Genomic DNA, 72,089 nt, shown 5'->3' with positions numbered 1-72,089 from the left:
TCATCTAAAGGAGTTTATGAGTTTTGTTGATCGAACATATGCATGCAAAGTGATCGTCGAACCCTAACTTTGACAATATTTCTCAAATAGAAAAACCAAAACTTTTACCATAATTTCTTACCTTTTATGCAAGATACCGTGACTAAAAACAAAAATCCCCCTTGTTACTTAAAGTTAGGAACTTAACAATTGTCGAACGGCGACGATATCTCATAATCCCTGTGGAGACGATAACAAAAACCCGATACTCTACCACTATCCAACAGTGACCTAGATGGAATTTGCCCATCCTGCGTAACAGGATAAATGTCTATGGGCCTAATATTGAACTGGACAAGGATGACACGATCTATGCCTTGTGTTTAATATAGACATAAGGGCAAAAGGGTAATTGTACATATAAGTATTATCATAAGAGGATTTGTCAAATCACATGACATTTTCGTGTCTCGGATAGTAGTGATGTGTTGCTAGATACCGCTCACTGTTTATTATGTTAAATACGTGATTTAATATAATTGCCAATGCCGCGAAAACCTACAGGGTCACACACAAAAGGACGGATTGATGAGAGATAGAGTAACTAAGGAATACCGTAATGTACGGTGCCCTTAAGTGAATTGTAGAACATCGTAAGATACGGTGTACTTAAGTAGAATATCAAATATGGTAAGGTACCACGCGCTTAAGTGATTTTGGCATATTATAAGATATGGGCCACATACACTTGAGTGGGCTTTTTAGATTGCATCCCACACAAGTGGTTCTATAAATAGAACCCCTGTGCATTTGTGCAGTTGCAATTTTGTTTCTCTCTCACTCAAAGCCTTCATTTGTAGCAGCTAGCACTGAGATTGAAGGAATCCATTCGTGTGGACTGAATAGAGGCGTTGTCATCGTTCAACGTTCGTGATCGCTCCGTAGATTTGCATCAAAGGTTACAATCACCACAAGAGGTAAAATTCTATCACTGATCATGCCCATTTGTAAGGATTAATAAAGGAGAAATTTTAAATTTCGCTGCGTTTTGGTTTGCCTTTCTCCTTCATAATAACACCTAATAATAGTATAGGCCCATAGTAAAAATGGGTTGATCCGAACCATACCCTTAAAAATGTTTAGAGTGAGGTACGGGAGGAATAAAGCACACAAAGGAAATGGTCGTGAGACCTCAGAAACATACTAAGTTCTTCCTTAAGGAAACACCAAATAAAGGCGGATGATTGAATAAGGAACGTCATATGGACATAACAAATAATATTATAACATCTAACTTACACAAGAAAGTTCCAAATCCATGAAAATCTTATAATAAATCTATAAAATAGAAACAAGCGTCAAAGTTAAGTTACACACCCTTTAAAACCTTAAATATTCCTTCCCTCCTCATAATGTCACTTACTTTGGCGTCAAAGTATTTACCAGTACAACCCTTTAACACCAAACTAAATTTTAACTATTATCTAGCTATTGGAACTCATTATCTCACTAATTTTAATCAAGTGACTGTAAATACAAGAGAATATGGTAAATTGTGTTGATTGAAGTTCTCACAAAATTAGTTTATAAATACTTTTGTTATTAAAAGATTTATTTTAAAAGAAATAAGAAAGTAGAGATAAAGTAGCATTGAGATAAAAAGGAGAAAAGACAAAAAGATAAATATCTAAATAATGAAAAAGATACATAAGTAGTGTAAAATCTAAATAAAAGAAAATAAATAGATAATGAATATAAAGATCACACCAAATAATTATCCTGGTTCGGCCAAAACTACTTGGTCTAATCTAGTTCCCAAGAGTTTTTCCTTGAGATTTCCACCAAGATCAAACTTGATTTTTTTACATGATCAACTCAGACAACCTTCAATGCAACTTGTGCTTTTACACAAGATCACCCCAAAAACCTTCTACAAATAAACATAGCTATTATACATGCTCAACTCTAAACCTAAACTAAATCTTTTCACAAGTTTAACTCAATAACCTTCACGTGAGCTTTTATAGAATCTAAACTCAAAACCTCAATCAAATATTTTGATAGACTAAACTTACAACCTTTAAACATTATTACAAAGAGAATACAAAAACATATGCTCTTGAATAAGTTTGGGCATAACACATATACAACAACTCTCAAAAGAAACTTTTAACTCTTTTGACATTAAGACAACTTTAGTGAAAAATAAAATTTATAAAAGAATGAGAGAAATAATATTTAAAGAAGATTTCTATTCAGAAAACTGGTGTTTTGAAATAAGGAGAAGCCTTCTTTATTTAGGGAAATATTGACTCAAAAAGGAAACAATTCATGGGTCATTTGAATGAGTTAATTGAATAAATCTATATATTAATTGATAATCTAAGATAAATGAGGAAAATTTGAAATTATATGTCACTTATTCGATTATCAGCCCCCATAATCGAATTGAAGATGTTAAACTTTGATTTAATTGATTAAAAATACCTCATAACCGATAAGGTAATTTATTTTACCTTCTTAATTGATTAAATAAGATTTTAATCAATTAATCGCTTTCCCGTATTAATTTTAAGATGTTTTATCAAAAGAGAAAAGGCTTAAAAACACTTTATGTGTGCGCGCACATTGTCTTAGTACCTCAAGAATTATGTATGTTCCTTTTACAATTAAACTGACCAGAACTAGGAAAGATCCTAAATTCATGATCAGGAAATCTTTCAAGCTTTCACAACTTTGACGACTTAAGGTTTTCACATCAAAACCTCAAGATCCTTTGCTTTATTCAATACTCTTTCTTCTTGATCTTGAAACATTTGAGTGATGAGACATGTGATATCTCTTTCTTGTTCAGATGCCATTAACGAAATCCTTTGGAAGAAAAGCATTGATCAAAGCTTTTTGACTGTTGTCATCAACATAATTATTTGATAGTTTTCATCATCAAAATCAAGGTCTTTTGAAGATATTACCTGCATAACACATAGAATCAAATTCTCCCTTATTTTGATGATTACGACACATATCTAAGTGATGTAGTAAAATAGAAAATATAGATAAAACATTTAGTATGATTAACCCCCCCCCCCCCCCCCCCCCTTACATATAAAAAGAGTACATTCTACTTTCTAACGTCCTTTAGCATTTTTAAAAGGAAAAAAAGATAAATGAATAAGAAAAACAAACAAATAACACCTAAAACTCAAAAATCACATATACACAAACATCATTGAATTTTATAAAGAAAGAAATTTGTTTATTACAAAGCGATAAAGACGAAAATATAAAGCACTATGAAAAGAAGTAAAATAAAATCAAACAAGATTGGACTAGACTCCCATGCGAGGACGACAAGAGCAAGACCAACATAAATAAGGTGTGCATCTCTCTAAATTTTTCTCCTTTACTTTCTTGCATAGACATGTATGATTTAGGGTTTACTTTCCAAGCTGACAGTGTTTTGATATTGTGTTAGACAATCCAATTTATTACTATCTTTATCTTAAATTGTATACCGTCGAGCTTAATTCATTTTTGATCGAATGAATTATTGCTTTTATTTACAAGTCATTGTTTTGCAATTACTTCAGGCTTTAACTCTTAACATAATTCCAAAAGCATAACTTCAAAAAGTTTTGAAAAAAAGTTTTTGCTATTTTATCATGACTCTATTAGACTTTAATTATTAAGTAGTGATTGAAGTGAGGATTCAAATGATTTAATCATGTTTTATTATTAATTTCATTAAAATATTTCATTTTATTGTTGAATTTAAATTATATGCTAAGCATCCCCACCCTCCTATTTTATTACCTAAGTAACTTAATAATTGGTGAACCTAGATATTAGAAACAATCCTTGTGGGTACAAGTTTTATTTTATTACTATATGTTTTTTTTTTGGTACACTTAACAAAATAGTACATTGATATATATATAGTAAAGAACAAGTTAATAGACACTATTGAGCTGATCATTCATGTGGCAAAAAGATTAATTCAAATATATGACATTAGGAGGGTACCTTTTCTCTAGTATCAAAGATTAATATTTTTTAGATCCTATCATCTCTCATTGCTCACTATGATTTGGAAATACACCATATGCATTTTGCATGGAAAATTGGAGGAAGAGGTGCACTCCTATATAAAGATTCCTTCTGGGTTTAGTCTCACGTCCAATAAGGTGTATTAGTCGAGGAAGAATTTATATGAACAAAAATAGTTCTCTAGGACATGACTCAGAAGACTAAAAAATGCAATGGTATTCTTGGGATATAAGTAGATCCTAGGAGATCACACTTTGTTCCTTTAACATTCACAAAGAGAAAAACCAAGTGTATTTCTTGTTTATGCTTATTATAATATCAAGAGATGATTTGAATGAAATGAAAATTTTCAAGAAGAAATTATCATCAATGTTTGGGAGGGAAAACCTTGGGAAATTTAAATATTTCTTGGAAATCCAAACATCCTATTCAAACAAGTCATTTTTTATCTCATAAAAAATATGTGCTTGATCTTTTGTAGGAAACAATCAAGACTGGATGAAAAAAAATGAAAATATTCCTATTGAGCAAAGACACAAGATGTGATGTAAGGGGAAACATGTCAGAATTTACAAGGTCCAATATAAAAGGTTAGTTGAAAGTAGACATTAGGTAAGATTTGGCATATAAAGTGGGCATGGCAAGACAATTCAAGGATGTTCTCGGTGTGACACACTTGCATGATTTAGATAATATTCTATAATATCTCAAAGGAGCTTAGGGGAAAGGATTCTTATTTAAAAGACGCGGAAGCCTAGCCATGAAGGCTTGCATTAATGTTGATTACGCAAGTTCTGTGATTGAAAGAAGGCCTGCATAAATCTATTGGATCTTATTTTATTGGAATCAAGTACATCAGAAGGACTTAGAACTTTGGAAAAAGGAACTTGTAAACTGTTATGGAGAAAATTAGTGTTAGAAGATTTGAAGATACAATGGGAAGGTTCTATGAAGCTTGTTTTGTAACAATAAATCATACACCAAAATAATCTTGTCCAGTATGATAAGACAAAATACATTTGGATTGACATATATTTTATTAAAGAGAAGTTGGATAATGGATTTATAACTACAATTTATATTTCTTTCAAGTATCAGACGACACATGTGTTAAAAAATATTTACCAACCAATAAATTTAACCAACTATTTCCATACTTGTAATTATTGATATTCATTCATCAATATTTTAAGCTAAAGTTTCAACCACCCGTACTAGAAACCTATCTCTATTGCTCTAATAGTTCCCGAAAGCTCAGCTTGATAAGAAGACACATAAGTAATGATTTCAACATAACTATAAACCAAGTAAGCATTGTAATATCGAGAAATGCCTCTGTAAGCTGCTGATCCGACGTAAAAGATCCATCAGTGTTGCACTTTAACCATCCATTAGAGGGAGGTTGCCAAAGTACCTAAATGATCTTAGGAGCTTGAAAAGGGTGTATGTTAATATTGAAGCTCTTGATAATGGTGAAGTTTTGAATGGAAGAGTTGAACAAATATTTGGAGTGTTTAGCAATGGAAGCAACCTCAAAAGCTATGAAGTTGAGAGATGTTTTCAAATGAAAATTTTGATTGTCGAAGGGAGCCTGATTCCTTGTATGCCAGATGTTGTTGATAATAGAAATAATGGATGCCTAAATAAGTTACCAAGATATGATAAATGTTGTTATGCACAGTGTTTTTGCCAATTAGAGAGAAGAACCAGTTCAAAAACACTAGTGGATAAGGAACGTTGAAAGAAGAGATGGATGGAGGATTCTTGATCCAACTTACATAAAATCGAAGTTGAAGGAAAGCTAAACCCTATGATTATTAAATTCTCATCAGTTTCGATTTTGTTGTGGAAGAGTATCCAAAATGTAAAAGTCCTAGAGGAAAGGATATCATAATTCCATATGTGTTTGGTGTTGATCTATGTGCTTAGAGGTATAAAGTTGAAAATTCCGTGTATCATCTATTTAAAGTTTTAATGATGACAACGATGATTAAAATCAGTGGCAATAGCTTTCAACCTTGATGATGATGATCTAACCAAATAAATATTTCATGCCTTATCAACAAAAGTAGACTCAAGATGAAACTGATTATATTATAAGAAGAAATCTAGCAAAAAATCTTGAAGCCTCGAATAAAGTGTGAAATCTCGCCAGGTCATGTCTGTTTGTCTGTCTGAGTGACAAAAGTATTGTAAAAGTAAGGAAATAGCATAGAAGTACTAAGGCAACTCATGCATAGACCTTAAAATATATTTCAAATGTTTTTATTTTGAAAATTACTTTCTAAGTTCGACCAAGTGATTAAAAAGTCGTCCAATCCTTTTCCAAACTATTTTTGAACTAACCAATCGATTAGCAAGTTATGTCAATCAATTGGCAAAACATTTCTGAGCCAGCCAATCAATTGGAGAAGATCTAATCGATTAACCAATCAATTAAGACACCATATTATAACTTGAAATGGCCCTATATCAAATATTTCATATTTGGACTTGATAATCAATTAAGAATGAATTGTCCTTTCGACGGAAGCTTTGTGCTAATCAATTCGATTATTTAATTAGCCCATAGATCATTTCCTTTTTTGGTGTTTCCAACTCCTATATAAAGGAGGTTCGCCTTCACTTCTTCTAATGCCACTTTCCAACGATTTACATTTTCTATTGGAATTCATTTCTCTAAGTTTTCTCTCACTCTCTCTCTAAAAAATATTTCTCTCACTTAATATTTCCTTAGTTCTTATGAGTGAAACTTTGCTTGTGAGGAAGAGTTATGTAAGTGTTCCTGGTGTTTGTAGCGGTAAAATTTTTGAGATTAAGTTATTGATTAACTTAACTCATAAAGCAAGAGTCGTCACCACACTTTTATTATTTCCAAAGGAAAAAGGAAAAAGTACGAACAAAACCCAAAGAAGTTTTAAAACAAAACCAATAAAAAGAGATAAGGGTCTGGGGGTTATTATGCAAAGGGAAGTTATTAGCATCCTAAACATCCATGGAACTCCATGGAAACCTCTTTGAAAATATGTACATTTTAGTTTGAAAAAGGTGTTGTTTGCAAAAGATTGGAGAGATGGGGAAAAAGTATGTTTTTTTCCTTAATTTTTGTGTTTGTCAATACTTTCGAAGTCTCGTGCCTACGTACCGACATAGTGCAATGGAGGATAAAAACATCGTAATTCGTGGTAAAAATATAGGAGATGTGTGTTTTGATTCTTTTTAATGAAAAAACATTTTGTCATTTTAAGGAGAATACTCAACTAGTTACCCACAAGTATGAGAACTTTGCATCATCATGAGAAGGACTCCAACTTGGATAAAAATCTACAAGTATGCCACTATCTCTCTTAGATGGAAAAGAATTATCATCAATACTATGGAAATATGATAATTATATCTCAACTATTGAAATGACTCATGTCTAAACTTTGAGAAAAGTTTTAAAAGGAAAAGTGCACAAAGGGCACAAAATGATTTGAGTGAGTTATTCATTTCTTAGTTTTTATAAATTTGTATGAATATACTTAAGATGGATTAACATTTATTGGGAAAAGGTTTTGAAAATCACTTGACAAAAAGTCAAGGTTTATTGAGAAAGTGGTTCAAGTTAGAAAACAAGAATGTTTTGAAAAGAGGGAGAAGATTTTGAAAATTAAAGAAAGAGAAGTGAAGAAGATACTATCCTAGAGCATAAAGTAAAAGCTAGGGAGGAAAGATCTAATAAAAATATAGCAAGCTTTATGACATAAGTCAAAAAGAATTCCCTCTTTTGGATTAAGCCTTAATTAATCCAAATAAGAAAATAATAATCCATGTATTAGATGAAACTAAAGTAACTCAAACAGGTACCTAAAACAAGTCCAAAGTCAAAGGTATCAGATGAATCCCAAGGTCTCAAATCACAATCTCCCAAAGTAAAGGTCAAGATCCTAGCTCTAAGTCCATAACTCTAGAACAATGCTAAGGATAGTAACCTCAAGTCCATGAATAAAGGGAAACAAAACTTTTCAGGTTTTTTTCTTTATTAATGTTTTTTACAAGGAAATGAAAGTCCCAACGGAAAAAGAACAAATAATAAGTCATAAAACAATATGATATGAGATGGTAAAATAAAAGCATAAAGTAAATAACAAGAAATAGAAGCATAAAATAAATGATATCAAAATAAATCTAGTGTAATAAGATGATAGTAAATTATGTTAGTGATAAAAAATGAAAGATATTTTGGTCATTTTTTGGATAACACTCAACTATTCACCCACAAACAAGAAAATATGAACCCATACATTACCATGAGAAGAGCTCCAACTTGGATAAAATCAACAAGTATGCCACTAGCTCTCACAAATGAAAAGGGAGCAATATTTTCACACAATATCATGAGGAATAAGAGACTTACAATATCACTTAGGAAAATGCCTTAATTTCGGGACAACTTTAGCGCTATGTTAAGCAATCGTAATTGGACTTATGTAGAAGTCACAACTATCTAAGGTCGGTCAATAATAATGTTAGTGTTAATAAATGCTAGAGAAGTAATATGTAAATCATTCTCCTAAAGTCATGCCACACAAAAAAGAAAAAAAGAAATGATCAAGCACAAAGGCTAGGACAAAATTATGCATCAATCCGAAGTACCTTAAATGATTCATGATCAATTAGGAGGTAGATTTGAAATGATGAAAGTTCATCAAGTACCAATCCATACATCATGAACAAAATGGATATAAGTCATCCCTTTGATCTTGAGGAAAGAAAGAGATAAAGAATAAGGGGGCAAGAGAGACCATACCCAAATTGGATCAAAGGTTTGATCAAGTCATCATCAAAATCAATCATCCATTTTGGTGGATTAAAGTTTTTACCCCATCAACATCCAAGATCCATTGAGTTTGATGAGACATATGGTCAAAATAACCATGATCCAAGGCCAACGTAAGTCAACAAAGATAAAAAATAAATATAAAATGTAACTAAATGAAATAAAAATGAACTAAAGTATTTTTATATGAATTTTAAAATGGAAATAAAAGAGAAAATCCATAAAGTCCTTCAAAACACCAAATAAATGGCCAAGAAAAATTATGGAAGGTTGGAAATAAAATAAGAAGTATATAATAAAATTTTCATAATTTTAAAATCTATAGAAGTATTTTTAAACCAATTAAAACAAAGTAGAAAAGTGGAAATTTAAGAAAATAAAATGTTGGAAATAAAAATCAGATGAAGAAAAATAAAAGAAAATTTTAGAATTATTTTGGTAACTTTTGGATGTAAGATGAATTTTCAATGAATTTTAAAAGAAAAAAATAAAAAGAAATAAAATCAGAAAAAATACAGAGCGTTGGATCAAGCCTCATTAATTGACATGTCAGATCCAACACGCCTCAGATTAGGGCACACGATGGAATTTAGATGGAATGAAACACAATATCTAATTCAAATTGAACCAATCAAAACATTTCAAATGTCCAACGTGTCTCCAAACTCAGACCTGAGATAAACTTCGGTCGTCTTCTCCGATGTTCCTCCACCAGAGTTTCATTGTTTGGTAAATTGAGGACACGAGACCACCACCAATATGATCGCCTCCTCATCATAAATTCAACCTCATGCTCCAAATTCATTTATCTAAACTGAGCACAGGAAATTTCAGAGAAGTTTCAGAAGCAAGCAAGCCACGAAAAATAAAATTAAATGATCAACATGATCAATCAACAATAGATAAGTTAGGGGAAAGCATCAGGGAGTGAAGGACTACATTGTAGTAACTTGTTTGAGTTTAAATGGTGCTCATAACTACCTTGTCCAAATGGTGATCAAAAGTTGATGAAACTTGATCTGGTTAGAGCATTTCAGGAGATCTCAGAGCTTGGGAATTGTTGCAAAAGCTTCAGAGGATGCCAAAGATGCTAATGGAAACAAAAAATTGGATTGAGATAAGCTGGAATTGAAAATACGATAGTTGAATTTTTCTAGAAAACTTCAGATTGCAGCAGGGGTTTCTTGGCTCTCAAAAGCTTGGAAATGAATGCAGTAGCTTCCTCTATTTATAGGGAATGTGTTTGGATCCAAATATGTGTGGAATCAAGCTTAATTCATGCAAAATGAATTTGATCAGAATGTGTGAAAAGTGTGACTTGTAATCCATCAAAACTCAGCCAAATGATGTGTTTCAAGGGTCAATTAAATTATGGGGACTTGGTTAAACATGTTTAGGTCTAAAATGTGTGCTAATTTGGCTTAGAATTGAGATTAGTGAAGTTCAAATTTCGAGCAATGGTGATTTCTTCAGTTCCAAGTCACCGTGTTCAACTTAATGGGGCATCTTGCTCAGGAGGCTTTTTGGTCCCATTCTTTTTTCAATGTGTTGACATCATAACCAAGATTAAAATGTGCCAAGAAAGGTTGCATTTGGATGCTAGAACACAAATTTATGTCATGTTGACGTTGGCAAGAGAAACTAGTCATATAACTTCGAAAAATTTAAGTATCCAATGGCTGAAAATGACCTATAATGTCTTAATGAATTCCATGGCCTTCCAAGCACAATTTGACTTTCATCATTGAAGAAAACCTTTTGAGGGCCTCGCAAATGGTATTCTGGAAAAATAATCAGGCTCAAATGTTGAAAATTAAAGAAGTTATGATCCTTGAAAGTTGGGAAAAAAACACTTGAAAATATGTCAAATTTCACTAAGTCCACAAATGACCTATAATGTCTCCAAACTTTTGATGATACTCCAAGCATAATTGCCTCTTATCATGTAAATATAAGTTGTAGACGATGTTGAGAAGAGTCGTATGCAAAAATAAGCATTCAAAAATGTTGAGAATTGAAGGAGTTGTGATCCTTGAAACTTTGACTTCAAATATTGACTTTTTGGTCAAACCACTTGGAACAAACTTATGTGCTTGAACTTTCCTTGCATTTAAAAGCACATGAATGATCATATGAACTCAAAATAAGGTGTACCTTAATTTCTCTTGATTAGATTGCTCAAATATTGAGGTAACTTGGTGAAGAAGGTATGAAAATAAACACATGAACCTTTGACTTTTCTTGAGAAGTAAGCAACAAAACTTTGATGTACTCTTGATCAAAATGAGATTGAAAGATGCTTTAGAACTTTAGAGGTCATGCATTTAAAGATAACCCTTTGAAAATTAATGGTTGACCATACTTTAACTTGAGGAATCAACACAAACTCTAGCCGAGGAGCCATGCTTGATACTCTTGATGAAAAGCCCTACCCTGCACAATAAACTTAAGGAAACAAGACATATTTTTGCTATTTTGATTAGTAGTTAAGAAATGAACATATAAACACAAGGGTAAAACACCAACAAAGAGGTGGTTGATGATCCTTGCAAAATCAAAACCTAAGGATGAGAGAGAGGGACCAAGAGGTGACCTTGTTTGTGTGCAAGGATGCCAATGGTATGTGAGATCTTAGGGTTAAAATTAGGGTATGACAGTGTTTGTTTAAATCTTGGGAGTGTGATAGTCTTGAGAAGATTGAGTTTGGTTCTTGAGATAAACCAGTTCTAAAATCTACTTTGTTGTTTATTGAGCTTTGTTGGAAAATTTATGTATCGGTTATTGAGATCAGCCTGAAAACCTCTAAGAAGGTTCTAGTTTAGTATGTGGTAAAAACATATGTAGTTGGGGATAAGCTTGTAAAAATATCAAGATTGGCTTGTATAAAGGTTCGTGGGCATATCCTAAAAAGCTCACAAGTTTATAGTCAAAATCTAAAGAAGACCTCTTGGGGACAGGACTCAGACAACGTTTGGCCAAACCTAGATAAGTATCTAGGGCAATCTCTCTAACCTTATCCTCTTTAAGTTCCTATATTTATTGTTTATTATTTATCTCTACTACAATTTACTCAAACAAAATTTCTACGCGGTCTTAATCGAGAATAGTATAAAATTAACCATGATTTTTAAATACCACAATTCACCCCTCTCTTGTGCTTGAAGTAATTTTTCCATTACGTGGCATCAGAACCTAACTCCTGTTAAAGACTAATCATATTAGTAGGAAAAATGACTTCTAGTTATTAACTAAACAAACCCCTACTCTTCAACGAAGAATGGTATAGTTAATGGAAAAAGAAAATAAAGTTTTTTCATATAAGAGACAGATCGTGGTATTTTAAAAGACGTGAAGGAAGGTTCATTTATTCCTACAAATAAAATTAATGGTGTTATAAAAAACAAATTTGAAAAGGATTTGACCAAAGATGATAAAGAAAATGTGCAACACTGTTTGAAAGTAAAAGTTGTCATTATTATCGCTCGTGATCACTCATGAAGGTACCACTAAGGTGAACAATGCAAGGTTGGGAACATTAACCCATGCATATGAAATCTTCATAATGATACCTGAAAAGAGAATTAATCAGGTGTACACACGATTTACCCATATCTTGAGTCATATGAGAACTCTAGGAAAAGCATTTTCAAATGAAAAATTGGTTATAAAAAATGTTAGATGCCTAAACCGTTTTTGACAACCTAAAGTCAGTGCGATTTGTGAATCTAAGAATTTAGAAACCATGGGCACACACACTCTCTTTGGTAAATTTCAAAAACGTGAGATGAAGCTGAAAAGACTTACTAATGATTGAAGCTAGCTGAAATATGCCCACCGAATGCATCGTACGCTCGAAGGTACAACATAATCGCCACCAAACTTTATTTATCCCAAAAAAAGGGAAGGGAAAATATCGATAAAACCCAAGGGAAAGAAATATAGAAACGGGTAAGGGAATCGGTTATGCAAGGGGAAGATATTGAGACCCCTCACATCCATGGTAATCCATGGGAACCGTTTTGAATGTTCTTGCTAGAATGGGTGTTATAATCTTCATGTGCCTGCAGAAAAGAAAGGGGGTTAAGAAAAGAGTGCTCGAGGAGGATTGTGGCCCTTATGCCTACATATTCTTATGGTGCAATAACAAAGTCATAGCCTCGTAGTTTGTGGGACAAAGACTGAAAAAGGGGGGGGGGGAGAAGAAAGAAGGATGGAGAAAAGTGCTCGCCAAGGATTCACATCCCCGTGCCTGCGTATCCTCAAAGTGAAATAAGAAAGTTAGAGCTCCGTAGTTCGGAGGACAAAGACTGAGAAAAAGATAAGATCATGGGGTGGTGTTTAAACCAAAAGGAGGAAGGTTAACTATAAAGGTGTGTCCTTGAACAGGAAATGAAATTGCAGTGGTGTTTACACTAAAAGAAAAGGAACTTGTCAAAGCTTGAGACTCACATGACAAGATCTTACCAAATCACTAGGTCTAACATGGTAAAGAAGAAAAAGCAGAAACTTGTCAAAGTGGGAGACTCACATGACAATGGTCTTACCGAAGCACAAGGTCTAACATAGTAAGGGGAGTGGTGTCAAAACTAATAAAGTGAGAATGACGATAAGGTGTATTTCAAAAAGAAAATGGTGTCAAAACCAAGAAAGGGGAATAACCATGAGGTGTATTCTTGAATTGTGGTGTCATAACCAAGAAAATAAGAATGACCATAAGGTGTATCTCAAAGAAAATGGTGTCAAAACCAAGAAAGGGGAATGACCATGAGGTGTATCCCTGAATTATGGTGTCATAACCAATAAAATAAGAATGACCATAAGGTGTATCTCAGAAGAAAAATGGTGTCAAAACCAAGAAAGGAGAATGACCATGAAGGTGTATCCCAAAAAGAAAGTGGTGTCAAAAACCAAGAAAGGGGAATGACCATGGAGGTGTATCCCAAAAGATAGAGACATTGCAATGGTGTTTAAACCAAGAGGATCTAAAAAGAGGAGCCATGAGGGCTAATTACAGACTTGATAGTGGATTTACTGGAATTGCACTAAAGTCTATGAATAGAGACAAATACTATGAGCAACTGGGTCATTCGTCCCGTAATCAGAGATATTCTAGACAATTTTAGAGAAAATCCCCTCTAATCATTCTCTATTGTTTAAGGCTTATGACATGAAAGCCTAGTTAAATATTGACAAGTTGTTGAAGGACGTTCCCAAAGATGCTTGTGGGGATGACTCATATGGATGATTGCTGAAGATAGTTGTAGTCCACTGAGGGTCTTGAACTTGCTAGGAGGTTGAATGCTCCAAGGTGGTATAGGTAATTCCCATCAAGTGACCAAGAGACTTAAGGTCACTTGAAAAATACAAATGGGAAATGTAACTGTAAGACCCCAAATTTTGACCCTAAGATCCCTCATGCTATGCATTATCATTAGGATCATACCTTGGCATCCTCCTTACCCCTTATTCATTGGGTTTGGTTTGGGAGAGATCACCAAGATCTATGAGATTGTAGCATACTTTGTATTTTATCATCTTTTCTAACCAAAAATACCAAAAATATGTCTTTGCATTTGTCTAACTCTTTTGTAGGTAGGGCACTTGATCACCTTTGATCTATCAAGCACACATCTAGGGTTAAGACCCTCATTGCTAAGAGCTCAACCAAGAAATGATCCACAATGGCTCTAGGAATCATATATGAGTCCCCATGATCTTTTCATGTTTTTATGATCAAGAATTCTTCAAGAGTTTGGAATTGGTTTGCCTTGGAAACCCTAGTTCATCTAGGTATCTTGTGTAACTTCTTCAACAAGCTTCTTCAACAATTGATCAAATATTTCAAGGTAAACTTCAAATTTCATCATCTTATGCATATATGATCTCCAATGAGTCCAAAAAGTCAAGATAATTTCAAGTTTGCAAGGTGGTTGATGGTGGTTGACCAGAGGAATTCATCTAATCAAAACTAGGGTCCCCTAGACCCTATCTCCTACAATTTTCATCATATGAAAATAATTCCAAGAGAAAAGTTACTCTAAATCACATTAAAAACAACTTTCATGTTGAGGTCTAGAGCTAGTTTTACTTGGAAAGTTAATTTTTATGTTGAAAGATTATAGGTCTTCTTGTCTAAACTCTAATTTGGAGGTCAACTTCCCAAGGCCATAACTTTCTTAATTTTTATGATATGAGATATTTCCAAGTTTCACAATAAAATTCAAGTTATGTACTTCAACTTTTATGTTTTAAGGAAGATCTAATTCAACTTTTATGAGCATGTGATATGAGGATACATTATAGGTCATTTTGGACCAATTCCATTGAACAAGTGATTTTCCTCAACTTCAAAAATGCATAACTCATTCATCCCAAATCCAAATGAGGTCAAATTTGTTACCACTTTAAAGTTTTTTTAAATATCTACAAATTTGATAAAGACACCTTTCTCATTTGAAGCTCACATAAAAAGTTAGCCAAGGTGGAATAAGTGAACATATGGCTTAACACTTAGAAAATTTTTTGACATGTTGAAATTTCCAAACTTCCACCTCAAAATTCATCATGATAAAAGCTTTAAATGAAAAAGTGATCAACATAAGAGTTATTCCTCTTGATCTAATTTTTCTAAAGAGTCCAATTTCATTAATTTTGGACAAGGTTTGAGTGGTTTACACATGGCTTGAACATGGCAACATCATTTGGCAAAGATCAACTTCAAACAGCTGCACACTTTTGCCTTGCATCCCAATCCACTTTCAGACTCAATTACATGTGATTATGGACTTAATTGAGTATCTTCATGGGCCTGTACACGTCCATGCAAGCATGCATCACTCAATTTCCAAATTTGGGAACAACTTTGAAGGTGCAAATATCACTTGCTTCAGCTATAAATAAGAGTCCATTGCATCAGAATTGGGGACCCTTGCGCGCCAGCTTTGACCCAAGACCTCTAACCCTCACATTTGAAAGGAAAACCTGAGAATTTTCTTTTGAAATTTGAGTTTGAATCTCACTATTTTGAGATTCAAAACTCTAGGGATCCAAAGCTTTGTTTCAATCCTAAGCCACTTCTGCAAGCTTCCTGAGTAAGATCAAACAAGAATCAAAACAAGAAAGATCAAGTTCTGCACAACATTGAAGGTATTTTCCAAATTTTTTCTTTTCTTCGATTCTCTCTCAATTCTCATCAATTCTCTTGGATCCTTGGTTGTCTGAAGTCTTACCAATGTAGGCAAGAAGATTGAGTTGCTTTGAGGCCAAATGAAGCAACTCAGTTCATGTACCTCAAATTTCAACTCCATGTATCTCTTAATATACTTGGAGTTAGGATGAATTGAGGCCAGATTCGTGATCAGTGTCATTTTTACTTTAAAATCATGTCATTCTTTTTCATTTTTGTGATGGTAATGAGAGAACCAGTCAAGCCAAGGTCACCTGAGAAGACGACCAGTGCTTTGCTCCGGTGATGAGCTGAATAGGTTCTGAGCCATAAGATCAAGTCATTTTGTTTTAATCACGAACGTTCCTTTTAAATACCATTGGTGTGGCGCGCTGACTCGAGTGTAAGATGGAACACATGTTTTGGTCCACTTGATCCGCCACCTCAATTAACGAGGGAGATCAAGTGGTCCATGTTTTTCTGATTAATTGATTTTCATTTTATTTGTTTTATTTTCATTAATTCATATTAAATTTAATATTGATCCAAAAAAATATGAGAGTTTCACCAAAAAAATTTAAATAAAATCCTCCTTCCTTTTCTGAATTAAAATTATTTTTTGGATCATTATTAATATTTTTCATGATTTAATTGATTTTATGAATATTTTTAATTGTTTAAAAATACTTTTAAGTTTCCAAAAATTATTAAAAAATTTCTCCAAGGTCCTTTGACCTTGTTTGACCTATGATAAATCTCATGGCCACTTCTTTGGTGTTTTGATGAGGTTTTAGGAAATTGACCAACCATAATTTAATTCAATGCATATTTTGTATTATTTTTAATTGTTTAAATGCCAAATAAATTATGTAGATCCATTTTAATTGACTTTGTGAGTTTGACTTGTGTTGTTGGGCCTTGGTCAAGGTTGATTTGACTTTGCTAGGTTAAGATCATTGAATTTAGGGGATTGATGGAATGTACATTCCATCTTCCAAAATGAATGAATGATCTTAATTTGGTCAAAGTTCTCCTTTGACCAATTTGTGTTGAATCCATTCCCCCTTCATCTTCATCCCATTCCCCTTCTTTATCCATTCATGTCATAGACCTATGATACCTCTATATCCTAAGGCTAGTTGATTGCAAAATTAACATAAGTATGGGTGAGATTAGGTCCCCCATTTTGCATATTCTTTTTGTGTGTGGCATGTTTCATGAGCATAGTTTATCATACTATGTCTATAACATATATTAGCACCAAAATTCTATTGCCCGACCTTAAATAGTTGTGACTTCTACATAAGTCCAATTACGTTTGCTTAACATAATGCTAAATTTGTGACACAAAAGGCATAGCATTCTAGTTAGTGAGATTGTAAGTCTCCCCTCTTTCATGGTATTGTGTGGAAACTTGACCTTTTTTCCTTCCTTTGGAAGATGTCTTGGTTCAAGGATCCATGCTAGTGATAAGTGGGTTGAGTGTTCTCCAAAGAATGACTTAAACAAAAACAAAGCAAAGGTAATACTAACTTCTAATCAACTAACAACTAACATTTAATTTCAAGTTATTTATATTTAATGCACTTTAATTTTTAAGCTTTATCCATTTGCCATTATTCATACCATTCAAGTTGTTTACTTTAAAGTCATTTTCACTTTGCCCATTTGGGCCATATTTTGTGATATATTGTGTTTGTATATACTTGTGCGTTTGTGTGGTCTTTTGACCTTAATGTACCTAATAAGAACAAAAACCCTGAAAAACACTTTGTGTGGACTGTTGGTTTGATATGAGACTATTGGACTTAGAATTTAGGCAACACTCCCTATGCAAAGGACTTGACCAATGCCAACTTTCATGAAACCAAGTACTTGTGAAGTGAACTTTCATCTGATACAAAATTGAAGATCCATTTGAGTTCATCTGCAACATGATCATTGTGAAACTGCTATCTTGAACTCATGTCTAATGCCATATTTTGGAAGTCATCTGATATATGGGCAATTTTTAAAGAAGATCATGGGGTTGCTAAGCTTAGATGTGGCTATCTTTATTTGATTCCTTTCTCTCCAACTTGCTATTTGTATATTGATTGTTGCTTGATTCTAAAGTCCAAGGGAAATTTGAGTTTCTATATGACATTCTTGTCTATTGGATTGCAACCCATTGGTCAGATCTTTTCAACTCTCAACTTTTAAATTTATGCTTAGGATTAGTCTCTTCATCTCCTCCCCACTTCTTTAATTTCAAAATCTCTCCCCTTTTGTTAAAATCTTCTTTGCTTGTGCTTGTTTTCTAAATTTAGACCATATTGCAAATTAGAAACTTTGGCCTTATGCCATTGCATTTTCAAACTTCTTTTCTTAAATAAACTTGTAAATAAACTTAATTATACTTGACTTAAAATTTTCAAAAGACAAAGAGAATTAACACTCATTCAAACCATTTTGGGCCTTTGGTACCTTTGTTCAACTTAAAATTTTGATAAAGGCAATGCACTCACTTTGAAATTGATACCACGAACTACGAGGTTCTGATCCCTCATTTTATATTGGTACGTAGACACAAGTCCAAAGGTCTTGTCAAACACAAAAATATAATTAATGAATTCTTTTATCATCCCCACACTCTATTTTATTGAAAACATCATTTTATACAAAAATACATATGCACATAAAAAAGGGCTCTCTAGGAGTACCTAAGACACTTTGGGTGCTAACACCTTCCCTCTGTGTGACCAACCCTCTTACCTGTAATCTCTGGCATTTTATTAGTTTTGATTTGAAAACTTCTTATCTTTTTTTGGGTTTTTTTCGTACTTTTCCCTTTTCCCTTGGAAATAATAAAAGCGCGGTGGCGACTCTGGTTTAATTGACGTCTAGTTTATCTATAGCTTGATGATCATGAATTTATCGCTATAGAAATTAAGTGGCGACTCTGCTGGGGAGTAGTCTCCAGTGGGTTTAGCCTACTCTTTTGTGTGTATATAATTGTATATTTGATGTATGTATATTTGCTTGTATGATATAATCTGCTTGTTGTACTTGGTGATCTCTGAGTGGTGAGATAAGTTCTAAACCTGAACTTGAGTCCAATTAAGATAGGAGGATGGTACAGTCATGTTCGACTTATGTGGAGTAGTCCTTAACAAGTTGGCTTGAGACCCTTCTACTCAGTGGAGACCCTTTTGGAGTTAGGAATGTCACACAAGTTATTTGTGGTTAGGCATTACTCCCTTGGGATGGTTCTTACCCAGACTCCATGCTTGTGACTCACAACAAACCCTTGATTCTTGGTTGATCCAATCAAGTCTTGTCAATATCAATGGAACTTGGGTGTTGATAAGGTGCAAACCATAATCCATCAAAATGGATGATTGATCTTGACAATGACTTGATTCATCCCTTGACCTTTGTTTGTTTGCCTTGTGTGTGATCCCTTATTTGTGATTGTTGCATTCATGCATTCATGCTCATCATAACATTCATCACACGGAAATTTCAAGGAACTGAGGTATTATTTGCAAATATTTTCAGACCATGGATTATGGACGAAGGAAGACTAAGAAGTACAACTTTAGATGTTCGGATTCGAAAGAGTTAAGGAAGCTATCATCTTTTGTATTAGATCCCTTGGACTTTAAATAACATCATGGGAAGCTTCTGTCTATTTTGCCTGCTGATGTGATTGAAGGACTCTTGAGTGTGTTGGTTCAGTTCTATGACCCTCTCTACCATTGCTTCATTATTCCTGATTATCAGCTTGTGCCTATGTTGGAGGAGTATTCCCATCTCTTGGGAATACCTGTTTCTAGCAAAGTTCCTTTTAGTTGATTGGAAGAGATTCCCAGATCTCATCTTATTGCTGAAGTCCTTCACTTGAAGAAGTCTGAGATAGAAGTGTAGCGGGAAATTCATGATCATCAAGCTATTGACAAGCTAGAGATCAATTAACAAGAGTCTCCACCGCGCTTTTATTGTTTCCAAGAGAAAAGGGGAAAAGTACGAACAAAACCCAAAAAGTAAGAAGTTTTCAAATAAAAACTAATAAAAGTCAGAGATCACAGTGTAAGACCCCAATTTTGGCCCTAAGATCCCTCATGGCTTATATCATATCATATCATGGCCTCAAGGATCATTACATACCTTTGTTTCCCTCCTAGTGGGTGGGTATCTTGTGAGTGTGGTTCTTGATCACCAAGCATGTATTGCATTTGTATATCATTGCTTTTCATTTGTTTACTAACCAAAGATACAAAAATATTGTCATCTAACCATGTTACTTGCAGATGAAGCAAATTAGGTCAAATCAGTCAAAGTCAGTCATTGAGATAGATGGTGGCCATTCTTGAAGAATTTGGGCACCATGATCATTCATCAAGAGTTCATATGAGTTGTGACATTATTTTGAATCAAGATATCAAGTGGTAGGGGCTTGGAATTCATCAGAACATGGTTCAGTCAAGCAAAACCCTAGCAAAGTCAACTGAAGTCAACTGTGGGTCAACTGTGCATTTAATCAGTGATTTGATGGTGGGAATTGGTTTGAGAGGTCTCATTCATGTCCATATAAGCCTCATATAACATGTCAAACATCCACAGTGAAGAATTTGAAGTCAGACAAGAAATTTCCAAAAATAGAAAGTTGACCTGTAATTGGAATTTGCCAAAAATGGAAAGTTCTTCTCCCCAACATTACTTCATCATACAAGCTTCAAATGAATTTTTGTCCAACATGAAGGTTGAAGATCTTGTTCTCCCATTTCCAAAAAGTCCAAGAACACTCATTTCTCATGTGTGGTTGGCAAGTTATGATCAAATCATTCTCAAATATTTTTTGAACTTCAAAGTGGCATATCTTCCAAACCATTTGGCCAAATTGAGTGAGGTTTTTTGCTACAAGTCATATTTGATGTGCTCTATCCAAATCCTTCATCACATTTTACCAAAACTCAACCAATCAAAATGGCATTTTTTAGTTGACTTGAATTAAAAAGGAAAGGTAAAAAAGTTGACTTTCAAAATAGCCATTTGCTACACTTTATACCAATTGAACTTGACTAAAAATGACATTTTGGACGTGCTTAAGGCCCATTTTCGCAGCTGTAGCACATGGACATGCAACTTAAGTGAAATCCATCAATTAACAAAAAACACTCCATTTTGAGCTAAATGCAATTAACCATTCATTAACCAAACTTAGCTCCATTAATCACAGTATATATTTCACTTTTCTACTGAGAAAGCCCTAGCCACCATTTCACAAAACAGATCAAAAATTCCTTTGCTCTCAAAACACTCATTTCTATTTTTGAACTTTTTCTGATAAATCTTCAAAGAGCTCGAGCTTGGTTTGATTGTTTCATCATATGCCATCCTTTTGGAAGCTGTAGCAAGCATCAAATCTCAGCTGTAAAGCCTCTCATACCACTGTTACATTAAAGCTTCATCCATGGCAGATCTTGATTGGAGCTGTTTCAAAGGTTGTTTAGCTAAAATTCATTCTCCATTCGTCAATACAAACCTCCTTGTACATCTGTTTCAGCCTTTTGCAACCAAACAACCACTGTATCATCACTGTGCTCCAAATCAAGTAAGATTTCGAATCTCTTTATTTTCAAAATCATGCTATACTTTAGAAAGAACTCTCCATGCTGATTATTTTGAAACTTGAATCATGGAAAATGGTTGAATATTGAGAGAGATACATGGATTCAAAGTTGTGTATTCAAATATGTTTTTGCTTGGTTCTTTCTTGTTAGCATGAGTCAGCGAAAATTAAGTTTAGATTGTTGATTAGCATGGTTTGCTGGTTTGATTGGTATGTTTGTTTGCCATTTCTGGAAAAAAAATTCATCACGATTGTTGATGATGATGAACAGTAGCGGAAACCCTAAAAACCAAACCCAGAATTTTTGTTTTAATCGCGTTTGGCTTTTGCTTGCATGAAGTTTACTGTTTGATTGCCATGCACCAGTCATTGGCCAACACGTCCTTAAGTGAAACGCAGAGTTTCACTTAAGAGACCAGATAATTACGGTTATGCCACTGCTGTTTAATTAATTCAATTAAATCATTTTATTTTTCAATTTTTATTTCATTTGATATGCCAATCTTCCAAAAATCATAAGTGCTTCAATTTTAATCCAAATTTGATGGGATTTTTTGTGGAATGCTCCTCTTGACCTCTAGTTTTTTATGGTGATTTTTCCAGATTTTTTGCACGTATGGATTTTAAAATGTGCTAGGGTTTGCTCATGTTGTCCATTTTATGTATGTCTTGCCAATTGCCTGTGAAATGATGATACATTATCCAATGCTTCCCAAATTTTTTGTGCTTAAACTAGACATGTTCATGGTGATTTTGGTGTAGAGTTTGTGAATTTATCATTGCTGGTTGTTGAGTTATGATTTTTTGAATAGGGGTGTGACAATTTGTGTCACACCATTCATGTCCAACTTCATGATTTTAATTACCATGCTTATTGAACTCAAATTGGTCTGGATTTTCGCATGAACATACTTGTGGATGTCTAGTTTACATATGAATTGTTCTGGAATTATTGATGGCATTTCCTATTTGTTTGGAATTGTCTCCCCTGTTTGGTCATTTGTTGACTTTTTGTGACACATGTTTGTATTTGATTTGTGAAATTCTCATGCTTAATTGGATGGACATGAAATTTGACATGTGAATTGTAGACATCTTAATGTTTGTCATGGTTTTAGTCCCATTCATTTATCATGTGTTGTCACTGTTTTATGATTTATTGAAGTTGGTGCATGTTTTGATGCTTTGTATGAGTATGCTTGAATTTGCTTTGACTTTCTGATTTTCATTGACCTACTTCCCTTGATCCAAATGAGTTGAAATTTGGTATGCTTATGATGTTATGGATGATGTTTGATCATGAATTATTTGAGATTTTTTTGAAAAGTTTGTGATTGGTTTTGACTTGAATCATTCTGTTGACTTCTATGAGCTTCTATATGACATGTTTTGACCTAATTTGTTTGTGAAATGATAATGATGAATGATATGAACATGAAACAACTTGGGTTTGCTTCTTGATTGATTTGTCTTGACTTTGGGCACTTGTCCCTTGCTGTTTTAAACTTTTTTTATCTCTTTTTGACCCTAGGCTTGTCCTAGTGGTCATGTTGCTCATGTTTAAGTTTGTTGTTTCAGGTTAAGCAACAAATGTTTCAAAGAGATCATTACAAATTGAATGAGCTTGATTGATTATCATGAACTAACTTGTTTGTTTTGTAGGTTGCTTGGCTCACATGCTTTGAGCTTTGTGCATTGCACATTTAACTGATTGTGTTGACTGTTGATCTCTATCTCATTTTGATTTAACTTTGAATTGTATACTGATGTTGTCTGACTGGTTTCAGGTACCTTTAGTTGCTTATAGTTCTTTAAGAACTTGCTTTGCTTTGCTTAATAGCAATTTGCATTGAGGTATAACTTCTTATCTTCATGTAGTCTGGAAAATCTGGCCTGTTACTTGGCCAGGCGACTGTCTGAAGTCCTCCTTAAGAGGCAATGCTTGTGTGTGTTTACATTTGTCCCAAGCAGGAAAAGTCCTTTGAATAAGGCAATTGGTAGAACCCAAGAGATATGCAACCTATCTCCTACTATTCTGTGTGTCACTCACCTTGCTCACACCACATGTGTTGATGCATAGTGAGTAAAAACCCAAGATCTATCGAGTCAATAATCTGTGGAGAGAGTTCCTACTTTCTGAACTCCCACACCTTCTGATATTCAAATGCTCTCCCTGGCCAGACATAAGAGCAATGAGGCACACCCCTCATATCTTTTCATCTGCTTCACCTTAGCCCCTCAATGGCAAGGTTAAGAGCACCATTAACCCTATTCCAGTTGGCTTCAATGCCTAACCCTTTGTGTGAGCCTGATTGTTTGGTTATAGTGTGTGCTGAATGACTTTAATTGATTGATTGCTTACCTCATATACACATGTCTTCTTGCATGCTTTGTGCATTTATCATCATCAATTACTCATTAGTGCATGATCATTTCATTTGTCTCTGTGACATATCTTTGTTGTTTGCCCATTGAGGACGATTGTAAGACCATCCATTGGCCATTGTTCCTATGATATGGAAGTGAGTATAAGACCATCTCATTGGCCACTCATCTTCTCTTTGCTTGATGCATTTGCATTTGTTGTATGTGAGGATGCAATTGTAAGTCCCTGCAAGTTGGCTTTTGCTTTCCTATGATCATACGTTGGATATTGGTATAAGCCCAGACAGATTGGCATCCGGTATCCAAGTTTTGTTTTGTTTTAGGAGATTGGAATAAGTCCATCTATTGGCTTCCGACATCCTTGTTTCTTTGTTTAGGAGATTGGTGTAAATCCATCTATTGGTATCCGGTATCCGCTTTTGTTTGTGAGATTGGAGTAAGGCCATTGAGTGGCATCCGGTATCATTTGTTTGCTTATTTTGCTATTGCTCATTGCCTATTCCAAAGGACACACTTGAATCATCTTCTATATGATTTCAAGAAGTGAACCTCCTAGGAAGTTTTACAATCCATCCTCATCCATTCATCCCTCTTTGTCCTAAACCTTTTCACACCTTACTTTCAAACTCGAGATAGATATTGTGCAAACATCTTCATATTTTCAAATTAAAAACCTGGACCCCAAGTCCTTGACTTTTTTTCAAACTCCATTTCATAATACTTCTTTTGAATCAATCTTAATCATACTTTGACCCTACTTTCATAATCACAATCAATTAACTTCACCCATTCATTTGTTTTGGCTTTGTCCATTGTTAATCTTTTCACACATTAGCCATAGGTTTCAATTATCATTGTGGTTGATGTAAACCTCACCTTATCCTTAGTGAGTCGACTATAAGACTTCCGTACTGAAAACAGGGTTAACCCCTCTAGTACGTCGAAGCTATCCTCGCATGGTGGATGTTGGTCTTGGTCGAGTTTTCTCCCATTGATAATGAAGAGCCTCAGTGCTATTGTTTAAAATTGAACTCACTAACTTTTGGAAATCTTTTAGCCGAACTACGGCGTTTTGATCCTTACCTTTGATGGAAGGTACGTAGGCAACAGGTTCATCCGTTCGAACACAAAAATAATTAACTTGTACATTCTTTTCTCATCATCCCATTCATGTTTGCACAATAATATTTCAAAACAAATAACAATTTTATACAACAAGTGTGAAAAGGGCTCCCTAGGAGTACTTAGGACGTAGTGGGTGCCTAACACCTTCCCATTGCGTAATTTACCCCTTACCCAGACTCTCTGATCTTTTCATTAGTTTTCTACGCGTAAAACTTCTTAGGCTTTTGTTCGCTTTTTAGCCAGTCCTTTGGATAAATAAAAGTGCGGTGGCGACTCGAATTCTTTGTATGCTTTGCTTATGGTTTAATCAATAAATCATATAGCGACGAATACACCGCTACAGAAAAGTGGCGACTCTGCTGGGGACATCGATCCTTGGTGGTATTGCCTACTTTTCACCCTTGTTGTGTTATATTGTTATTTGTTATATGACATATTTTTGTACCATTTGGGATAACTGTATTAATTGTAATGTTTGAATTGCTTGATATACAATTGTTGTTTGCTTTGGTGATCTGTGAGATGAGTTCTATACCCGAACTCGAGTGCACTCTAGGATAGGAGAATGGCATAGTCTTGTTGACTGGTGTGGAGTATTCCTTAGCCAGTTGACTTGCGAGTCCATTCACTTGGTGGAGGTCATGTTGATTTAATAATGTCACACAAGTTATTTGTGGTTAGGCATTATTCTTTCAATCATGTGCCGCAGAAGCCAAGGACCGTAGTTTACCAAACCCATCTTGGCCTATTTTTTAGGATGTAGTGCGGAGGTCGTTCAGATGTAAGTTCTGATGCGATTGTTACGCGATACTACACTCATAAGAGTTTCTCTTGAGAATATTTTTGGAATACGAGTATTCGTTCCTCCGATAATATTCGAAAGATGGAACGATGATTATGGGAACCTCTGGTAGAACATGTATGGCAGGTTTAAACCCTAGTACACTCCCTTTGGGTGGTTCTTAACCGAGACTCCATGCTCATGACTCTCAACAAACCCGTGATTCGTGGTTGAGTCGTTCAGACAACCTTAATATCAATGGAACCTGGGTGTTGATCAGGTATAAAACCTAAATCCCCCCAAAAGGGATGGTTGATATTAAGGATGTTCGAGCCGGTTCATGTACCGTTAATATCAATGGAACTTGGGTGTCGATAAGGTGAAAACCTAAATCCACCAAAATGGATGATTGATATTAGGGATACAATGAGCTTTCCCATGACCTTTGTTTGGTGTGACTTGCTTGATCCTTGAGTGTGATTGTTGCATTCATGCATTCATGCATTCATCTGCACTTCATGTCATCAGAAAAAAGAAAATTTTCAAGGAACTTAAAGGGTTTATTTGCAAAATTTTCAGACATGGAAAGACCAAAAAGGCATACAAAGAAGTACAGCTTTAGACAGCCCGATGTAAAAGAGTTAAGGAATCTGACATCTTATGTATTAGATCCCTTGGGTTTCAAAGCTCGCTATGGGAAGCTTCTACCTCTGCTGACTACTCAGGTTGACGAAGGGCTGATGAGTACTCTGGCTCAGTTTTATGATCCGTTGTATCACTGCTTCTTATTTCCGAACTTCCAGTTGTTGCCAACCTTGGAGGAATATTCTCATCTCATTGGGATTCCGATTCTGGATCAAGTGCCGTTCAGTGGCCTAGAGAGTATTCCGACTGCTCGAGAGATTGCCAGCTTGTTGCACATAGATGAAGATTTGATCAAAGCTAATCTGACTACCAAAGGCGAAATTCAGGGTTTTCCTTCCGAGTTCCTCATTGCTCAAGCTACCTTTTATGGGAAGGCCATGAGTGAGGATGCCTTTGAGGCTTTGTTTGTGCTGCTCATCTATGGATTGGTGTTGTTTCCCAACTTCGACAAGTTCGTGGACATGAACGCTATTAGGATCTTCTCAGTTCTTAATCCCATTCCAACTTTGTTGGGCGATGCCTATGTCTCTTTGCATCTGAGGAACGCAAAGGGTGGAGGAGTTATTGTCTGCTGTCTACCCCTGCTGTACAAGTGGTTTATTTCGCACTTGCCGCAGACAGTTGCTTTCAAGGAGAACAAGGGATGTCTACGGTGGTCTCAGAGACTTATGTCTCTCACTAATGATGATATCACTTGGTATGATCGCGTGTATGATACCGTTCAGATCATTGACTATTGTGGTGAATTCCCTAATGTGCCTCTTCTTGGCACATGTGGTGGGATCAGCTACAATCCTATTCTCGCGCGACGTCAACTTGGGTTCCCCCTGAAGGATAAACCTCATAACATTCTGTTAGAAGGTGTGTTCTTCCAGGAGGGTAAAGATCCCCAAGGCCTGAAATCCAGATTTGTCCGTGCTTGGCGCAGTATTCACAAGAAGAGTAGGAACGAGTTGGGTCCAAAGAACTGCATTGCTTTGGAGCCATACACCTCTTGGGTCAGACAGAGAGCTGCCGTGTACTTAATGCCATATGATCATCCGAGACCTACACCGTTGGATGTGGCTGGGCCTTCAACCCTCCCTACCCAACGTGTAGAGGAGTTGAGCGAAGAAGACCTTTCACGTGCTTGGATCTGTGAAAGAGAAGAATTGCTTCAGCAGCTTAAGGAGAAGGACGCTATGATTGAGTTCCTCGAGCATCGAGTGATCGACGATCCGAACGACACTTGGACCTCTCTGCTTCCTCAGTCTTCCAAATTCTGGAAAAGGAGGTATGATCGACTTGCAAAGGAGAAAGCAGATATGGAAGCGGCCTATGAGAGAGAGATCAAGAAGCTGTGTACTTCTCGTCTTCCAGCATCCCGAGCTTCTAGGGATCCATAGGATGTTATTTGCCTTTTCTCTTTGTAATAATCAAAATGCTGTACTTCTTTGTCTTGATATATTGAATGAAATATTTTCCATGAGAAATTAAAATGCTTTAACTATTCAAAATATTGCAAATAATACCCTAAGGGTTCCTTGAAAATAAATAAAGCATTTGCACAAGCATTTCATGCATCATTTTTGCATAAGCAGGTACCCTTTGTTTCTGGTCTTCTTGTCCTAACTCTGTGTTCTTCATTTATTTTGAAGACAAGCTGACTCACCGGTATTATACGCGAGTCAATTCTGCGAGAGTTATGGAGCAACTAGAACAAGAGAACAGAGAATTGAAGGAAGAGGTCGCCAGACTTGGCGCTTTGATGGAGCAACTCCTCGCTGCTCAAAATCAACCTGCTCAACCTCCTGCAACTCCTGCCCAGAGGACGGTTATTTCAGAAGTCTCCACTTCGACTGTGCCAGTCAGTGCTCATGTGCCCAATGTTATGTCAGCCGGGTTCCCTTGGGGAATGCCTCCAGGTTTTATGCCAGATATTCCCGCGCCAACATTTGCTCACATGCCGGCATCTAGCCCGGTCCCTGTTCCCGCTCCTCCTGTCGTGCATACCATGCCAAGGGTAGACGACACCATCTATCACTCCGAGCCATCTGAGGGCTCAGACATTCACGAAAAGATGGATGCCATGAACGACCAATTCCTTGAGCTGACAAAGGAATTGAGGACTCTTCGAGGAAAAGATTTGTTCGGCAAGTCTGGTGCCGAGTTGTGCCTTGTTCCCAGTGTGAAGATACCGATCAAATTCAAAGTACCTGACTTTGAAAAGTACAAGGGGAACACCTGTCCACTCGCTCACCTGGTCATGTACGCCAGGAAGATGTCCACCCAGACTCATAATGATCAGCTCTTGATTCATTATTTCCAGGACAGCTTGTCCGGTGCTGCGCTCAGATGGTACATGAGCTTGGACAGTGCCAATATCAGATCCTTCAACGACCTTGGCGAAGCTTTCGTCAAGCAATATAAGTACAACGTTGATATGGCGCCTGACCGAGATCAACTCAGGTCCATGTCGCAGAAGGACAAGGAAACGTTCAAAGAGTACGCTCAGAGGTGGCGAGAGCTGGCAGCTCAGATCACTCCACCGCTTGAGGAGAAAGAAATGACCAAGATCTTTTTGAAGACTCTTGGCTCATTCTATTATGAGCGGATGGTAGCAAGCGCTCCCTCTGATTTCACCGAGATGGTGAGCATGGGGATGCGTCTCGAAGAAGGTGTCCGTGAAGGACGATTGGCGAAGGATGAGAGCTCTTCTTCTAAACGATATGGGGCGTTTAAGAGGAAAGAAGGGGAAACACATGCTGTGCAATCCCAGCCCAAGCATAGAAGACCCTCTGTTGAGAGGAAGCCCGCACGTCGTGCCGGTCATCAGCACCAGGTGGCTCATATAGCACCTGTCTTCAAAGACAATGCTCAGCAACATCAGCAATACCAACATCAACAGTATCAGCATCAACAACAATATCAACAACCTCAGTACCAACAACAACAGTCTCGTCCACAACAACAGGCTTACCAGCCTCGTGGTAGCACAAGTAATCAAGCGAATGTGAGTTATGATAGGAAGAAGATCAGTTTTGATCTGATTCCCATGTCTTACGCAGAGTTATATCCCTCTCTAATAGAGCGGAAGCTGATTACTCCAAGAGATCCTCCGGCTATACCGGTCAACCCTCAGTGGTGGTATAAGCCTGACCTGCACTGTGTCTATCATTCTGGCGCTCCGGGCCACGATATAGAGAATTGTTTTCAGCTGAAGACCAAGGTTCAGGACCTTGTAAGATGTGGTATTCTGAGTTTTGAAGATTCAGGTCCAAATGTCACCAAGAACCCATTGCCTGCGCATGGGAAATCTGTCAATATGATTCAGGAATGCCTTGGGAAGTACAAGGTCAGGTATGTGAGCCACATTAGGCAGTCGTTGGTTGAACTACATCGTTTGCTGTGTCAGTACAACTACTTAGAGCATAACCACGACAAGTGCCGCATCTGTTCTGTGAACCGCTTGGGTTGCGACCAAGTACGCAGAGAGCTTCAAAAGCTATTGAATGAAGGTACCATTGAGATTCTGCAAAATCGCAATGTTGATAAAGCTGAGCCTGAAGTAAACGTCATCTCACCAGTGTTCAAGTTACCCGAGCCTGTTGTTATTCGTTACAATAGCAACAAGCCGAAGGCTTCCCCTTCCTTGATCATTAAACCTGCAGGCCCTGTGCCTTACTCTTCTGACAAAGCTGTGCCATTCAGATACAACCCTGTTGCTGTACAAGATGGGGTAGAAGTGCCTTTGCCTTCAACTTCTGTGACCAATGTCGCTGATGTAAGTGGGTTGACCCGAAGTGGTCGTGTGTTTTCTGCGCCTCCTAAGGCTGTTGCTTCTGATACGGTTGAGCGTCCGGTTGGGACCGCTGTGAATAGTCAGAATCAGGCACGTGATGTTGCCAAACCATCCTCCTCCGTACAAAAAACTCCCGTTTCTTCAGTTGGCCCGAGTGGCATTGTAGATGAAGAATCTGATGAGATACTGAGGCTCATCAGAAAGAGTGAGTACAATGTTGTAGACCAGCTTCTACAAACGCCATCCAAGATTTCCATTCTTTCTCTGTTGCTGAATTCAGAACCCCATAGGGAGGCTCTGCAGAAAGTCTTAGATCTGGCGTATGTTGATCACGACGTCACCATTGAGCAGTTTGATAGTATTGTTGCAAACATTACCGCTTGCAACACTTTGAGCTTTTGTGACGCTGATCTCCCCGAGGAGGGAAGAGACCACAACATGGCTTTACATATCTCCATGAATTGCAAATCTGATGCAATGTCCAATGTGCTGGTGGACACTGGATCTTCTCTAAATGTATTGCCAAAGACCACACTCTCCAGATTGTCATATCAAGGTCCTCCTATGAGGCAGAGTGGGGTTGTTGTGAAAGCATTCGATGGGTCGCGTAAGACCGTGATTGGGGAAGTTGATCTCCCTATCAAAATTGGACCAAATGATTTCCAAGTTACCTTCCAGGTAATGGATATCCACCCATCTTATAGCTGTCTCTTAGGTAGACCATGGATTCACGAGGCTGGAGCCGTGACATCCACCCTACACCAGAAGCTGAAATTTGTGAAAAATAAGAAATTGGTTGTAGTAGGGGGGAAAAGGCTCTCCTGGTTAGCCATCTGTCTTCTTTCTCGTATATTGATGCTGAGGATGAAGTTGGAACTCCGTTCCAAGCTTTGTCTATTGATGAACCAATTGAGAAGAAGTCTCCATCATTCGCTTCCTACCGAGATGCTAAGCTGGCCATTGAATGTGGTGCAGTCGCTGGTTTAGGGAAAGTGATTGAGCTCGAAGACAATAGATCCCGGGCTGGCATTGGCTACTGTTCTGGGGCATTTAATGAGCAAGGTTTGTTCACAAGTGGAGGATTCATCCATGACGATCGACCTGAAGAAGAGGAAGCTGCTGCTATCTTGGAAGAGGATGCAGAAGACGTGAACAACTTCGTTATTCCTGGTGGTGTCTGCCACAATTGGGTCGCTGTAGATGTTCCTACAGTCATCCATAGATCAGAGTAATTGTTCACTTTGTTTGAAACCCTTCTCCCATGCCCAAAGGAGAAGTGATGACATTGTTGGCAAAGCATATATACAATGATGTTTTCATTCAATTAATGCATTGTTAAACATTTGTTTTTCCATTTGTTTTCACTTTTTGCTTTTTCATGAAATCAGTGATCACAAAAAACCCATAAAAACAAGAATAAAAACAATCTTTTTCATCTGCATAATGGTTTGTTTGTTTAAATTCTGAAGTTTTTCCTTAACTAAAATCATTATGCAGGTTGATCTTAAAACCCATTGAACATAATGATCCAACGCCATCTCCTAATTTTGAATTCCCTGTATTTGAGGCAGAAGAAGATGACGTTGAAGGGATTCCTGATGAGATTACCCGTCTCCTTGAGCATGAAGAGAAGATCATTCAGCCGCATCTCGAAGACTTGGAAACAGTCAACTTGGGGTCTGAGGATTGTGTTCGCCTGGTGAAGATTGGGGCACTTCTTGAAGGGTCCGTCAAGGAAGAGTTGATCAGTTTGCTACGAGAATATTCAGATATCTTTGCTTGGTCCTATGAAGATATGCCGGGTTTGGATACAGATATCGTTCAACATTTCCTGCCTTTGAAGCCTGAGTGCGTGCCTGTGAAGCAGAAGCTCAGAAGAACTCATCCAGATATGGCAGTGAAGATCAAAGAGGAAGTTCATAAGCAAATTGATGCGGGGTTTCTGGTGACTTCTACATATCCTCAATGGGTGGCCAATATTGTGCCTGTTCCTAAGAAGGATGGAAAAGTCCGTATGTGTGTTGATTATAGAGATTTGAATAAGGCTAGCCCGAAAGACGATTTTCCTCTACCACACATTGACATGTTGGTAGACAATACAGCTAAATTCAAAGTCTTTTCCTTTATGGACGGATTTTCCGGATATAATCAAATCAAGATGGCACCCGAGGATATGGAGAAGACAACATTCATCACACCTTGGGGAACATTCTGTTATCGAGTGATGCCCTTCGGTTTGAAGAACGCCGGAGCCACGTATCAACGAGCTATGACTACCTTGTTTCATGATATGATGCACAAGGAGATAGAGGTCTACGTTGACGATATGATTGCTAAGTCCCGAACGGAAGTTGAGCATATTGAGCATTTGTTGAAGCTTTTTCAGCGTTTGAGGAAGTTCAAACTTCGCCTGAATCCGAACAAGTGTACATTTGGAGTCCGTTCAGGCAAATTGTTGGGTTTTGTGGTAAGTGAAAGAGGTATTGAGGTTGATCCTGCAAAGGTCAAAGCAATACAAGAGATGCCCGCACCCAAAACTGAGAAGCAAGTCCGAGGTTTTCTTGGCCGCTTGAACTACATTTCCAGATTTATATCCCACATGACTGCCACATGTGCGACGATATTCAAGCTTCTTCAGAAAGATCAGTCTCATGATTGGACCGAGGATTGCCAGAAAGCTTTCGACAATATCAAAGATTATCTGTCTGAACCTCCGATCTTGTCTCCGCCTATGGAAGGAAGACCTCTGATTATGTATTTGACAGTTCTTGAAGACTCGATGGGTTGTGTACTCGGTCAACAAGATGAATCAGGGAAGAAGGAATTTTCTATATACTACCTCAGTAAGAAGTTTACTGATTGTGAGTCTCGGTACTCTATGCTTGAGAAGACGTGCTGTGCTTTAACTTGGGTTGCTAAGCGTTTGCGCCAGTACATGATAAATCATACAACTTGGTTGATATCCAGAATGGATCCAATTAAGTATATCTTCGAGAAGCCTGCTTTAACTGGGAGGATTGCCCGTTGGCAGATGTTGATGTCTGAGTATGATATTGAGTATCGAGCTCAGAAGGCTATCAAAGGTAGTATCTTGGCTGACCATTTAGCGCACCAGCCAATCGAAGATCATCAGTCTGTCCAGTGTGACTTCCCTGATGAGGAAATTCTGTATTTGAAGATGAAAGATTGCGACGAGCCTACACTTGATGAAGGTCCAGAACCTGGTTCCAGATGGACGATGGTGTTTGATGGCGCTGTTAATCAATATGGGAATGGAATTGGGGCAGTAATCATTACTCCTCAAGGTTCACACATTCCGTTTACAGCAAGGCTAACTTTCAAATGCACGAATAATATGGCGGAGTATGAAGCCTGTATTATGGGACTTGAAGAAAGCATTGATTTGAGAATCAAGTATCTTGATGTGTATGGCGATTCGGCCCTGGTTGTTAATCAGATCAAGGGTGAATGGGAGACGAATCAACCTGGTCTCATCCCATACAGAGATTATGCAAGGAGAATTTCAACATTCTTCACAGAAGTTGAATTTTATCACATTCCCCGAGAGGATAATCGGATGGCAGATGCTCTGGATACGCTTGCTTCCATGATTGTGGTCAGATGGTGGAATGATGTCCCCAATATCACTATGATGCGCTTGGACAGACCAGCTCACATATTTGCAATCGAAGAAGTGAAAGATGACAAGCCTTGGTATTTTGATATCAAGAATTTCCTCCAAAACCAGGTCTACCCGCCTGGGGCATCTGCGAAAGATAGGAAAACTTTGAGAAGGTTGTCAGGCAGCTTCTACCTCAGTGGTGAAGTGTTGTATAAGAGAAATTTTGATATGGTTTTGCTCAGATGCGTGGATAGACACGAAGCAAACCTATTGATGACTGAGGTCCATGAGGGTTCATTTGGTACTCATTCCAATGGACATGCCATGGCTAAGAAGATGTTGAGAGCAGGCTACTATTGGCTGACAATGGAGTCTGACTGTTGCAAATATGTGAAGAAATGTCACAAGTGTCAAATTTATGCGGATAAGATTCATATTCCTCCGACACTTCTGAATGTGATTTCGTCACCATGGCCTTTCTCTATGTGGGGAATCGACATGATCGGCATGATTGAGCCGAAAGCGTCCAACGGACATCGGTTTATTCTCGTAGCAATTGATTACTTCACCAAATGGGTTGAAGCCGCTTCGTACGCAAATGTAACCAGGCAGGTGGTTGTGAAGTTTATCAAGAATCAGCTGATTTGCCGTTACGGTGTGCCAGAGAGGATCATTACTGATAATGGATCTAATCTGAATAACAAGATGATGGATGAGTTGTGCGCTGAGTTCAAGATTGCACACCATAATTCTTCTCCCTACAGACCTAAGATGAATGGGGCTGTTGAAGCTGCTAATAAGAATATCAAGAGGATCATCCAGAAAATGACTGTCACGTACAAAGATTGGCATGAGATGCTGCCATTTGCTTTGCATGGATATCGTACGTCTGTACGCACTTCAATAGGGGCAACCCCTTTCTCTCTTGTTTATGGCATGGAAGCTGTTCTCCTAGTAGAGGTGGAGATCCCATCAATGCGAGTCTTAATGGAAGCCAAGTTGACTGATGCTGAATGGATTCAGAGTCGTTACGACCAACTGAATTTGATCGAAGAGAAGCATTTAACTGCCATGTGCCATGGTCAGCTATATCAGCAGAGAATGAAGAAAGCATTCGATAAGAAGGTCAAGCCTCGTGTGTTCCGAGAAGGTGACCTCGTGCTCAAGAAAGTTTTGTCTTTCGCGCCCGATTCCAAGGGCAAGTGGACTCCAAACTATGAGGGTCCATATGTTGTTAAGAGAGCCTTTTCAGGCGGAGCATTGATGCTTACAACAATGGATGGGGAGGATTTCACTCGTCCTGTGAATTCAGATGCAGTCAAGAGATACTTTGCCTAAAAAAAAAAGAATATGCAAATGAAAAACAGAATAGCTCGCTAAGTTGAAAACCCGAAAGGGCGGCTTAGGCAAAAATGAGCGTCTCGGTGGAGAACCCGCAAGGGTAATTCAGGCAAAAATTAGAGACTTGAAAAAAAAGAATATTTGCATCCCGCTAGATTGAGTACCTCACCCTGGGGCAATCTAGGCAAAAATTAGGGATTTGGCAAGTGACTGCATCCTGACAAGACTTTCTGTTCACCAGTCGTCATTTCGTCAGAAGATTCTCGATTCGTCGTCAACCGAAGCTTCGGATACATCGAGATTCAAATTGGTAGAGAAAGGATCATTATGTTCAATGTAGCCCTCTTCCAATATATATCACTGATTTCAAATTTGTACAGATCTATGGAGTCTTGCCATTTGCAGGCTACCATTCCATCAAATCAATTTGAGCTTTTTATCCAATTATTTGCACTCTTATTTGTTTCAATTCAACAAATGTTTTGCATGTTTTAAACTGATAAAATGTCATTGTTTTAAACAAATAAATTTTTCAAAAATATTGTTTTAAACGAAGTGAACATTCACAATATTGAAAGGATACTCAAGAATATCTCAGTGCTCTCCCGAGGGTGGCATGATTTCCAACAGGTAAGACATTTGTTCATATTCCTGGTTTGGTTGTATCTTCTTTCTTCAGATCTTTGTTGGGGTTGTTCCTCAAACAGAGTTGTTGTTGGGGTTGTTCCCCAGTACATTTGCAAGCAGAGTTGTTGTCACTCTCCCCAGTGCAGGTGCCAGCAGAGTTGTCTGTTTCCTCAGCACGGTCGTTTTCCTTTTAAAAGACTCGGTAAGTCGGCGGTTTGATACCCGGTACTTTACCTTTTCCCCGGCGAAGTCGTCTGTAGAGTTGTTGCTGTCTCTCTATCAGAGTGTTTGTTCTCCTCAGCAGAGCAGGATTTATTTTCTTATTCAGTGGTTGATTGGGTTGACATCCCAGTATTTCAACCATCTTTTCCTCAGCATAGTCTGCAGAACGTTTGTTGTGGCAGTTTCGCCTGTTGAATACTCCTTCAATCCCCAGTATGGTCGGATGATGGCTCTAGCATTTAGAGAACGGATTGATTTCCTGACTGCTTGTGATCCCCAGTAGAGTGGCTTATATTGTAGAATCTACTTGTTGCGATCAGTTTGCTTTGTGTATTCTCCCCAAGTAGAGTGGCTTGTTGCAGAATCTACTTGTGTGGTACATTCTCCCTCAGTGGGTTGTTCCCCAACGGAGTTATGTGGAGTTGCTTCTACAGCAGTTCGTGCTTGTGCAATGCACCTTTTGTTTCTCAGTTGACACTGGGATCCCCTGCAGATATCTTGGGTTTTCTCTTGTTCTCCAACAGATTCGTCTTGGTGGCTGTTTTGCCTGTTGTGACTTTCTGTGCCCTGATCGGTTTGTTTGCTAATCCGTCACTCGGAGATTTGGTTTCCTGATATCTCTGATTCTCTGCTTCCTCAGCAGTACCCGCAGATCTTTGTTTCTCAGCATATAGATCTCCAGCAGATTGGCTTTCTAGTTGGTTTTCCCCTGGAAGTATAATACCGGGCGTTTGATTCCTGGACCTGTTTGTGTTAGAATTGTCTGTTTTGTCAGCATTCATTAAACATAAAATCATGCATATTCATGCATATTCATAAACATTCAGATATTCATGTTGCATTGTTTGCCATATATCTTTTGATTGTTGTGTCTCCTGCAACGGGTGATGCAGATCCCTAATAGATCTCCCCTAGCAGATGTCGGGTGTCTAAATCTCTCCATATAGAGTCAGCCCCGTAAGCAGAAAGTGTCTGTTGTCTGTCCTTCTGCAGTTCCCCACTGAGATATATCCTCGTGGATGACGGTTTCTTCCGTTTCCTCCCAACACATATATTGGGACGGATTTTCCTATTTGAGTTACATCCTCATTAGGACATGTCTTGATTCAGTCTGTCTTTTCGGATTATTCCCGAACTGGCTATTTGTCAAAAGTCTTGTGCTTCCCAGTGGGTTGTTCCCCAGCGGAGTAGTTTTGGTTTTCTACCTAACAGTCGGTAGTTGTAAATCCTATTTTCCTGCTCTCCGGCAGTTTGTGGTTTGTTATAAGCCCTATTTTGGTTTCCCGTGCGGATTTGTGATTTGTGCTATCCCCACGCGGAGTTGTTGGTTTTCTACCCCGTATTCGGTAGATGTAAACCCTAATTTTGTGGTTATCCCCACCAGAGTTTGGCCCTCTACCTACAAACCAGCAGTCGTAAGTCCTATCTTTGCGGTTTTTCTACCTACGAACCGGTAGTCATAAACCCTGTTTTCTCCACTTGCAGAGTTAATTTTCTTGTTCATCCCAACCGATGACAATCCCCTCTTTGTGGTTATCTTCATTCAATACTTGATGTTGATCTTCCTTTCGCTTGGATAAGTTGCTTAGATAAGCACTTATATCCCTAGCAAGTCTTTTGTGGATAATTGTTGTATGCTAGCAATTTTATCCCCAGCGGGTCCTTTCACCTTTTGTCAGTGATTGTGTTCCCCGGATCATTGATTTTCATCAATGCATTCCCAGCGAGCCTTCTTTCATTTACCCTCTTGTTGGTAATGTCTGTTGCTCCCTTTGATTGTTCATCATTATATACCTAGTTTGGTATCCCGATGCCTTTCTTTTCGGATTTTATCCTATAAACAACCTACAACCCGGTTAGGGATAATCTTCCATGCGAGGTTATTATTCACGTTTTGACGGCTATGAATAATATATCTCATGTACTCTTCAGTCGAAGCCTTTCGTGTTTCCCTGGTCGAGTAAGATTCGCTTTTTCCCTTTGCGGAATCGAATATTTCTTTGTTGTCGGATAATTGCCGGATGCTTGCAATTTATCCTTTGAGATTGTCTTTCGTTTACCCGTATGCTTGGTATCGATTGTCTCTCTTTTTGGTTAGTCACCTATTATATACTTCGGTATCTCTGGTGTCTCTTCCTTTCGAGTATATTATTCACGGTTTGCCGGTAATGAACAATATGTCTCATGCGCTCTTTGGTTGGAGTCCTTTGTTGATCTTCCCCAGTCGAGTAAGATTCATATTCCTTGTGGAATCGAATATCCGTCCTATAAACAAGTCTGCTGTTCTAGCTTTCTTCAGGATGATGAGTGTTTTGGAACACAAACCAAGTCACGTCTTCGGATTTTATCCTATAAACAACCTACAACCCGGTTCAGGATAATCTTCCATATGAGTATTCTATCCACGTTCTGACGGCAATGGATATTATATCTCGTTCACTTTTGGGTCAATCTTTTGATTGTTTTCTCCGCAGAGTAAGTTTCGTATTCCTTGTGGAATCGAACGTCCGTCCTATAAACAAGTCTGCTGTTCTAGCTTTCTTCAGGATGATGAGTGTTTTGGAACACAAACCAATTCACGATTTCGGATCTTATCCTATAAACAACCTACAACCCGGTTCAGGATAATTTTCCATGCGAGTACATTATCTACGTTTTGACGGCTATAGATAATATATCTCATGCACTCTTTTGTCGAACACTTTGTTTGTTTCCCCAACTGAGTAAGATTTGCATTCTTTATAGAATCAAATATCCATCCTATAAACAAGTTTGCTTTCACTCTCTTCAGGATGATGAGTGTTTTGGAACACACACCAATTCACGTCTTTGGTCGGTCACCTGTTACATACCTACAACCCGGTATCCTTGGTGTTCCTTCCTTTCTGCTCCCTATTATGACCTCGGTCCCTTGTGGAGTCAGATTTTCCTGAGTTTATGTACCTTTTTCAGGTCTTTCTCAGATGTTTGGTTGATTGATATCTCTCACCCTTATACCGGTCTTAGAATATTCATTCTTCATGAGCTTGTTACCCTTATACCGGTAACACCTCATTCTTTGGTGCTTCCTCAGTGGAATTTCCTTTTGCTTCTTCCCAGGAGTCAGCTTGTGTCTCTCCAATGGATTTATTCTCCTTTGGAATTTTCTTTTCCCCAGTGTGAGTCCTTCACTCCCCAGTGAGGCCTCCAGTCTGATTTCTGTTATTACCCTAATCAGAGTCGTGTCTTGTTCACGCTGTGTCAGTTTTGTTTTTCCCCAACTTGAAGTCGTGTCCTGCTCACGCATTCTTTTTCTTTTACTATCCCCAATAAGAGTCTTGTTAGAGTCTCTGTTCCTGGTGAGTGTATTACTCCGATGGATCGTCTTTTCTTCTGTGTGAACCATATTCCCCACAGAATTTGTGTCTTTGGCATGCATACATTTGCATCATCAGGTCTCTTAGGGACCAAAATTTGTCTCATTACTGTTATTTAAGCCCATTCTACCGCGTCGAGATGAAGATTTCTAAACTTCACTTCTCCGGCTAGAATGACCTTAAATAGGGGCATCTGTAAGACCCCAATTTTGGCCCTAAGATCCCTCATGGCCTATATCATATCATATCATGGCCTTAAGGATCATTGCATACCTTTGTTTCCCCCCTAGTGGGTGGGTATCTTGTGAGTGTGGTTCTTGATCACCAAGCATGTATTGCATTTGTATATCATTGCTTTTCATTTGTTTACTAACCAAAGGTACAAAAATATTGTCATCTAACCATGTTACTTGCAGATGAAGCAAATTAGGTCAAATCAGTCAAAGTCAGTCATTGAGATAGATGGTGGCCATTCTTGAAGAATTTGGGCACCATGATCATTCATCAAGAGTTCATATGAGTTGTGACATCATTTTGAATCAAGATATCAAGTGGTAGGGGCTTGGAATTCATCAGAACATGGTTCAGCCAAGCAAAACCCTAGCAAAGTCAACTGAAGTCAACTGTGGGTAAACTGTGCATTTAATCAGTGATTTGATGGTGGGAATTGGTTTGAGAGGTCTCATTCATGTCCATATAAGCCTCATATAACATGTCAAACATCCACAGTGAAGAATTTGAAGTCAGACAAGAAATTTCCAAAAATAGAAAGTTGACCTGTAATTGGAATTTGCCAAAAATGGAAAGTTCTTCTCCCCAACATTACTTCATCATACAAGCTTCAAATGAATTTTTGTCCAACATGAAAGTTGAAGATCTTGTTCTCCCATTTCCAAAAAGTCCAAGAACACTCATTTCTCATGTGTGGTTGGCAAGGTATGATCAAATCATTCTCAAAAAAAATTTGAACTTCAAAGTGGCATATCTTCCAAACCATTTGGCCAAATTGAGTGAGGTTTTTTGCTACAAGTCATATTTGATGTGCTCTATCCAAATCCTTCATCACATTTTACCAAAACTCAACCAATCAAAATGGCATTTTTTAGTTGACTTGAATTAAAAAGGAAAGGTAAAAAAGTTGACTTTCAAAATAGCCATTTGCTACACTTTATACCAATTGAACTTGACTAAAAATGACATTTTGGACGTGCTTAAGGCCCATTTTCGCAGCTGTAGCACATGGACATGCAACTTAAGTGAAATCCATCAATTAACCAAAAACACTCCATTTTGAGCTAAATGCAATTAACCATTCATTAACCAAACTTAGCTCCATTAATCACAATATATATTTCACTTTTCTGCTGAGAAAGCCCTAGCCACCATTTCACAAAACAGATCAAAAATTCCTTTGCTCTCAAAACACTCATTTCTATTTTTGAACTTTTTCTGAAAAATCTTCAAAGAGCTCGAGCTTGGTTTGATTGTTTCATCATATGCCATCCTTTTGGAAGCTGTAGAAAGCATCAAATCTCAGCTGTAAAGCCTCTCATACCACTGTTACATTAAAGCTTCATCCATGGCAGATCTTGATTGGAGCTGTTTCAAAGGTTGTTTAGCTAAAATTCATTCTCCATTCATCAATACAAACCTCCTTGTACATCTGTTTCAGCCTTTTGCAACCAAACAACCACTGTATCATCACTGTGCTCCAAATCAAGTAAGATTTCGAATCTCTTTATTTTCAAAATCATGCTATGCTTTAGAAAGAACTCTCCATGCTGATTATTTTGAAACTTGAATCATGGAAAATGGTTGAATATTGAGAGAGATACATGGATTCAAAGTTGTGTATTCAAATATGTTTTTGCTTGGTTCTTTCTTGTTAGCATGAGTCAGCGAAAATTAAGTTTAGATTGTTGATTAGCATGGTTTGCTGGTTTGATTGGTATGTTTGTTTGCCATTTCTGGAAAAAAAATTCATCACGATTGTTGATGATGATGAACAGTAGCGGAAACCCTAAAAACCAAACCCAGAATTTTTGTTTTAATCGCGTTTGGCTTTTGCTTGCATGAAGTTTACTGTTTGATTGCCATGCACCAGTCATTGGCCAACACGTCCTTAAGTGAAACACAGAGTTTCACTTAAGAGACCAGATAATTACGGTTATGCCACTGCCGTTTAATTAATTCAATTAAATCATTTTATTTTTCAATTTTTATTTCATTTGATATGCCAATCTTCCAAAAATCATAAGTGCTTCAATTTTAATCCAAATTTGATGGGATTTTTTGTGGAATGCTCCTCTTGACCTCTAGTTTTTTATGGTGATTTTTCCAGATTTTTTGCACGTATGGATTTTAAAATGTGCTAGGGTTTGCTCATGTTGTCCATTTTATGTATGTCTTGCCAAATTGCCTGTGAAATGATGATACATTATCCAATGCTTCCCAAATTTTTTGTGCTTAAACTAGACATGTTCATGGTAATTTTGGTGTAGAGTTTGTGAATTTATCATTGCTGGTTGTTGAGTTATGATTTTTTGAATAGGGGTGTGACAATTTGTGTCACACCATTCATGTCCAACTTCATGATTTTAATTACCATGCTTATTGAACTCAAATTGGTCTGGATTTTCGCATGAACATACTTGTGGATGTCTAGTTTACATATGAATTTTTCTGGAATTATTGATGGCATTTCCTATTTGTTTGGAATTTTCTCCCCTGTTTGGTCATTTGTTGACTTTTTGTGACACATGTTTGTATTTGATTTGTGAAATTTTCATGCTTAATTGGATGGACATGAAATTTGACATGTGAATTGTAGACATCTTAAGGTTTGTCATGGTTTTAGTCCCATTCATTTATCATGTGTTGTCACTGTTTTATGATTTATTGAAGTTGGTGCATGTTTTGATGCTTTGTATGAGTATGCTTGAATTTTCTTTGACTTTCTGATTTTCATTGACCTACTTCCCTTGATCCAAATGAGCTGAAATTTGGTATGCTTATGATGTTATGGATGATGTTTGATCATGAATTATTTGAGATTTGTTTGAAAAGTTTGTGATTGGTTTTGACTTGAATCATTCTGTTGACTTCTATGAGCTTCTATATGACATGTTTTGACCTAATTTGTTTGTGAAATGATAATGATGAATGATATGAACATGAAACCACTTGGGTTTGCTTCTTGATTGATTTGTCTTGACTTTGGGCACTTGTCCCTTGCTGTTTTAAACTTTTTTATCTCTTTTTGACCCTAGGCTTGTCCTAGTGGTCATGTTGCTCATGTTTAAGTTTGTTGTTTCAGGTTAAGCAACAAATGTTTCAAAGAGATCATTACAAATTGAATGAGCTTGATTGATTATCATGAACTAACTTGTTTGTTTTGTAGGTTGCTTGGCTCACACTAGTGCAGAAAGAAGATTTTACACCCGTTTTTTATACATATTACACCCGTTATGATAGGGTGTAAATTCAAAGGGTGAGATATGTATGAAGAATTTACACCCGTTTTAAAACGGGTGTATAAAGAGAATATATTACACCCTATTTTAGATTTAAAAAAAGGGTGTAATTGGTAGATATATACATTAAATTTTAAGACATTTACACCCTATTTAATATAAAACGGGTGTAAATTGTCACCTATTACACCCTGTTTTAGATAAAAAAAGGTGTAATTGGTAGATATATACATTGAATTTTAGGACATTTACACCCTATTTAATATAAAACGGGTGTAAATTGTCACCTACATACATTGAAGTTAAACGAATTTACACCCTATTATAATTCAAACGGGTGTAAAATGACAAATATTTACACCCTATTTTTGATATATCAAATGTAAAATATCTTATAATTACATTTAATTTTAACACATTTACACCCTATTTTGTGTATGAAGGGTGTAAAATATCTCAATTTTTTTAAAATATTTTATTTGAAATTTCATTAAACCAAATATTTTTATATATTCCTGGATATTCAATAAAAAACAAAAATAACCAAAACAAACATTTCTCTAATCTTTAGAATCTTGCACCAAGTCATACATCAACAAAAATTGTATTCATGTAAGAAAAAAATTCAACCACTTTGTTCATGTAACTTGTACCAATAAATCATTCATGGAACAAAAATATATCTATATATAAGTTTTTTTTAATCGCTTCTGTTTTGTCATTAAATCTTTCTTTTCCTGGTTCTCTTGCTCTTCAACCTTTTGCAAAAAGAATTGAGCCCAAAGTTGTCGGATGTGATCAATTGACTCTTTTTCATATGATGAGGTGTCTGTGAATATCTGCAAGTTCAAACATATAATAAATTAAACAACTACATGTTAATCACCTCCGTAATTTCTCTAATTTCAAGAGACATAAGAAAAAATAAAGTAAACATAAAAATAGAATAATGATATTAATGATAAAGGAAATAATATAAGTATATTACAACATACAGTCTACCAAAACAGTACAAGAGAAGGGGGAAAATTGCTGGACTGTCTCAAGTACATAATTGTGAATCAATCAATCTAAATACAATCTGAATTTATATACGTGTACATTACCACATGTAATTAACTAGTATATGCTGCCATAATTAGTTAGTTTTACTGCTAACCAGTGTTGTCCATGGCGGATGGCAGTCCATGTCCATGACAGCCAAAATCCCACCATACCGGATGCTTTGCGGCGCCGATATAGCAGATTATTGTGGAAAAACCCGCAATATCAGTCAATGAGCCCGAAAACCACCATGTATATCCGCCATAGCCCCGCAATTGCGAATATTTGATAACACTCCCGCTAACTAACTCCAACCAAGGCCTTTAATCTCGAAGGAGGAATGAAGCAAGGAATTGATAGATTGGAATACAGTGAAGAAAGTGTCTAGCAAATACAATCCCTCTACTTTGTCGTTGTATTTCATTGCGACTAGATTAGATTTAAATCTTTCAATAGTTGGATCAATAAAGCATTTGATTTTATAAACCTATTTGTCACCAATACCAGGAGGTGAATCAACAAAACTCTAAGTCCCATTGCCTATAAGTGCATCTAACTCACATTGCATGGCCTTCTTCCAGTTGCAAAGTTTACTGGCCTCAGCATACGTACAGGGTTCAATCTCAGTGGAAAGGGACAGAGTGTACTTGAGGTGAAGGGAGAAAATGTGGTGATAGGACAATAATTTTGAAAGACGGTTTGCAGTGGATAACTAGCACATATAGTCATGGATTGGAGATAAGCTGAGAAATATTTCCGGTTGACCTTCTAGATTCAGGTGAAGCAGAAACTGATTTCAATATGAATGGCTCATCGAGGTATATAGGAGGGTTATGAATAGCTTAAGGGTCGGCTGTTTCCGTATTGTGAAATGGAAATTGCAAGTCATAGAATATGACATTGCGAGAAGTGAAGATCTCCTTTCCTGGACTCTTCAACTATATAGCAAATACCTCCATCCCCTGTTTGAAACCTAGGAATGCACATACAGTTTACAGCAACCCTCATTTTTTATTTATATTACTGGTGTCAGGACAAATTTTTAACATACCACCACAGCCTTCCAATCATCCTTTATGTTTCTTGTAATCTTCAGGTGAATAAAGTAATTATTGGTATGTTACTAATTTCTATTAGTAGGTTTTGAGTTGAGTCTAACTCATCTTTACAAAACCAGTTTGTAAGGTGAAAGATTCCACTTTTTATGAACATTTTTCAGGCCTTATCTCTTTTCAATGTAGGAGTTATGTTTTTCCAATACACCTTTCACGCTCAGCACTATTGGATTTGACATGTTGATAATATGGTAGGTGGCTCGAATAGATAAACTCTTATACTATATTAGATATTACGCATAATTCATCCTTACAAAATCAGCTTGGAAGTTGCGGGATGTCACTTTTTATAAACTTTTTTCACATCTTATCTTATTTAAATGGGGGGACTTAGGTTTAACTAGAGTTGGAAGCAAGACGGACAACAAGTAATTAACCAGTACTAATAAGTATTCATTCTCATGTTTCTTTCAAGCACAGCCTACCAAATCTTAATTGCTAGTAGTGTGAGTAAAGAGAAATGCTAGTAATGCCCTCATTGACACTTTCTCAACACACTCAATAATTGGGTGAAAACTAAAATTTCATGTTAGCCAAGTGCAAGCCCAGTTTATTTAGTGGGGCCAATGTGGAATTTCATACAATTAAAAAGTGATAAAAACATAGTATTTATAATATTCCTATAATATGAGGCACTCTAAACCTATTATGTGTCGGCAGTATGATAGGCATAACCAATATAAGACATTCCTTAGGTAGATGATCTCCGATAATGGACTGAAAAGGGTGGTTGTTGAAGTATTACTAGCATAGGATATTAAAAGATGAAAAAATATGTTTACTGTTTCATACCGTATTTTCTTTTGCAGTACAAATATGAAATACATTTAATTTGATCATCGTCAACAATATTCTAATCTCAGCTATGGTTCTTCCTGATCTAATTTCTCTGATGTGGTAAGATCCAAGAACAAATCTTCTTTTGCATTGTTACAAAGTAACACAAGAAACCAGATGGAAAAACACCTAAGAGCCCTCAGTATTAGCACATCAAGTAACTTCAGTTTATAAAATGCTCAGTTTGCAGTGCTTACCGATTCAAAATATGCCACTAGAAATTAATCAATCGTCAAGTTCTTCCCCTTGTCTAATCTCACCAAACCATCTTGGAGGATCATATCCAGACCCACCTGAATTCGTATAAGGAATTTAATTATTACGTTCAAAACAAAAAATGTAGATACTATTCAAAACTAAAATCATAATTATGCAGTTAAGCCAATTCAAAGTTACTGGTAAATTACCAAGAGGATTGCAACGACACAGACGCCACACAGTCAAAGTTGTACCCTTCAAAACACCGTACCTCTTATATGCCTCCATGGAATACTCACTGCAAGTTGGAACGTAACGACAGCTCCTCGGCAAGATTGGCGAAATTCCCCTACATATACATGAACAAAATCAACACATAATGATGATACAATGACTCAAATTCCTAAAAGGGCCCGCTATAGTGAAGCTAACTTTTGACATCCGATTCGAACAAAACAACTTTTGTCTTTTTTCTTGTTTTACTTTTTCTTCGAGATAATCTTGGCCCAGTACCAAATGCTAACGTAGGTCTCAGACCTAATAACCTTATGAAATGTATCTGTCAAGCAAACACCCTCATCTAGCATCTGAAAGATGGTTAGACAGTTAATTGTCACATCAAAGGCTAACAGAAACGGATACTCAGTTACCCAGATGGTTTACTGTTCATTCAGGTACACACCCATTTCTCAGAACTTATAGAAACAGCTTATGAAATATGCATAAGCTGTGTTTTCAGCTTAACCAACTCCATAAGTTCTCCTGCATAACTTATATGAAAGTAGTTAAGTGTTTATTTATTTATTTTATAGAAATAGCTTATACATTAGCACTTATATAATAAATGTTAATTAAGTTGTTTATCTAAAAGAGTCTAAGCATGGATTTGGTTCTTTGGTTCTGTAGTGAAGATAATTGTTTTCGAATAAATTGATTATGTCTAAAAGTGAGTTGATGGTAATGTAATTTATATTTGGATAAATTTCTCTTAAAGAGAGTTGAACACTAAACTTCGGTGTAAACATCACATTTAGACTCAAAACTACAAATCCTAGCTTCAAGTAGAATCAATTCTAGAAAATATAATCAATTCTACTCACGAGCAACCAGACATGTCAAAATCAATTCTACACATCCAGAATCAATTCTGAGTACTCTCCAAATGTAAAACCAAACATACACTTAATTGATTGAACTAAGACACTCGAAATAGCATGAGAATAAAGTTTAGAGTTGAAATTTTGAATACTAAAATAGCATAGTACAAGTAACATTTATCTATTACTGAAAGAAAAAAAAAACATCCCATAACAGCATTAAACGAATATTTGGGATAATGAATTGGTCTTTTCCCGTAATGTTCCATAATTTACTACAAAATTGATGAAAGGAAAAAGAAAAAAAGAAAAAAAAAACTTACTTTTGTAGAATCTCAAGATGGAAAGAGCAGCTTTAACTCCCAAATTGTCGACCTCGGCATCTGATGATGAGAATGTGTACGGACAATTAGATTAGCAAGGAGGTAGAGAGCGAGAGAGATAGAGATATAACCTTGTGGATTTTGAGGGTTGGAATCTTGGTGTGTTGCGCGAAGGGAAGAGGTGGAACGTGATGAGCGTTTGTTGAAATTGAGATTGAGAGAAATGAAATTAGGGTTTGGAATTGTATTAGGTTGGAAGGTGAATTGGGAGGGAGTGGAAGTGTTGAGAATGAGAGTGGCCATGGAAAAAATCACGCGCGCTCTGTGGATTTCACTATTTTGTTCCCACACATAGCAAATCCAAAACGATGAAACTAGAAGAAAAGTAAGAACAACAACGAATGAATCAACTTTAATATCCAAAGCAGCGTAAAAGAGAGTATAGAAAACGGTAAAGAAGAATGATGAAGCCGTTGTGGGTTGTGAAGATTTCCGAGCAATCACGTTCTTTGTTCCTTTTTCACTATTTCTTGCACTTCATCGATGATGAAAAGTTTCTAAAATGTGAAATGAAAAGAAAATTTGGAACATGAGAAGTCATGGTTATATTTTAGGCGGTAATGATAAATTGTACTTAGGGATTCCTAAATTTACACCCTATTTTAATATAACGGGTTTAATATAAATTTAGTCATTTATATTGTTATAATTATACACCCTATTTTTAAATATAGGGTGTCTATTGTTATATATTAATATTAAAATTTATTATTTTTTAAAGAAAATTTAAGATTAAACAAATAAGAATAATAAAAGTTATTGTTTAAGGCACGAATATTTTATTTTTATTTTTAAATTTACACCATTTTTTTGAATATCAGGTGTAATATAGAGTTGATAATAAATAATATTTGAATTTACACCCGTTATTTAAAAATAGGGTGTCTATTGTTACGTACTAAAATTCAAAATAAGACTTTATTTACAAAACTGCCACCGCATTTGCTTTTTACACCCGTTTTTTGTAAAACGGGTGTAAATTTACAAATTATATTATTCTTTTTGTACTAGTGTCACATGCTTTGAGCTTTGTGCATTGCACATTTAACTGATTGTGTTGACTGTTGATCTCTATCTCATTTTGATTTAACTTTGAATTGTATACTGATGTTGTCTGACTGGTTTCAGGTACCTTTAGTTGCTTATAGTTCTTTAAGAACTTGCTTTGCTTTGCTTAATAGCAATTTGCATTGAGGTATAACTTCTTATCTTCATGTAGTCTGGAAAACCTGGCCTGTTACTTGGCCAGGCGACTGTCTGAAGTCCTCCTTAAGAGGCAATGCTTGTGTGTGTTTACATTTGTCCCAAGCAGGAAAAGTCCTTTGAATAAGGCAATTGGTAGAACCCAAGAGATATGCAACCTATCTCCTACTATTCTGTGTGTCACTCACCTTGCTCACACCACATGTGTTGATGCATAGTGAGTAAAAACCCAAGATCTATCGAGTCAATAATCTGTGGAGAGAGTTCCTACTTTCTGAACTCCCACACCTTCTGATATTCAAATGCTCTCCCTGGCCAGGGATAAGAGCAATGAGGCACACCCCTCATATCTTTTCATCTGCTTCACCTTAGCCCCTCAATGGCAAGGTTAAGAGCACCATTAACCCTATTCCAGTTGGCTTCAATGCCTAACCCTTTGTGTGAGCCTGATTATTTGGTTATAGTGTGTGCTGAATGACTTTAATTGATTGATTGCTTACCTCATATACACATGTCTGCTTGCATGCTTTGTGCATTTATCATCATCAATTACTCATTAGTGCATGATCATTTCATTTGTCTCTGTGACATATCTTTGTTGTTTGCCCATTGAGGACGATTGTAAGACCATCCATTGGCCATTGTTCCTATGATATGGAAGTGAGTATAAGACCATCTCATTGGCCACTCATCTTCTCTTTGCTTGATGCATTTGCATTTGTTGTATGTGAGGATGCAATTGTAAGTCCCTGCAAGTTGGCCTTTGCTTTCCTATGATCATACGTTGGATATTGGTATAAGCCCAGACAGATTGGCATCCGGTATCCAAGTTTCGTTTTGTTTTAGGAGATTGGAATAAGTCCATCTATTGGCTTCCGACATCCTTGTTTCTTTGTTTAAGAGATTGGTGTAAATCCATCTATTGGTATCCGGTATCCGCTTTTGTTTGTGAGATTGGAGTAAGGCCATTGAGTGGCATCCGGTATCATTTGTTTGCTTATTTTGCTATTGCTCATTGCCTATTCCAAAGGACACACTTGAATCATCTTCTATATGATTTCAAGAAGTGAACCTCCTAGGAAGTTTTACAATCCATCCTCATCCATTCATCCCTCTTTGTCCTAAACCTTTTCACACCTTACTTTCAAACTTGAGATAGATATTGTGCAAACATCTTCATATTTTCAAATTAAAAACCTGGACCCCAAGTCCTTGACTTTTTTTCAAACTCCATTTCATAATACTTCTTTTGAATCAATCTTAATCATACTTTGACCCTACTTTCATAATCACAATCAATTAACTTCACCCATTCATTTGTTTTGGCTTTGTCCATTGTTAATCTTTTCACACATTAGCCATAGGTTTCAATTATCATTGTGGTTGATGTAAACCTCACCTTATCCTTAGTGAGTCGACTATAAGACTTCCGTACTGAAAACAGGGTTAACCCCTCTAGTACGTCGAAGCTACCCTCGCATGGTGGATGTTGGTCTTGGTCGAGTTTTCTCCCATTGATAATGAAGAGCCTCAGTGCTATTGTTTAAAATTGAGCTCACTAACTTTTGGAAATCTTTTAGCCGAACTACGGCGTTTTGATCCTTACCTTTGATGGAAGGTACGTAGGCAACGGGTTCATCCGTTCGAACACAAAAATAATTAACTTGTACATTCTTTTCTCATCATCCCATTCATGTTTGCACAATAATATTTCAAAACAAATAACAATTTTATACAACAAGTGTGAAAAGGGCTCCCTAGGAGTACCTAGGACGTAGTGGGTGCCTAACACCTTCCCATTGCGTAATTTACCCGTTACCCAGACTCTCTGATCTTTTCATTAGTTTTCTACGCGTAAAACTTCTTAGGCTTTTGTTCGCTTTTTAGCCAGTCCTTTGGATAAATAAAAGTGCGGTGGCGACTCGAATTCTTTGTATGCTTTGCTTATGGTTTAATCAATAAATCATATAGCGACGAATACACCGCTACACACAGGTAAGGGGGTTGGTTATACAAGGGAAGGTGTTAGCACCCAAGGTGTCCTAGGTACTCCTAGGGAGCCCTTTTTGTGTGCATATGTATTTTGTACAAAGTGATGTTTACAAACAAAATAGAATGGGGGGATGAGAAAAAAATTCATTAATTATATTTTTGTGTTTGACAAGACCTTCGATCTTGTGCCTACGTACCAACATAAAAATGAGGGACCAAAACCTCGTAGTTCATGGTATAAATTTCAAAATGAGTGTGTTGGTTTTAACAAAATTTAAATTTGAAAGGGCGCCAACGCCTAAAATGATTTGAATGGGTTAGTTCTTTTTGGCTTTTTTGAAAGTTTAAGTCAAGTATAGTTAAATTTATTTACAAGTTTGATTTAACAAAATAAGTTTGAAAATGCAATGGCATAAGGCCAAAGTTTCTATCTTTTTGCAAAAGTGGTCAAAGTTTAGAACAAAAGTAGTTCACACAAAGAAGATTTTGAAAATGGAGGGAGAGATTTTGAAATTAAAGAAATTGGGAGAAGATGAAGAGACTACCATATGTACAAAATTTAAAAGTTTAAAGTTGAAAAGATCTGACCAAATGGGTAGCAATCCAATAGACAAGTATGTCAATAGAAACCCAGAATTCCCTTGGACTTTTTTATTCAAGCAACACACAAATGCACAATTATATTATCTTGAAGAGCAAAGGCATCAAATAAAGATGGCCTCATCCAAGCTTATCCACTTCATGATCTTCTTCATAAATAGCCCATGTAACATATGAATTCCACAAGTCACAGGTTCAAAATAACAGCTTCACAATGATCATGTTGCAGATGAACTAAGAGAGATCTTGAAATATGTATCAGATGAATTTGAAATTACAAGCACTTGGTTTTTCACAAATTGGCATTGGCCAAGTCCTTTAGCTTAGGAAGGTTGTCTAAATTCTAAGTCCTTTGCTCAAGATCAAACCAACAGTCCACTCAAAAGTTCTTTTTAGGATTTTTGTTATTATTATGTACATTAATGGTCAAAACCACACAAACAAGCAAAGTATACACAAACAAGATATATCACACAATATGCTCCAAGTTGACAAAGTGAAAATTACATTAACATAAACAATTAGAATGATATGTACAATGGCAAATGACATAAAGTGCTAAAAATAAATTGCATTAAAGTAAAAACTTGAAATTAAAAGTTAATGGTTAGTAAGTTAGAAGTTAGTTTTGTTTTGCTTTTGATTTCAAGACATTCTTTGGAGAACACTCAACCCACTTGCCACAAGCATGGATCCTTGAGCCAAAACATCTTCCAAAGGAAGGAAAGAAGGCCAAGTTTCCACACAATACCATGGAAGAGGGGAGACTTACAATCTCATTAACTAGAATGCTTATGCCTTTTATGTGACAAATTTAGCGCTATGTTAAGCAATCGTAATTGGACTTTGTCACAACTATTTGAGGCCGGGCAATAGACTTTTGGTGTTAATGCATGTTGGAGACATAGTATTATGAACTATGCTCATTAAACATACCACACACAAAAATATGCAAAAGGTGTGGCCTAATCTCATCCATACTCATGTTAATATTTCAATCAACTAGCATTAGGACTTTGAGATGTCATTGGCCAAATGGAAATGAATGAATGAAGAAGGGGAATTAGATGAAGGGGAAGGGGATGAATGAGATCACAAATTGGTCAAAGGAGGACTTTTACCAAATTAATATCATTCATTCATTTTGGGAGATGGAATGTACATTCCATCAATCTCCTAAATCCAATGATATTAACTTGACAAAGTCAAATCAACTTTGACCAAGGCCCAACAACAAACAATCAAACTCAATTAAGTCAATACAAATGGTCAACACAATTAAGATGACATTCATTCAATTAAAAATAATAAAATAATGCATTAAATTCAAATATGTTTTATCCAAATCCTAAAATCTTATCAAAACACCAAACAAATGGCCATGAGATATATCATAGGTCAAACAAGGTCAAAGGACCTTGGAGAATTTTTTTTCATAATTTATGGACATTTGAAAAATATTTTTAAACAATTAAAAACAAATGCAAAATCAGTTAATTCATGAAAAATATTATTAATGATCCAAAAAAATATTTTAATTCAGAATATGAAAGAGAAAAATATTTGGAAATTTTTGGTGAAAGTCCCATATTTTTTGGATCAATATTGAATTTCATATGAATTATTGAAGAAAATACAATTAAAACAAAAATCAGAAAATTCTAAAATACGTGGACCATCAGATCTCCCTCATTAATTGAGGTGGCAGATCTGATGATCCAAAACGCGCATTCCACATGTGTCTTAGTCAACCGCGTGGCATAGATGGTAATTCAAAGCAACACTCAGGATTAGAACATGGATGATGGATCCTATGGTTCAAAAGTGAAACACCTCATCGCCGGAGCCAGAGCTCCGGTTATCTTCCCCGATGAGCTCCACCGGACTAGTCAAGATAAACCATCACCAAAATACAAAATTAGGGACATGATCTTAAAGAAAAAACATCACTGAGTTCGAATCTGACCTCCAATTCCTCCAATTCCAAATATATTAAGAGATATGTGGAATTGAAAAATGAGGTACATGATCTGAGTTGCTTCGATTTAGCCTCAAAGCAACTCAATCTTCTTGCCTACATTGGTAGGACTTCAGACAACCAAAGAATTAATGGAATTGAGCAATAAATTGAGAGAATCGAAGAGTTAAAAATTTCTGCAAATTACCTTTAATAGAGGTCTGAATACGATGGATCTTGATCTGAGTTGTGCTTGACTTCACTTCAATTGCTTGTAGGAGAGGAATGGAAAGGTTTAGAAGCAATAGACTCCTGGAGAATTGAATTCCAAAATAGTGGAGATTCAAGCTCAAATTCAAATGAATTTATCAGGGTTATCCTATGAGAGTGAAGGGTTTTCAATGGAGATTCAGAGTTGGCGCAATGTGTGTGTCAATTCTGAGCAAATGCAGTTGTATTTATAGGGGAATCCATGTGATATTTGCACACTCTTTCCACTTTCCAAAATTGGCAAAATGATGATGGAATGATGCATGGGGGCGCATAGGCCCATGGAATGATAGCTGAAAGTCCAAATTTGAAGTTCAGATGCTTTGAAGATGGATTGGATTGCAAGGCACATGTGCATTATTGTTTGAAGTTGGATCCATGCCAAATTATATCAGCTAGTTAAAGCCATTCGCAGCCTATGCATCTCTCATCCAAAATGCATGAATTTCAGCTCTTTGGAAAGGTGAGATCAAGAGGAAAAAGTTTGATATTGAACACTTTTTCATTTGGAGCTTGGAACTTGGAGAATTTTGAGGTGGAAGTTTGGAAAAATTTAACATATCAAAAAATTTCTAAGTGTCAAGCCATATGTCTCAATATTCCACCTTGCTTAACTTTTTATGGGAGCTTCAAATGAGAAAAGTGTATTCATCAAAGTTGCAGATATCTCAAAGACATTCAAAATGGTCACGAATTTCATGTTATTTGGATTTAAACTGATAGAGTTATGCATTTTTGAAGTTTGGAAAAATCACTTGATCAATGGTATAGGTCAAAAGTGACCTATAATGTAGCCTCATATCACATGCTCAAAAAAGTTGAATTAGCTCCCACTCCAAACATCAAAGTTGAAGTAGACACATTGAATTTGATTGTGCAACTTGGGAATCTTCCATATCATGAAAATTGAGCAAGTTATGGCCTTAGGAAGTTGATTTTCAAATTAGGGTTTAGACAAAATGACCTATAATGGTTCAACAAAGAAAATGATTTTCCAAGAAAAAATAGCTCTAGGTCGCAAAATGAAAGTTGTTTGTAATGTCATTTAGAGTAAGTTTTCTCTTGGAATCATTTTCATATGGTGAAAATTGTAGGAGATAGGGTCTAGGGAGACCCAGTTTTGATCAGATGAATTCATCTGACCAACCACCATCAACCAACTTGCTAATTTCCAATTATCTTGACTTTCTTGGCTCATGGTATATCATATATACATAAGATGATGAATTTTGAAGTGTACCTTTGAGAAATTTGATCAATTGGTGAGATAGCTTATTGGAGAAGTTACTTAAGATACCCAGTCAAACTAGGGTTTCCAAGGCAAATCACCTTCAAACTCTTGAAGAAAACTTGATCAATATAACATGTAGAGATCATTGGGACTCATATAAGATGTTCATAATCATTATTAAATCAATTCTTGGTTGTGCTCTTTGTTCACGAGGGTCTCAAACCCTAGATGTGATCAATGAATCAATGAGATCATGCCCTACCTACAAAAGAGTTAGACAAATACAAAGACATATTTTTGGTATTTTGGTTAGTGAAATGATAAAATACAAGTATGATATAATCACAAAGTGCTTGGTGATCTCTCCTAAAACAAACCCAATGGAAAGGGGTAAGGAGGATGCCAAGGTATGATCCCAATGCTAATGCTTTTGATGAAATTGCATGAGGGATCTTAGGGTCAAAATTGGGGTCTTACAAGAGGCTCATTGGATGAAGAAAGGAGGATTGTTTGGGTTGACTTCTGAGTTCCTCATCAAGGAAGCTATTGCCTTTGCTCAAGCCGGTAGTGTGGATGCTTTTGAAGCTATCTTTGTGTTGCGCATCTATGGTTTGGCTTTGTTCCCTAACATTGACGATTTTGTTCATGTTAACGCCATTAGAATTTTATTAATTGGGAATCATGTGCCTACTTTATTAGGCGATATGTACTTCTATCTTTGTGGAACGATTGTGTGCTGTGTTCCACTTCTGTACAAGTGGTTTATTTTGCACTTGCCTCAGACGCCTGCTTTTATGGAGAACAAACAATGTCTACAGTTGTCTCACAGACTTATGTCTCTCAGTAATGATGATATAGTTTGGTATGATCCTTCATTGAGTAGTGTGGATATTATTGATTGTTGTGGTGAATTCTCTAATGTGCCTCTCATTGGTACACAAGGAGGAATCAACTTCAACCCTGCTTTGGCTCGTCGTCAACTTGGGTTCCCCTTAAGAGGAAAACCTAATAACACTTTGTTAGAAGGTCTTTTCTATCAAGAGGGTAAAGATCCCCAACATTTGAAGCAGAAGATTGTGCATGCTTGGCATAATGTGCATAGGAAAGGAAAATCAGAGCTTGGTCCGCGCAATTGTGTAGCTTTGGAAGCTTACACTCTCTGGGTAAAGAAGAGAGCTTTGGAGTTCAAGATGAATTATGCTTACGAAAGAACTATGTCTATGGTTGTGGCTGAGCCATTAACTCTCCCTAACCAAGATGTAGAGGAGTGAAAGACGCGCTCGCCCAAATGAAGCAAGAGAAGGATATGTAGGAAGAGCGTTTCCATGCTTTGAGCAGAAAGCATGAGGAGTTGCAACTTGAGTCTAAGGACAAAGATGCACTTATTGAGCTTCTTGAAGACCGAGTAATGAAGAGACAGAGAGAACCAGAGGTTTCATCTTCCTCTAGTATGCCTCAACCTCCCGTTGCTTGGAAGAGGATTATTGACTAGCTTGTCCTCGAGAAGACTCAGATGAAGGCTTCTTTTGAGACCGAGATCCGACGCATTCGAAGGAAGTACGCGCCTGCAACCATATCTTCTAATATTGTTATTAGGGATCCTGAGGATGACTAGTCTCCTTTTCTCTTGTATTTTGTATTTTGGTTTCTGAAATTATACTCAGTGTAATCCTTCCAATTATATAAATAAATGAGATTTGATGGTCATATCAAATTGTTGCAATTATTGTTGAATATATATATATATATATATATATATATATATATAATATATTATATATATATATATATATATATATTAATATATATATATATATATATTATATATATATTATATATATATATATTTTGGGAAATAATATAGTAAGTTCCTTGAAAATAAAAACAATCAAGCATTGCATTTCATGCATCATTTGCATAAGAAGGTTTCTCTTTCGCCAGATGTCTTATTGGTATTTCTGCTGTGCTTCAGCCAGGCTGACTCATCGATACAATACCCGCGCCAATCACTCCAAGATTATGGAGCATCTAGAACAAGAGAATAGAGACTTGAAGGATGAGATCACTCGTCTGACTTCCATGATGGAGTCAATACTAGCCGCTCGGAGCCAGTCTTCTCCAACGCCTTCAACTTCTCCTCCTCCTCAGAGGACCGTTATTTTCGAGGTTGCTACCTCTACCATTTCTGCAACTGCTGCTCACTTTGCACCCAACATGCCTGCCGGATTCCCGTGGGGAATGCCGCCTAATTTTTTTCCTGAAGGTTTTGTGTCTACATTTGCTTCTATGCCGGCATCTAGCCCGGTCATGTCTGTGCCACCGCCAGTCGTGCATACTCTACCCCGTGTGGAAGACACCATCTATCATTTTGAGCCGTCTGAGGGCCCTGATGTGTATGAGAAGATGGACGAGATGAAGGACTAATTCTTTGAGCTGCGTAAGGAGTTGAAAAGTACAAGGGGTAAGGATCTATTTGGAAAGAGTGTTGCAGAGCTTTGTTTGGTTCCAAATGTTAAGATCCCAGTGAAGTTCAAAGTGCTTGACTTTGAAAAGTACAAGGGGAATACCTATCCACTCAGTCATCTTGTGATGTATGCCAGAAAAATGTCTACTCAAACCAATAATGATCAGTTGTTGATCCATTATTTCCAAGACAGTTTGACAGGTGCCGCTCTGAGGTGGTACATGGGATTGGATAATGCGAGCATCCGCATGTTCAATGATTTGGGCGAAGCATTCGTGAAACAGTACAAATATAATGTTGATATGGCTCCAGATAGGAACCAGTTGAGGTCGTTGTCTTGGAAGGAAAAGGAGACGTTTAAGGAGTATGCTCAAAGATGGAGGAAGCTTACTGCTCAGATTACACCTCCTTTGGAAGAGAAGGAGATGACTAAATTTTTTCTCAAGACCCTGAGCTCATTTTATTATGAGCGGATGATTGCCAGTGCCCCCTGTGATTTTACCGAAATGGTAAACATGGGGATGAGGCTAGAAGAAGGTGTCTGAGAGGGACAGTTATCTAAGGAGGAAGCGTCATCTAGTAAAAGATATGGTAATAATTTCAGTAAGAAGAAGGAAAGTGAAGCCAATGCAGTGACCGTTGGGAGGAAAATGAGGCCTCATGTAAGAAGAAATCAACCACCTCGCCAACACCATCATCAAGTATCATCTATGAACCCCGTATTTTCAACCAATCAGTCAACACCAATTCAACAACAACAACGTCAACAACAACCGCCACCGCAACGAACAAACACCTACAACAACAACAATACCAACAATCATCTTCAACAACAATCAAATTTTAAGAGGAAGAAGGTCTCTTTTGATCCACTCCTATGACGTACGCAAAATTATATCCATCTTTGATTCTCAAGAACCTGTTGCAACCAAGAAACCCTCCGCAGATTCCTGAACCGACTCCATGGTGGTACAAACGGGAACTCCGATGTGCCTTTCATCAAGGAGCTTCTGGTCATGACATCGAGAACTGTGACCCCTTAAAATATGAAGTCCAGAAGATGGTTAAGAGTGGAATGGTGTCCTTTGAGGACCGTGCGCCAAACGTCAAAGCTAACCCACTACCTGCCCATGGAAATTCATCTGTTAATATGGTGGACAACTGTCCTAGAGAGTTCAAGGTATTTGATGTACGCTTCATTAGAAGATCCTTAGTGAGGATGCACAAGGATATTTTCTAGGTTAGCGATTCTGAGCATGATCATAATGGTTACGCTATTTGGAGTGTCAATCCCAGAGGTTGTATGGTTGTGAAAAGAGACATCCAAAGGTTGATGGATGAAGGATTGATGCAGATTGTTCTATCCCGTCATGTAGATGAAGATGTCAACGTTATAGTCCTGGTTTTTAAAACTCCTGAGAGAGTGGTGATTCAGTATGATAGCAGCAGTAGTAAGAACGTCAGCAACAGATCGGTATCGTCGTTGGTTATACAGTTAGCAGGCTCTATCCTGTATGCATCCGATAAGGTTGTCCCATATCAGTATAATGCTACCATGCTAGAGAATGGTAAAGAGGTTCTTTTGCCTATGACCAGTTCCGTTGTAAGTATAGATGAAGTTACTAAGGTGACCCGTAACGGTCGTGTCTTTGATTCGTTGTTCCCAAAGAATGTGGAAGATTTGTTTGCTAGCAAGGAGGTTGGTATACCAGTGGTAGAGTCTGTTGAATCCAGCGGCTTAAAGCCTAACAATGATGATGAGGTGCTTCGTTTGATAAAGAAGAGTGAGTTCAATATGGTGGAGCAGTTGCTCCAAACTCCCTCCAAGATTTCAGTACTATCTCTGTTAATGAGTTCAGAAGCGCACAGAGAAGCACAATTGAAACATGATGTCATGGTGGATCAATTTGACTATATTGTAGCTAACATCACTTCCTACAACAATCTCAGTTTATGTGATGAAGAACTCCCTGAGGAGGGTAGAAATCATAATTTGGCTCTGCACATCTCAATGAACTGCAAAGATGACGCCCTGTCGAATGTATTGGTAGACACCAGGTCTTCATTAAATGTACTTCTGAAGTCAACTTTGTCTAGATTGTCATACCAAGGATCTCCTATGTGATATAGCGGCGTGATCGTCAAGGCATTTGACGGTTCTCGCAAAACTGTGATCGGTGAAGTGGACCTTCCAGTGAAGATAGGTCTGAGTGATTTCCAAATTACTTTCCAAGTAATGGATATCCACCCATCCTATAGCTACTTGTTGGGAAGGCCATGGATTCATGAGGCACGAGCCATTACTTCAACGTTGCATCAGAAGCTAAAATTTGTTAAAAGTGGAAAGCTTGTCATTGTTGGAGGGGAGAAGGCGTTGTTGGTCAACCACCTGTCGTATTTCTCTTATGTAGAAGCTTAGGATGAGGTTGGAACTCCGTTCCAATCCTTATCTATTGCTGAAGAAAAGAAAGTTGGGGCACCCATGTCCTCATTCAAAGATGCAAAGAAGATTGTTGAGGATGGTCAATCGGATCAGTGGGGACAGATGGTAGAGGTCTCCGACAACAAGAGCAGAGTCGGTTTGGGTTTCCAACAAGGTTCATCTGTGGTTAGATCTGAAGATGTGCAACCCAGTTTCCGTAGCGGAGGGTTTATTCATGGTAATGAACAACACTTAGTTGTTGTGCTAGAGGAGGAGGAAGATGAAGACTGCACCAATTTTGTGACGCATGGAAAAGCTTGCAACAATTGGACTGCTGTTGATATTCCTGTTATTATGCATCGATCTAAGTAATTGCTTTTATTTGTTTTTTGAAAATCCTTCTCCTATGCCTAAGGGAGAAGTGAACATTGTTTGGGCATTTTCAAACTTGGTCATCAATAAAATATAATTCTATTCATCCACATTTATGATGTTTTATTTTTACTTTTTGCTTTATTCTGAAAATGGTAATCACAAAAAACATAAATAAATAATATAATTGTCCATCTGCATAATATGTGGTCACAATTCACTTCTCTAAAATCAAAATATCAAATCATTATGCAGGTTGGTTTCTAACCCCATTGAATACAATGATCCTTCTCCTTCTCCAAATTTTGAATGCCCTGTGTTTGAGGCTTAGGAGGAAAGTGATGAAGAAGTAAGTGATGAATTGTCTCGTCTTCTTGAGCACGAGGAAAAATCCATTCAGCCATTCGAAGAGCAGATTGAGTTAGTCAACTTGGGTTCCGAGGATGATGTGAAGGAAGTCAAGATTGGGTCTCGACTGTGTCCAGAAGTTAAGAAGGGGTTGATTGATCTTCTCCGAGAATATTCAGATGTGTTTGCTTGGTCCTATCAAGACATGCCTTTGTGAGCCGCTTGTTTCTCGAACACGGCACTACAACGAGGGCATAACATAACTTCCAATATTTTTCTTTGGCATCTATGCATGAAATCCATCAGAGTCTCCTCTTCTTTTGGGAAGGCCACTTTATTGTACTCTTCTTCTCGACACTCGTTGTCAGCTTCCATGGACGTTTCTTGGGAGATTTCGACCATGTTGACCGCCATGTCGACATCTTGAGTGATATCTAAATTTTGGAATTTAAGTTGAAGGCCCTCAGTAGCCTTATCAATTCGTTTGAAACTATAAGTAGTTTCTTTAGTTACTATCATCAAGTTGGAATCCTCAGTGACTCCGGTGTCGAAACCATCAGTGGTTCCGCTGGTAAAGCTTTCAGCGGCTTCCTGAACAAAGTTTTTAAGGAATTCCTGGTCAAGGTGCTTAGAGACCCTAACCATGATAGCTTTGTTGAAGAAGCCTTCAGTAACTTCGACCATATTGACTTCATCTGGCTCCGTGTAGTGAGAATTGGCCACTTGTAGTGGATCGGAGTCAATCTTCATTTGGATTCTGGTTTGTCCCCGCATTTGAGTCTTCCTTCCTGGATAGAATTATAAAGAAGATCCCTGAAAAGAAAACATTGAGACGTTTTATGACCCCAAAGATTATGGTACTTACAAAACTCTCGTTTCTTTCTTTATTCCAAAGGAGGCATTTTAGCACCAGGAGGCACTATCATTTGGCCATCCTTAACTAACAAATCGAAGATTTCGTCACATTTTGTAACTTTGAATGTGTAAGTTTTCTTAGGAAATTTATCATTCTTTTCTGGTTCGATAGGGTTTTTTCCATTCGACGGGGCAAAGACCTTACAAGAGTAAGGTGGCCTTTGTTTCAACTCAACAAGGTCGATCTCATTTTCGTCAAAGTCTAAAGGCTCATTATTGGATCCTTCATCATCATTATTGAATTCGATGTATGCTACTCTTTTACTCTTATTTGCTCTAGCCTTTTCCTCCTTCAAGCGTTCTAACTGTCGAACCCTATCAGCCAGTTGGACCATATCTCTTAAATATTGGGTGTCTAACTTTTTCCTGATAGAATAGTCAAGACCCCCAGCGACCATTTTGACTAACTCATGCTTCGGTACCTGTGTAAAACATATGGCTTTGAGCAATCGAAATTTATTTAGATAATCATCATTGGCTCAGTAAATTTTCGTTTAATATTGTCCAATTCCTTTAGACTTATCTGCGTTTGCCCCATGTAAAATGGCTCATGGAACATTATTTCTAACCGATTTCAAGTGTGGATCGAATTTTGTGGCAAGGTTGTGAACCACGTGAAGGCCTTCTTCGTGGGAAAACTTGGAAAGTACTTTATCCTAAGGTTTTCGTTGTTCGAAATGTCTCTTGCCTCTGTTATATACCTAGCCACATGTTCGACAGTGGATTCAGTGGTATCCCCAGAAAACTTAGTAAATTTGGGAATTTTCATTCTAGGGGGTGTATTTTCCTATAGGATACATTCCGACAAAGGTGATGTATAATTTGGCCTTCGAAGGCCAAAATTCACCCTATTTCCTGCCATAATCCTTTTGACCATAACTGCTAGATTGTTATCTACTTCCATATCATCATGTCGAATTTGTTGTATGACATATCAACATTTTGGTTTCTATTTACCATTACTATCCTTGGCTCTCTCTCCCTGGGGATTTGTGGTTCAGCCCTAGGAGGTTCGACTCCTACTCCCTAATTTACTATCTCTGGTGGCAGTTGGTTTTATGGAATTTGGTTAAGAGTAGGGTCTTCTTCGAAGGTTACCCCTTTGTTTTCCCTTATCCCATCCCTTGGAGGGTGTTGATGGGGCTGTGGCACACTCAAGAAGTCATCCCAAGCTTATCACATTCTTTGATGGTTCCTTCAAGAACCCTTTTTAGTGCTTTAAATAATTGTTTTAGTTTCTGATATGAGTTCAAAGATTCAGAAAGGCATGATTCAAGGTCAAAGCGAGAAAGATAAAAAAATACCTCTTCAGGATCAAATTCTTCATCTGATGTGTTTCCAGAGGTGGTAGCCATGAATGCAACGTTTGCCTGTTCTTTGGAGTCTGATTCAGAGGAATCAGATCCACTGCCGTCCCAGGTGGCCATCAGTCCCTTCTTGGTTTTGAAGGAGCTTTTCTTGAAACTTTCTCTTCTGGAGCTTTCTTTCTTCAGCTTTGGGCATTCGTTTATGTAATGACCTGTTTCCTTACATTCATAACATGTTACCTCTTTGTTTGATTTGCCTCTAGAAGTTGATTCTGAGCGGCCTCCCTTGGGTCTTGGTCTTCTGAAGTTATTATTCCTTTTTCTCCAGAGTTCTTTTACTCTTCTGGTCAAAAGGGATAACTCTTCTTCATCGTCAGAGTCCTCCTTTTCAGAGTCGTCATTGTCTTCCTCTTCAACTTGGAAGGCTTTGTTCCTTTCTGGTTTGCGTCTTTCAGATCTGGACTTTAGTGCTACAGATTTGATCTTCTTTTGAGGCTCATCTTCCTCAAGTTCTATCTTGTGACTTCTAAGTGAACTGATGAGTTCTTCAAGGCTGATATTGTTCAGATCCTTTGACAATTTTAATGATGTGACCATGGGTCTCCACTTCTTTGGCAAGCTTTTGACTATCTTTTTAACATGACCTGCAATTGTGTAGCCTTTGTCCAGAACCTTGAGTCCTACAATTAAAGTTTGAAATCTAGAAAACATTACCTCTATAGCTTCATCATCATCCATCTTGAAGGTTTCGTACTTATGAATTAGAGCCAGAGCCTTTGTCTCTTTGACTTGAGAATTTCCTCTGTGAGTCATCCTCAGGGAGTCAAGTATTTCTTTAGTTGTTTCCGTGTTGGTGATCTTTTCATATTCATTGTAGGAAATGGCATTCAGCAGTATTGTTCTGGCTTTGTGATGGTTTTTGAAATCGCGCTTCTAATCATCAGTCATCTTGCTTCTGGCAATGGCAATGCCAGAGTCAGATACAGGAGGTATGTAGCCAATAGTAACTATGTCCCGCAGATCAACATCATAGCCCAGAAAGAAACTTTCAATTCTATCTTTCTAGTAATCAAATTTTTCTCCATCAAAGATTGGAGGTTTAGCATTGTAACTATCTCTTTCATTGGTGTTGGCCATAATGTTTTTCTCATGCTGGATCTCTCTACACTGTTAAGTGTTTGATGCCAATTGAAGGTAGAGAAAAACAAGAAAGGGGGTTTGAATTGTTTTTAGAGAATAATTTTTTTTAGAAGTAATACACACGCAGAGACAAAAGAAATCAACACAGAATTTTATACTGGTTCACTTGAAATTCAAAGTTACTCCAGTCCACCCGACCAAGGTGATTTCGCCTTCAAAAAGGACTTAATCCACTAATCTTGAAAGATTACACAAACAATCGTCTAAGATAATAGAGATCCCTTAGCCCTCTCAAGTTTACTGACTTCACAAGTCACTTGAGGAAATTTCTTAGCAATATAGTATGATTACAGTAATGAATAGTACTTCTAACATAAGCAGAAATTACACAAGGTAAGAGTAAGAAATATTCCCACATTAGAGCAGCAGCTCGTGAGAGAATGACTAATGAATAGTGGAAGTATTGTATTCTCTTGTGTTTCAGGTGTTTTCTTTGGGTAGCGTTTCATCCTTTATATATGAGTATTGAGCAGACCGTTTGAGTGATGTTAATGTCAGATCTTGGGAAATGATGGATGATTAATGTCATTAATCTTTGTGTTCTTTCCAAAGCAATATTTGGAGCGCCATAAAATCCTTCCTAAAAAAGCTTCTTTCCATAAGAGAATTTCTTCGAGGTTAAGTTTTCTGAATTAGAGGATCCTAATGTTAGAGCCTTTATTAAGCGATTGCGACTTCAGAAGATGCTTGTTGCTGACTGTCTTCAAAGTTTCTCTTTCTTTAATTTCATCAGAGTGTACGTCTTCAGATTCTAGAGTCATTATTTCACTTCAAAGTGTCTGACTTCTTTAGTTTAGCTTGCGTTTGCGTTTGATCAGAGTCAGAGCTTTTATTTGTGTATCTTTCAAGTGGTATCTCAGAGCTTGATTATGTATCTGATGAATGTCTATCTGACTGTTTTGATTAGAGTCCTGCATACTTAGAAATATTTCGTTAGGGTACCATTTTTGTTTCATCCTTTGTTATCATCAAAATCTTATAGATACATTGTAGAACTAAATTTGTTCTTACAACCTTTTCTTTAGTTCTTTTAGATCGACTTCGCCTTCATCAAAACTACTAACATCAATGTTGGCCTCTTAATCATTCTCATCCATTTCGACATATGCTACCCTCTCATTTCTATTATTCTTACTCGCCCTAGCCTTTTTGGCCTTAAGGCATTCTACCTGTCGAACCATGTCCGCCAATTGGGCCATATCTCTTAAATGATGGGTATCTAGTTTCTTCCTGATGGAATAATCCAAACCACCAGTGGCCATTTTGACCAACTCATGCTCACGCACTTGTGTAAAACACCTTGCCTTTAGCAAACAGAACCTATTCAGATAATCATTTATTGGCTCTGTAAAGTTGCACTTAATGCTAGCCAATTCTTTTAGAATAATCTTCGACTTCCCCATATAAAATTGTTCATGGAACAATCTCTCCAAACAGGTCCAATCATGGATGGAGTTGGCTGGGAGCATAGTGAACCAAGTAAAAGAATTCTTGGTAAGTGAACTAGGGAAATATCTTATCCTCAGGTTTTCATTGTTGGCAATGTCCCCAGCCTCAGTCAGATACCTTGCTATATGTTCGACAGTGGACTCGCTGGTGCCGCCAGAAAGTTTTATAAATTTTGGGACCTCTCATCCCATGGGCAGTTCAGTCTGTAGGACATATTCAGATAATGAGGAGGTATAGTTTGGCATGAGAAGGCCTACATTCACTCCATTTCGTGCATTATTCTTTCGACTATGGTTGCCAAATTATTCCCTCCTGCTAAATTTTCTTGTCGAACTCGGTGAACCACTTCATCATCATCTTGGTCATCATTGACCAACATAACCCTAGGTCACTCGACTTCCCTAGGCAATGGTTGTTCGACCATTCTAGCACTACGCCAAATAAGGGAAAAGAGGGCGCTTTTTTTGGCCTATAACAGCGCTTTAAAGCGTCCTCTAATTTGGCGCTGGCATAGGTAAAGACAGCGCTTTTTTTCCTGGTGAAAGCGCTCTCTAAAGTGGCTCTTTAAGCCCTTTAAGGGCCACTTTAGAGGGCGCTTTTTAAAGAAAGCGCCCTCTAAAGTGGAAACTTTTAAGGGTTTAGAGGGCGCTTTTACTGGAAAGCGCCCTCTAAAGTGGAAACTTTTAAGGGTTTAGAGGGCGCTTTTACTGGAAAGTGCCCTCTAAAGTGGAAATTTAAAGGGTTTAGAGGGCGCTTATTTTGGAAAGCGCCCTCTAAAGTGGGTGGTTATTTAAATTTTTTTTTTAAAAAGCGCTATATTTTTTATTTATTTTAGACAACCTGTATATTGAAGCAGTACACCTAAAACTGTATAATTTGAAGCCTTTTTCACACATTGCATTCAACAAGCCTTATATACAACAATCCATACATATACAACAATCCACTGATATATAATCGTTTAACTTCTAAAGATTCTAAATATACAACCAATTCATACAAGTAATAATTTCAATAAATGCATACAAATCCTATAACTTCATCCATCACGTGGATCTCTCTGCCTTGATCTACTGGCTTGTTTATCTACACTTAGTATATTCCTCAAAACTTTTTCACTTGAACTTGCTTGCCCTGCCTTGATCCAGATTTAAGCATTGCCTCTAAAAGAGCAACGTCTCTCGCACCCTCGACAAAAGAGAGGCGGTGCTCGGGTACAAACTGACTACCCTTCTGCAAAATAGAAATAAATTAGACTAGAGAATTCATACTAGCATGGACATTTAATTGAGGATAAGAAAGGAATGTAATGAACAAAAATATATGCTACAAGTTTGACACAAAACTACAAAATTAGAAGGTGGAATTGTGGAAGCATTTTGCAGGAATCTTAATACCTTGAGGGTGTTTTCAGAAACATCATTAAAAAAAGCTTTTAATTCTTCAGTTACTCCACTGAATGGGAAAAATGAGCTTTTGCATTGTCCATTAGCATCATATAATGAAACCTATATAGCATCATAACGTCAGAAAACAATAAAGATAACTGAAAGTGATTTGAATAAATTAATTGCAACTTTAGTGGATATTGAAGGAGAAGTTCAGATCTACCTAAGCTATTACTTTTGAAAACCTATAGTGTAACTTATAACTATAGTATATACCAGGTATCCGTGTTGTCCTTGGAATCCTCGCTCAATTTGAAGGGTTCCATTCGTGCCAACAACTCGCCACAAGATCTATAATGTGTTTAATGCCATGATTAAAGACTTGAATGAAAAATGCATGAATAATGAACATATCTACTGTTTGGGATGTGTAGCACGCGTGCACGTGTGTGTTTGTAAGATGAGGGATCATTTACCACATGCCTTGGGGGATCTGGAGGAGACAACCATTACAAATACTCCTGAGCATCCATTCTCCAAATGACTGATGAAAAACATTCCAAAAATAATTCACATTTCTGTCGAGTATTTGTAAAGTCATTTCTGGAAAATAGAGGCTTACAAGACAGATGATAAATTATCTGGTGGTGGTAAGATCAAATCCACATGCGATGTCATAGCTGAAACTGAAACTACCTCACACCCAACAAGCTGTCGAGAATAAAAGGAGACGGCCATTAAATTATTATAAGATTCAGATGTTAGAAAGTCCCATTTGATTTAGGTTTCAGAGTGATTAAGTGATTCTTAAAACAAATACTGAATGTGTAACTTAATTTCAAAGCACATACAGTAAAACTGCGTCTCCAAGAACTTTAAAAGTATGGGTTTGAACTGTTCATTGATCCTTCTACAATAACTTGGACACTCATCATTTTGCCAATGTCAGCAATTAGCTTCTTGCCCTGCCAAACAAACTACGTAAATGGACAGGCAGATTCATAGGTTAAAATGTCAAAACAGAAACAAAAATACCTCAATTAAGGCGGGTTCAAAACGATAATTTTCAGCCACAGACCAAATTATTTGGCCAGGAGCATCAGCAGAAATCGATTTGTACGTAGATAATGCAGTTTCCAGCTCATTTATACCTGCAGTATCAGATTAATGTTAACAAGTTGAGAGTTTAGGATAAGGTAACTGAAACTTTCATATAGTAGGGAAGGAGAGAATATATGTGGATCACCTAATAAAAAAAAAGAGAACGACAACAATATTAATAGTAAAAGAGAATCTCTACCAAGGGCCAGCAAAAGTTAGAGCTACTACTTACAAGATGCTGCAGGTTTCTCTTCATATCCACAAAATCAGCCACCAACACACACAGTACATTCAAATAAAGAGGAAATATAGTCAGAGGCACAAAAAGATTAATAACAAAATTATGATTATCAAATGTTAACCCATAATGCCTACTTTTTCTACATCGAGAAACAAATGGAACAATTGGTGAAATTTAACCCATAATGCCTAGTCTCCATTGCTAGCATTGCAACACAATAATTATTGTTGAGAATACTCAATAAATGTATGAACCAAGAAAAATGAAACCAAAAATGAACAGTAGCGAACGTCAGAAGAGAAACCAAGTAATATGAAGATTAGAAAAATACCTATGGTGTCAAAATCGAACAGCTAACAACGAATTAATAGAAGGAGGAAACGTCGTAGATCAAACAGAGGTGGAAGGAGAACGCCTTAGAAGTAGCGAAAATCGTAGCAGTGAGAACCCTAACGTGAAAAAGAACGAAAATAACAGAGAGTGAAATAACAAAACGCGCAGTATGTTATAATTTTAATGTTTACTAAAAGGGACCTTAGAGGGCGCTTGTGGAAAAAAAGCGCCCTCTAAAGGGGGCCTAAGAGGGCGCTTATGAAAGCGCTCTCTAAGGCTTTCCAAAAGCGCTTTATAAACTGGAAATGCACATGGACTTATAGAGCGCTTTTTTAAAAGCGCCCTCAAAGGGTAACCTTAGAGGGCGCTTTCTAAAAAGCGCCCTGTATTGTTGTCCCTCTATCTCCTCCTTATTTTTTCGCTTCACCTTAGAGGGCGCTTTATTACAAAAGCGCCCTCTAAAGTGCGCTGTCTATTCCAGTTGTTCGCTCCTTATTTTTTCGCTTCACTTTAGAGTGCGCTTTTGTAATAAAGCGCCCTCTAAGGTGCGCTGTCTATTCCAGTTTTTGGCGTAGTGTAGGGTCTCCTGCACCTTTGCTTAGAATTCCTTAAGTCCCAAACCTAGCGTTGGTCAACAAAATGACCTGCCGACGGAGATATCGTTTCCTGTCGACCTCCTCTTTTAGTATGCTTTTCTTTCTTGATTGCGTTCGACATCTTTTATCTTTGGGTAGGGTATGATCCCCCCAATCATAGGACTCTTTCATTACTTGTGCTTTCAGCCTGCCTTAGGGATATTTCGTGGTAACAAAATGCCCCCCAGAGATGCCATTTTCGACTGTCGATGATGATGATGAGACGATGGCATCTCTGAAACTGTCGGCTTACCCTTTACTGTTCCCGCTTCTACTTAGTGGGGTCTCTGTGTATCCCACGTGGGTGACGTCAGGCAATCATGGCGAGTGTTTCTACTTCTCCTCGAGACGCACAAAATCACGTCTACGTCACTTCACGTCTCCAAACTGAATGTGTTTTGTCTTTTCGTTTACCTTCTCTCCTCCACGTGTCTGTAGGCGTGGGAACGTGCGTGTACGTATCGGCCATGGAAGTGTAACCGCTCCCTCTTCTTTGCTCAGGGTTTAAGGGTTATAACACCCTCATTCTTCTTCCTTCTTCTCTTTTTTGGCACTCTTGGTTCAGTATTCACTTGTCTTCATTTGTCTTCTGCTTTTTCTGTGAAAACATCTCCTACTTCATAACGAAGAACCCTCTTGTTATCTCCATGGCCGCCTCCAACAAAACTTCAGCCGCTGAACTCTCGTGCCCTATCAACATTGGTGGCAGGGAATACGTCCCTGAGCCTCCATTGGTAGAAGAAAAGGAGAAAATCTGGCGTTCTCAGGTATTGATTCCTTTCTCTCTGGCTAATGAACCCTTAGCATTTCTAGGTCCTCTCCCAGAAAACCGACAACCAGAGATCACTAAAAATGACTCTTCCCTCTTTCCCGCCAGTCACATTTCTGAACCTGTGATATCTGCTCAACAACCCTTCTCCCTTCGATACGTCGATAGGAACTTCAAAACCGCTCCCCCCAGGAATTGTCTTAAGTTTTGTGCTTGGATGGATCGGTTGGAAACGGAAAAAATCGACCAGTGGAAAAGAACAGGCATTTATACCCTCTTGCAGGTTGCCCGCTGTGGCCCTCCCCAGTCTTGTGGCATGTTATTAGCCGCCCTTCAATTCTGGGAGAGTTCGACTAACTCCTTCCATACTAGATGTGGCATGATCACGCCAACACTTTTAGACATTGCTGCCATCACTGGCTTGAGACCGTCTGGCGAGGTCTTCGACTGTGAAGCTGTAGCGCCAGTTTCTTTGAAATTCAACGTTGGTGACTCTCACAAACCAACATACAACAACTTCATTGACCATCATGCCACTTCCGCAGGTTCTGTGACCGACAAGGAACATGTGGCTTTTTTGACCCTTTGGCTGTCCCGTTTCGTCTTCTGCTCACGATCGATGCAGGTAGCTAAGCATTTTGCCCTCCTAGCGACTCAATTGCACCAAGGACGTGATGTCTCCTTAGGCCAACTGATATTAGCCTCTCTCTATGAGTCTTTATCCGAGGTTGTCTGCCAGATTCGACTCTTCGACCCTGAGAACTCTAGAAAGAAGAACGTATTGGTTCATGGTCCTTTCTGGTTCCTATAATTGTGGCTCAATGCCACTTTCTCCAAAGAGGTAGCCCCATATGGGATGAGGAGGGTTGCGTATCCCCCAGAGGAACGCCATGTTATCTGGAAAAGGTTGATTCCCTTGACACCCATCAACAAGAACTTTCCAGACCTTCTAGTGTTTCGACTTATCTTCGAAATTATGTTGTCTCGTGTCGACTTCCTACCCTCTATGGCTCCTTTTTGCCGTCGAACTGAGGGTCCTGAGTGGTCTACCAGACCTTTCCCTCCGACTGACGGAGAACTAAGGACTAAATCCTTCCTCATTTGGAGGCGATTTTTGGTCCCTCGCTTCTTATCGGAGGAGACTGCCAGCAGCAATCCAGGTCTAGTAGCTTACCAGCCTAACCTTGTGGCCAGGCAATTTGGTCTTTGCCAATTTATCCCCAAACCTCTGTTTTCCTCTCAAGAGTTACTTGCCAACATCCTTTGCGGCCAACCTTGGAGCGAAGTTGAAGAGGAACTAGAAAACATTTGGAAAAACCGACCCCGCCTTCCTTCTTTTTCTTTTCGACCAGCCCACTACTGTACCAAAGAATTTTATGATTGGTGGCAGTCCTATTTTTCCCTTTATGTTGGCGATCCTAATGCCAAACTTGCTGAATTGACTGAGGCTTTTGTTTGTTTGCAGGCGAAGTCGACTAAATGTAAGGCTCTTCACGTTAAACAAATTCGCGCTTTCCAGAACTACTTCCAAGTTGTGTATCGACCAGATAATCTTCGTGGGACCATCCGAGAGGATGCTGTCGAACTGAAAGCAAAAATAATCGATCAACTTCCAAAACTCAAAATCCCTGATCACGTGAAAGACAAATATTTTTATGCTTTTCATTTTGGAAAAATAAAGTTCCCTCCTCTGCCATCTAGTCCTTTGGCTTTGGCCTTTGGTCATTTGGTTCCGGTGTGGTTCTACTGTCCTACTTCATACGTACAAAACGCCTCTAAGAGAAAAAAGGCCGACAGAGTGGTCCCCACGAAGTATTATCTGCCTGACTACTCAGGGCCGCTCCATATCGATCCTCGATATGTTAGCGTGTTCGAAACCACATAACTTGGTAACGCTTTCTTGTAAATTTGAACACTCCTTTCCACCTGGACTTCCTCGCTCACTTGCGTTTCTTTCCTTTATTTGCAGCGCTCCCTCTGAAACCTGCAGACTCTGCATCTGCTGACCAACCCACTCCTTCGACACAGAAGGCTCAGGTTTGACTCTGGCTGAAGTACTATTTCTTCTTATCTTGACTTTATCCTTAACCATCTTTCTCTTCTTGCAGGATGCTCCTGCGCAATCTTTTGACGATGATAGGCGCCCCATTTCCCAAGTCTTGAGAAAGACCAGTTCTTCTGTATACTCCTCTAACGCATTTCCATTTGCCTTTGCCTTATGGAGGGGGAAAAT

The 72,089-nt window shown here is 37.5% G+C and overlaps 2 protein-coding genes and 1 long non-coding RNA gene across 3 annotated transcripts; all 3 read right to left on the bottom strand.

The window, feature by feature from the left end:
- Positions 1-45,901: 45,901 nt before the first annotated feature.
- On the bottom strand, positions 45,902-46,530 carry LOC127087535 (uncharacterized). Its single transcript, XR_007789983.1, has 2 exons — positions 46,389-46,530; positions 45,902-46,274 (listed from the first exon to the last, which is right to left on the bottom strand). It is a non-coding gene; the product is annotated as an uncharacterized LOC127087535 (long non-coding RNA).
- Positions 46,530-47,967, bottom strand: LOC127087534 (UPF0161 protein At3g09310). Its single transcript, XM_051028425.1, has 3 exons — positions 47,731-47,967; positions 47,600-47,659; positions 46,530-46,941 (listed from the first exon to the last, which is right to left on the bottom strand). Exons 1-3 carry the CDS (start codon positions 47,900-47,902, stop codon positions 46,889-46,891), a joined length of 285 nt encoding a protein of 94 aa, XP_050884382.1. The 5' UTR covers positions 47,903-47,967; the 3' UTR covers positions 46,530-46,888.
- An 18,517-nt stretch (positions 47,968-66,484) lies between these two features.
- Positions 66,485-67,556, bottom strand: LOC127083973 (uncharacterized). The gene is made up of 5 exons (XM_051024338.1): positions 67,400-67,556; positions 67,261-67,321; positions 67,054-67,128; positions 66,787-66,897; positions 66,485-66,622 (listed from the first exon to the last, which is right to left on the bottom strand). The coding sequence occupies exons 1-5, from the start codon at positions 67,513-67,515 to the stop codon at positions 66,494-66,496; spliced, it is 492 nt and encodes a 163-aa protein (XP_050880295.1). The 5' UTR covers positions 67,516-67,556; the 3' UTR covers positions 66,485-66,493.
- Positions 67,557-72,089: the final 4,533 nt, after the last annotated feature.

Source organism: Lathyrus oleraceus, chromosome 5 (assembly GCF_024323335.1).
Source record: "Lathyrus oleraceus cultivar Zhongwan6 chromosome 5, CAAS_Psat_ZW6_1.0, whole genome shotgun sequence".
NCBI classification, from domain to species: domain Eukaryota; kingdom Viridiplantae; phylum Streptophyta; class Magnoliopsida; order Fabales; family Fabaceae; genus Lathyrus; species Lathyrus oleraceus.
Note: the sequence above shows the minus strand (reverse complement) of the source record. Positions and strands in the feature narration are given on the sequence as shown.

Bases quoted from the DNA above. Each gene is read 5' to 3' on its own strand.
- LOC127083973 (XM_051024338.1), bottom strand. From the start codon at position 67,515: ATGGCCGTCTCCTTTTATTCTCGACAGCTTGTTGGGTGTGAGGTAGTT. The intron at 67,322-67,399 runs GTAAGCCTCTAT...GTTTTTCATCAG, and splicing joins GATAATTTATCATCTGTCTT to TCATTTGGAGAATGGATGCT. The intron at 66,623-66,786 runs GTATTAAGATTC...TCTATTTTGCAG, and splicing joins TTTCTGAAAACACCCTCAAG to AAGGGTAGTCAGTTTGTACC.
- LOC127087534 (XM_051028425.1), bottom strand. From the start codon at position 47,902: ATGGCCACTCTCATTCTCAACACTTCCACTCCCTCCCAATTCACCTTC. The intron at 47,660-47,730 runs GTTATATCTCTA...TCTCATCATCAG, and splicing joins CAACCCTCAAAATCCACAAG to ATGCCGAGGTCGACAATTTG. The intron at 46,942-47,599 runs GTAAGTTTTTTT...TAAGTTATGCAG, and splicing joins CATCTTGAGATTCTACAAAA to GAGAACTTATGGAGTTGGTT.